General features: G+C 36.5%; 1 protein-coding gene across 10 annotated transcripts; it reads right to left on the bottom strand.

Moving 5' to 3' along the window:
• Positions 1–1,749: 1,749 nt before the first annotated feature.
• PTBP2 (polypyrimidine tract binding protein 2) lies at positions 1,750–54,158 on the bottom strand. Of its 10 annotated transcripts, none has more exons than XM_087730961.1 (15): positions 53,960–54,066; positions 52,286–52,316; positions 39,945–39,979; positions 39,329–39,404; positions 26,693–26,865; positions 26,125–26,268; positions 22,324–22,488; positions 22,137–22,247; positions 12,768–12,963; positions 5,364–5,518; positions 3,863–3,896; positions 3,321–3,413; positions 2,726–2,942; positions 2,546–2,623; positions 1,750–2,395 (listed from the first exon to the last, which is right to left on the bottom strand). In XM_087730961.1, exons 3-15 carry the CDS (start codon positions 39,972–39,974, stop codon positions 2,263–2,265), a joined length of 1,605 nt encoding a protein of 534 aa, XP_087587087.1. In that variant the 5' UTR covers positions 39,975–39,979; positions 52,286–52,316; positions 53,960–54,066; the 3' UTR covers positions 1,750–2,262. The 10 variants fall into 10 exon arrangements, with proteins under 10 accessions (XP_087587087.1, XP_087587088.1, XP_087587084.1 ...); XM_087730962.1 differs by having other exon boundaries at positions 39,930–39,979; positions 53,960–53,987; XM_087730958.1 differs by lacking the exon at positions 39,945–39,979 and having other exon boundaries at positions 53,960–54,002.
• Between the last annotated feature and the right edge of the window lie 6,790 nt (positions 54,159–60,948).

The raw sequence follows: 60,948 nt of genomic DNA, 5'->3' as shown, positions 1-60,948 counted from the left end.
TTTGAAAGCCAACCTAAGGAACAGACATGAGGTCACGAAGTAATCTGACATCAATAAATCTACAGTAGTTGTACTGCAGAACTGACAGAAAAACGCTTCAAATGGAACACTGACAGCTTTTACCAATGTAAGGCCTCAGGATCATACAGTTACTCTTAAAACAGGACTGTGTAAAAGTTTTAATCCTACTTCTAATCGAGGGGAAAAAACCCACAACAATCTGTTCAAAGTAATATGAAGAAACACTATTAAAGTGCCCAAACTGTTTTTACATGCATTTGAACCCATGTCTCTGAAAAGGTGAAATAGCCTGGTCTGCAATATGTATGGTCCACTAATCTAACGTTAAAATCTTTGTTACTTTAACCCATGAGTATACTGTATGATTAGTAGAAAATCTTTAGCAGACACAAAAAAAAATGAAAGATGAAACTGCAGCAAGAGAGCATGGCAAACCTGAGAGACCTATTAGTGCATAAATCTGCTTAAAAACCAAAAAGATAGAAAGAGAGAGCTAACGAACTACAATAAAAGTTATGTCTTTAAAGCAGTAAGTTATAACAGGGTGGGAAATGTTTAATATGCACATATGCCTGCAAAGGGGTCACTATCTTTCTGAAAATAAGAGCTGGTATTTTTCACAGCATCAGATTCATGGTAAAAAGCCATAAATTGTATTTTTTTAATATTATGCTTTTCCCACCCTGGCAGAGAATAAACATGAATTTAGAAGCACAGTAGAAGTGAAAAAACAAAGAAGAGGAGAGATAGAAAGCAGCAGAGAAAGACAGAAAAGGTGAATACAGAGCTACAGAAGTGTTTATTGAGCATGCTACAGAGGTAAGCAGAGTACACACAAAATGAAATTAAACAACCATCAAACCTCCCAACTTTGTTAGAAAATTAATTTTTAATTGTGCCACTTCCAAACTATACTGAATTTTACAATTCTAAAGATGTAAAAACTCAACTAATAGAAAATATACATGACCATTTTTTTTTCCTACGTAGGTAACAGAATCTATGAATCTTGAAACTAAGTACATCAATTTCAAAAAGTATTGGTCATTTAAACAGAATTAACAGTTCAGACTGACAGAGAACTGCTTTCAAATTAACTGGATCTGTAGATTCTGAGCCATGTTTATAGTAAAGTCAGATCAATTTCTAAATACAAAATATTTTGAAGAGATTTATTAAAACTGAATATTACAATGCAAGGTAAATTAAGACTAAAGGCACATAAACTTTGGTCCCACCTGGTTGTCAGTTTTAGAAAACTGCCACAAAATTTCCTGCAAGCATTTGCAGCAAACTTTCTTCATCATTGAAAAATACATGCACCATTTCCTGAACTAGCTTGACCAGTCTGTACATGCTCAGAAATCCACAACCATATTCCATACCTTAATTACAAACTAAAGATGGCAATATATATTGAAATGCACATAAGTCATGTCAACCTCAAAAACATCTACGAAAAATATTCAGCCACAAACAAGACATTACTTAGTGCTGACATTTATATGATACATCCCACAAGAGTGTGTACAAAAAGGTTAAGATTCCACAATGCTTTTCACATAGGGCTCAAAGTCACAGAAGTCACTTTTTGTCCTTTAAGAAATTAATATTCCGTACCTTGTTAATTTTAACTAATGCCTACATTCATAACTGAATCTAGACCAGAACCATGAAATACAAAAGGCCTTTTTAAAAAAAGAGTACAAAGCAAAAAAGTAGCAGAAATCAAATAAAGTCATTTTACTCTTTCAGCGTAATGCATCTTATCCAATTCAAAAGAAAAATAAGTGACAAGCCAGCAGATAAAGGAATCTACCAAGCAGGAGAAACAAAAGCTTAACCTTTTTACACACCCCTGCCTAAACATATTTAAATTATCATGTAACAATGTGCCCCAGACAACCAAATTTGCTTTTTACTAGTTATGCAATTCCAGCAGTACTAGTTTTCCTTTTTAAGGCACGTACGTCAACTAAGTTGAAAAACTGTGGTATTAACTTGAAATCTTTTGAACAAAACAATGGTTTACCTAAACAACAGTTGAACAACAGCAGTTAGTATCACTGCTTTTTAATTTTTTTTTTATTATTTTTTATTTTTTAAACAACCAAGGAATGGTAACAGCATGAAAAAAAATAAAAAAACAACAGAAGACAAACTCTGGTCCCCACTTTCCTGAACAGTCAATAGGTGACAACACCAAACAATGCAATGCACCCTCATTTTCAATCTGCCTTTTTAAATAGTTGACTTAGAGAAAGAAACTCTCAGATGGTGATTTTCTCCCAGATTGTAATTGTGAAGATCAATCAAAGCCTGAATAGCTTCTTCTACTGTTGACATCTGAAGAAGTGCCATCTTGTGATCTCTTCTGAAACAAAATAATGGCATTAGGAACTCGAACACTACAGCGGTTTCTCCTAATATTTGCTATCCTCTATGCACTTTTCCTTAAGACATGCTGCAAAAATGCACTTAAAGGCAGTCTTTTGTTAAAGCTATGTACAGAAAAGTTACTTACTGAAAAAATTTAAATGCTTTCACAGTGCCTCCAGTGTTAGCAAACAATGTGCGTAGATCCTCTTCTGCTACTGATGGTCTACAGACAGAAAGAAAACAAGCATAAGCAAGAAATTACTAGTTAATTCAGTGTGTTGTGATTCACATTAATACTACTGGATTACTGATAGCCAACACTTACGGAATATTGGACAGATGAAGTGTTGCAGAAGGAGGGAATATATTTTGAAAGTTTTTTGAACCAGGTTTCTTGAAGCGATGCAGAGGTGAATTACCAAAATCTTTAGTCAGCCCTTGGTCATCAAGTCCCTCTCGAGGTAGTTGTACTGTCTGATGTTTAGAAAGGGTAACTCGAATAATCTTTCCATACATTTTTTGTCCATTAAGATGGCTCATGGCTGAAAAAGACAAGAAGTTTACTCAGTTCAGTGTTACTTTTCAATAGCTTGTGGTACATCACAGAAGCAAACAGGAAAAACATCTAAGCAAATCAAAGGGTCAATGTGCTAAAAGACTGGAACCAAGAACTATGTCTGCAGAATCTGCGTATTTAATTTTATTTAAGGACCATCACATGTGATTCAGCTGTTGAATTCATTTAGGATATTGTGCAGACCTTCTGGAATACAAGTGCATGCAGTAAGATTTTGGATCTTGTGGGTAACCAGGATACAAGGCAAACTGACAAACGTAAACATGCTTAGTTCACCTGATTTTACACAGCATAATTCCAAGTACTTAGACTAATGGGAATATAAACAGAAAACTAATCTTACCCAGCTGTGACTGGTTTCCATCAGCCATCTGTATAAGAGCACTGTCTTTCTTATTGTATAAAATCTTCACACGCTGCACATCACCATAAACACCTTTTCAAAGTCAAAGGCAACCCAAAAGAAAAAGGTCATTTTAAAGCCAGTCACCTAAGTAACATATTTTGACATTATCAATGGAACATTCAGACAGCAACAAGATCACTCACTCAAACTCAACACTCTCACAAATGAATAAAGGAGATAAAGATTTTGAATAGTGAATTTTGAAAAGAATAATTTCTGATAAACCCTCAAAGCTACGTGAATGATATTAAATTAAAGATCATGCAAAATATATTAGCATGCATTAAAAGAAAATCTGTGTCTATGGAGAGTTTTAAACAGCAAAAGAAAAATAGCAAAAGATTTACTATTCAACTTTAAGCCAAAGTGCTAGCTACAAATAAGAATTAAGGTGAAACAAAAAAAAAAACCAAACCAAAACAAAAAAACCAAAACAAAATCAAATCAATAATAAAAGTATAGTGCTAACAATAACATACCGAAGAGGGTAAACAGACTTTGGGGCGTAACCATCTTTAGAAGGAGAGAAGAGCAAGCAGCGTAAGACAAGAAGAGAGAAGAGTCGAGGAAGAGCGGAGATGAACAGATCATCCATAACGAAGGGTGGTTCCCGCAGAATGGTGAGGTGGTCATGGATCATGGTTTCAAGGCGGTTAATTGGGGCAAGTTGGTCCGAGGAACATTTTGTTCAAGCACAGAAGCATGAACATAGGGAATGAAGACAGGGAACGTAGACAAAGACAAGGAGAAGGGTAAGACAGGGAAGGGCATGGGAATTTGGGTAAAGACAAGGAAAGGGAAGTTGAACACAAAGGGAAAAGGATGAAATGGGGAAGGGAATACAGCAATGCAGAAGAAAAAAAATAAGGAAGTGGGGAACAAAAAAAAAATAAAATATAGGTCAGTACATAGGAAATGCAGGAATTTGGTCAGAAAATGGTTGGTTTATGTACTGTACAAGAGAAACTGAGTAAAATGTAGTCACCCAAGACAAATATGGGTAAAGTACATTCATATCAAGAGTAAACTACAGCATTTCATCTCAACATGAAAATAAATAAAAAAAGCATGCAATAGAAATTTTAAACTTTGAACTTTAACTGCGTAAGCATGGCTGGTTATGAAATGCAGGCAAAAAATCTTTCAAAATGGCACTCTGATCTAAAACATTTTAACATGCAAGACTGTGATGACAAAATAGTACCAGATGATAAAAAAAGCTTAATGATTTACAATGACAGAGGCCAGTTAAAAATGGAACAGCTAGACTGATACAAACTTCCCACATTTCATACCAGCTTTCACAGGCATCAAAATAAATGTAAAGGACAGTAAAAATGCAAAACTAAATAAACCCCTTTAGATTTCAGAGTTAGCAAGAAAGATACAGTTAAGGTGAAAATGCTTTGCCACCTTTTTTTTATTATTATTTTTTAAAGACAAATGAGTACTGCAAAGAAAAAAAAATTACTAAGAGAGACTGGAAGAGTGCCTCGTCAAGATCTTTGGAAGAACCTTCAAAGAAAAATGTGTTAGAGTAGTTCACATAAATTAAGACCTTAAAATGTGAGATACAAGCATGAAATGAAACAGCAAACAATTAGAAGAAACAAAACAAAAGTTCTAGTTTACGTGATTATAATTGCAAAAGAAAGCATAGTTGCTATCTTGTAAAAAGAAAGCTTTCAATTCAAATATCAAACATGCAGTAGTTACCACATTTTTCTTAGAAAAAATAGGTAGCCGACTATCAAAGGACATTTTAAGTTGTTAGCTACCTGGGAAAACAAAAGTATTTAACAACAATAGCTTTAAAATTAACTTTGGGGGATTATTAAAAAAAAAAAACAAACAGCAAAAACACTTTGAGCTTAAAATCCAAATGTAAGAGGCCAAATGCAAAGAAATTATAAAATACTGACAAATGAAGTGTGACTAAAGAGGGGAAAAAAAAAAAAAAAGTAAAATTGTTTCACTAACCTCTTCATTTAAATTGCTAACCAGGAGGACTGTATTGCCACCAGCTGAAACTCCAGGCATTCCCACACGGCCAGCAGCAGCAGCTGCAGCTGCAGCAGCAGCATTTGGAATAGCCAAAGGACTCAGAGCTCCTGGAACAGCTGCAACAGGAAGCCCTAATTTTAAAATAAAGCATATTTTACGAAACACACACAAGTCGTTTAAAAAAAAAAGTACCTATATCAGTACAAGTGTTGCATACAACACTCTACAAAGCAGACCATTCCACTGTTAAAGTCATCCAAAGGGTTGTGAAATGGGTTGTTAAACTAACGTAAGGAAAAGAAATGTGGTGGTTTTTTTTTTGATTCAGATCAAGTCTTCAAAGAAGTGATGAGGTGTAAAAAGTACTTTTTTTTCAAATAAACATTCTCGTGCATCAAGACTGTTTCCACTGTACTCCAAAATGCTTAAAGTGTCTAGTTTATCAAAATGGTCTAAAGTAAACGTTGATCAAATCAGTAAGAATAAACACTAATTGTACTCTCTGCATCATTACATCCTTATTTTCCATCACCCTTTGAGAGGCATTCCTCACTTCAACTTGATGCTTCAGACTAAATACACAACGCCGGAGTTGGTCATGTGAAAAAGCCTACTTATCTCTCAGAGCCTTAGCATAAATGAGTTGAGGAAGCAACCTTCTAAATTCAAGGTAGCACCACTGATTATCCTCTGTGGCTTCTGCAATCCAGTTCCCTGAAGAAGCATGTTACCGTTAGCTAAACCTTCAGCTGTGCTTTTATTTTTTCTCTTCCAAGGAAACTCAGATGCTGTAGAGACCTGCTGGTTTTGCCTGGTCAAGTCACTAGGCAAGTGTGGTACTCCCAGGATCTGTGGAAGGTTCTTCTGATACATACGCACTATGCATAGTTTATGTACGAACAGCTTTATTGTATTTGATCAAAATTTTATTTGCACATTTTACAGAGTTCAGTAAAAGGACACTGACACAGCAAAATGTGTAAAAAAACAATAAACAAATGCAACTTCTGTATTTTATTTTCTTTTAATGCAACTGGGTTCTCAGATTTCAGTATTTTGGCAAAATTTCTAATGTTTATATGATCATCCTAAACTAACACAACTTTTGACCAATCTTCCAGTATGCCAGGTAGACAGTCTAAATACAGTCTTTACGCTATGTACCTAAGACTACTTTCCTTCCCATATTAAGTTTTATTTTAAAGGAAGTCTTAAGAGAAAACAAATTCTTCAGTTTCAGTCAATGCCCAAATACTAAGCAGATAACAGTAAATATATTCAGCCATTAATTGAAAGAAAAAAAAACAAACAAAAGAATAACCCCAGATTTAGTATCAAAAGGAAACACACAAGGGGACAGATGGGGGAGAGGAAGCAAGGCTACCTTTTTTTTTTTTTTTTTTTTTTTTTTTAATTTCCTAGAAAAGATTTCTGTCTTCATTCCAACTCTTCACTTATGTTTTGTTACACAAATTTGTGAAAACAAATAATTCTTAAAAAAGAGAGAGAGACAGATTTTCTTGGGCTGGACAAACAATCCCTCAAAGGGACCAGGACATCCATCACTACTTTGCAATAGTGCTTAACAGTATTACTGCATCAAGCATTGAAAAAAATATTTTCTGGTCATTTCCTGTCAAAACACATACAGAAGAAAAAACATGAAGTGTAAGTGTTCTAAAAAAGGCAATTAACGATATGGAATGCTTTCCAATAAAGTTTAAAAGATTAAAAATGTTAGTATTCAGGGGTCAAACCAGAGGAACAGAAAGTTCTGAGTAATGACAATTCTAGTCATCTGTCATGCCACAAGATAAAGGGAAAATATACTTGAATCAAAAGGCAACAACTATGATCTTGTATTGCATTATATGTGGTATTTGTGGGACTGACTGTAATACATAAGAAGGAAGAACCGTATCTTGTCTTTCTCTCTTCCATCCTGCAAAAACTCTTAATAGATTTGAGACTGTATTAGATGGTCTACAGAAACAACAGCCAGTTACATTAAATAGGCAATAAAGTGACATATAATATGCTTCATCAAGTAAGCCAAGCACTAGCTACCTGGGGGTTAGGAAAGCACTCCCCCCACGTATGCTACTGTATGATCATCCGTTATGAGGGCTGTGCTAGGTCTTCCATCAGAGAATGCAGAAGTAACAATAGCTGTCAGAGAAAGGATATGAAATTAGATGGACCACTGCTAGTCCAAGCATAGCAATTTTGTTTTTCAAAATCCGTTTTGTGTGAAAGGAAAATGTAATACTATATACTTATGTATATTAATAGCAAGACAAAAAAATCTAACATAAATATGATGCATGTTTTGCTCTTGGGTTAAAGCTGAAGAATATAGCTTTACTTTTAAGAAAAAACAATTAATAAAGGATGCAGTTAAAGAAAAGTACCACTGTGGAAGAAGTAGAGAAGTTTATTCACAAAATCAGACTGTAATACACAGAGAAACCTGTGAATATCAAATTAAACTCCTAAAACAACTTTAAAAAAATGCAGCTCTGTTCTAAAAAAATCATTTTGGAAATGTACTTTTGAGTGCTTTGTATTGCATACGCTGAGCGTCACGTTTATTTACACTCAGCTACTGTAGAGGTCATACAGACAGAAATGTGAAGAATGACAGTAAGGCGTGACAGACGTCCACCTGAAGGGAAACAATTTATTTTATACTAGGTCAATGGCAATCATTTAGGTATTAAAAAATGCCAAGATACTTCAAATCTTCCAGTGTCTCTAGGCATCTGTCCCTAACCTTAGAAGCTTTAAGCCAGTCCAGCATTTTAAGGAATAAAGGAATCTAAAGATGACTAGTGAAGTTTTTATGGCTCTGTCCACAGTTGGGCAGAGCATAGCTGAGTAATTCATACTTTAAAAGGCAAAATTCTTCATAGCGTCAGACTTTACAGGACATTCTTTGATCCCACTGAAGAAGTTAAAAACAAGATTAATTCAACACCATTTATACAAAAATATTTTCAATTATTATCCTTTGAAATAGATTAATTTAGAAGAATCTTAAGAAGAGGCATTGGTGGAAAGTGCTAATAAAGAAAGCCAGCGATGACAGCAAGGGATAAAGCTGTGGGAGCCCTAACCACAGCAACGTTATTTCCAGCTGTAATATTAAACAAATATCTAAATTGGAGTTAAAGTATTATCACACATTAGTATTTGCCGTTATAAGTAGTTCCTATTTAAAATCTTTTGTTTGTAGCGGTTCAGTATAATGCAGTTGCTCTTTATTCAAAGGGTTTTTTCTGTAAGATCTCCTGTAACTTTTTTGGGGCAGAGGCAAGAGAGCATGTGTATCTCTCTTCTTACGTGAGGTGAAAAAAAAAAGAAGAAAAAAAAATCAGCCATCTGCTTCTGATAATTCATTTGAAACCAGCCCATTCTGTCCATTAGTGATTTTCTCCTTCTTTCAAAAGATAACAAGATGTCCAATTTACAGTCTCAAAGATTTCTGACACCTTATTTCATCACAGCTGAGGATATAGTAGACAATGAGTAATGATGCATGCGGGCTAGGATCATCTATTTGATTGATACGTTTCTAACCGATTACATAGGACACATAGACCTCATTTCTTGGAAAGGTCAGACAAATTACAATCCCACAGAAAACACTATTCTTGATCTGTAGGTCTCCACTGCACTCTGATTTACCATTCTGATTTAAGCAAGTCAAAAATTTTTAATAAATAAAAATAATAACAACTTGTATTATGATTATTAGTTATCATGCAACACACTGTTTAAGATTTGAGGACTTATCTGAAGCTATTTAGAAATGTTAGCTACTTTGTCAGCATGATCAACTGGTATTAGAAAGCTTTGTCACTAGCTTTATTTTAGCTTCCAACAATTACAGATAACAGGTTTTTGCTTTTTCCGGATATTACTGAAAACACACAAATATTATACACATTTTTTCCTAGCCTTTTGAGGTCTTTTTCCTCAAAGAAGTTTAAACACAGCATGTCACATTATTTATTCCCCCTCAGTGTATCTTTTTGCATGACTTCTGAAATGCAAATTAGTAATGCCATTTTAATAAAAGGCAAATTAAAGCTATACTAACAATATGTGATGAACTTATGTGTGAAAACCATAGGCAGTAGAAGCAGTCATCGTAATGCAGGTATGCATAACCGCAACTGAGAAAGGGATTTAGTCCCTAGTCCTGTTATGAACCTTTTTGTGGCTTTATGTCAAGTAACCACTATCTTTTTGTACTTGTTACTGGCCTGCTTCTTATACTTAGCCTGAATGGGTTTGGAGGAGATAGCAGGTTCTTTTAAAATCTCTGCATAACAGCTTATGAAGCTGCAAGTCTTACTACACTACATCATAAAGTTAGAATTACTGAAGAGGAGCGTTAATTCCATCCAGAAGGACACCGAGATATGCAATGGTTTAGTATTAATGCAGATTTAAACACCAAGACTAATAAGACTCGCATCTTGTCACTAAAACCCAACTCACAAAATTATGTTAAACCTAAACCTCACTGCTGACATACGACTTAGAAAGAGCCAACAACAAGAAGGCACCCACGTTGTACAACTATCCAGCATATAATGGCATAACATAAGCAAAAGTCAGAACTGAGTCCTTACCACATTTTCGGTTAGTGATCTCATTATATACATATAAGAGAACAGCTACAGCAAGAATTTTAACAAGAATGCCACAGATTCAACTTGTGGTGTTCTTTTTGAGCACGCAAAAGAACCTGAAGAGCATCACAGTAAGCTCAAAATGGAGCTCCACTCTTTCAAGGAGAAACACGCCCTTTGGGAACCATCTGTGAATAGGGCATGGCAGACACTCTGAAGATATCTTTATCAACATTACAGAAATAAGAATTCTAAAGCAAATAAAAGGAAATAAAATATTAAGATAAAAGAAAGAAGCAGGAGGAAGGTCGCTGCTATCATTCTGCCGTATTTCAGGCATCATAGTTTGCCAATCTCCATCTTAAAACTCTCTGAACATTTAAAAACAAACCAAACAAAAAAAAGATCACCATATAATCACCCCCATTTGACAGATGATGCAGAGTTACAATATACCAAGATCACCCAATTGGCCATGAGCAGAGTTAGAAAATGTACCCAGCTCCCTTAAGTCTCCTTAAAAACAATGAATGTTTGTACAGAGGAAAAAAACCAACCACGATATATAATCTCCACTACTCATCAAAATAAACATGACTGACTTCACTGATGGTCTGAAAATGTTTCACAGCTGCAATCAAAGTTACTGCTTGGAAAACAGTGCATTTAAAGAAGTCCATCCAGAGAGTGAGAATTAAAATATTTAATTAGCTAATATGACTGTCATCTTCATAATTTTACTAGCAAAAACCTTTAATATACACAAAAGAATGAGTCTGATTAAAATCAAAGAGTTAGAAAACTTGGGCACTTTTGTAGACAAAAATTACAAAAGCATCTAAGACTTTCAAGCCTAAAACACTAGAACATAAAGTCCACTAAAGCTGAAGTCACTTGGATAACTATAACAAGTATAGTAACCCTAATTGTTAAACATATTCAAAGTGATGCAATGATCCAAGCATCCTCAGAGCGATTCCACTATGCCAAGCAAATTAAACCCGTTAATTTGATTAATACTATAAGCATTACATACAAAGAAATATGTTAGTAAGCCTGAGACTGGAAAGGAACTTCTCAGGATTCCAGAAAATGTCAGAATTAGATTTACGTAAAGTGACACTGCATTTGGCACGGTTTTATAAATCATGAATCTTTAACACTCTCCTCTCCTAAATCCCCTTACAACACCTAATATGATGGGTCTCATATTACTAAGCAGCTTCTTTACTTTGTTTTTGTCTCCTTACTAATACTGCAGCCTTATGTCTACGTTTTAGTGATTACATGCTGACAAAAGAATTACTAACTGCCTCAAGGGCGTTTCGACAGCACTCATCTCTATGGTGTCAAACTTCTTCACAAACATTCATCCATCTTCCCTATCAATCCATGAAATGAAGGATTTAAATTTTTAAACGATGGGAAGTTAAATAAAACTTTAGCTACCGGTTCTTCAGAGACTTTAGATTCTTATGGTGTTTTTTACTTTCCAAAACTACTGCTGTAGCTACGAGTGATACACCATTTTGCAAGTCTTACGGGAGGATGTGAAGTCAAGCACTCCAAAATTTGTGGGAGGTGGGTGCACGTGAAATTTACAACCAGATATGAAATGTATCCTTCAAGTAATCTGGTTTCGGAAAAGGCCAGATATAGCGCAGCAATATTCACCCTTTTCCTGCGCTTGCATCATTCACTAAGTGTCTTCTAGCTTCTGTAACACACAGAGAGCAGAGGCCCCTCTTTACTACATTAACTCTGACTTACCCCAAGTTGGCCCATCCTGTACAAAAAAACAGGGCATGAAATCTAGGTTTCTCTTAACTTTTCTTTAGAAGAAAAATGGGAAATGATGAAAGAGAAGTAAAATAATAAGAAAGAAGACTAAGTGGGAAGAACAATGATCACAACATAATAAATCAGGTTTTATAGAAGTCATGAGATTATGTCTGAGTACTATTAAATTTTGAAGAGTGAAAGGTATTCTCACCAAAGAACAGCAACTTGACAGAAGCGGGAGTGAAACTTATGCAATGAATTGTGATAATAAAAAAAAAAAAAAAAAAAAAAAATTACAAATTTCTCCCAAAGCATGCATTAATTATTTTGCCAGTAGTCAGAAGACACATTTATCTGTATATTTCTCAGAGCATTTCATCTACTTCTTCTGATGAACTCAAAAGCTGACAGGATGTTAGAACTCATGTACCATGGCACCAGAAGTGCAACTAAATTTTTTTCCCTTTTATTTACAGAAACCACAGACTAGCACTTTTTTTTTTTTTTTTTTTAAGCAAAGAGCATAATCTTTCCTCATTGAAGGAAGCCAACAAAATGTTATTTTCATAATCTGATATTACAAATAAGCATTAGCATGAATGAAACATGCAAGTCATTAAGTCTGTTACATAGTTGGGTGGGAGGGTGGGCAAGGTGGGCAGTAGCAGCTGACAGGAACATATGAAAGAGGGGAGGACAGATTTGAGAATAAAGGTAGAACTAACGACTTTTCCTTATGCTTTGTGCATTTCTCATTTTGTCGTGCATTCTCTCATTCATTTATGCAGGACTTCTAAAAACAATATAAATGTGTTACTACAATTCAGATCACAATAGACTGAACCCTGAATGGGCCTTTGGACACTACCGCAATTTAAGATCTTTCATCGTTAGAAGGATTAATAAACATTTTCATCAAGTCACTTTGCAATACAAAAGAACAATGTCAGAATCATACCTAGAAGAGAGGTCTCCTTTGCAAATGCTGCAGCAATAGCTGGGTCCAGCGCTGGCTGTCCATCACCAGATGGAAGATCAGGACGAGTGTAGTCCCTGCTTTTATCGTTGTTGTACTTGACATTCAAATTCACCAATTTGGAAAAATCAATCCGTAGGGTACAGCAAGCATTATAAATATTTTGACCATCTAAGGCCTGGAAAAGGGAGTCAGTTTATTTAAAAAATATACAATACAGGTTGGTTGCACAACTTTTTTTTTTTTTTTTTTTTTTTTTAAAACAAGGTCAGCGTATAGGTATTTATCCGTCTTACTGTCTAGCTTAAAACCAATTAAGATTAAAATGCATTAACCTCTCTTAACATGATTCGAGGAAGCTCAATGTTTACTTCTTTTACCTAGAAACTGTTTATGCACCAAAGTGGCAAGGGACCTTTTAATGCAGTCAAACTTAAAAGTTAGTCTGTTGAATATAGTTAATTAACCTGTATTCCATAGTACAGATCTAATTCAGACATAACACCAAATAAATTTCTCAAAGAAAAAAAAATAATCAAAAATCACACAGGTATTCTTTTACATGGAAAGTTGACCTGAGGGGAAAAAAATTAAAAATTTAGACTTAAATACCACGTTAGACAGCTATCTGTTAAAGCAGAATATTTACATTTTTCCTGCATGTCTTCCGTCTCCCCTTGAGGGTAATTAATGCCGAAATTGAAACAAAAGCAACTTTATCTGCTAACTTAATGCTACTAACACTTTTTTTTTTTTTAAAAATCCTCTTTTCACAATTGGTACTTCTGAAAGGATGCCTATTAGCAGTGAAATTCACATCAACTCTTAACATGACACCACTTAGAATTCTATGCAAACACTCTCTAAAAAAGGCTTAATTATATATGTTTTGTCCATCTTCATTATATACCAGGCAAATTGATATACCTGGATTTTACTCCATTTACATTTTGGGCATACCTTCCTTTTGCTAGAAGCACTAAGGGCTAAATATGAGAGATTAGAAAAATGGAAACTTTTGTAACTAAGTTGGTTTATATTCTTAAGAAATGCTAGGAAGTGAAGATATAGCTCATCTTAAAAATTAATCCATTCCATCGAGTCATTATATTAAATATAAAACTACCTTATGTATACACATGGTGAAGAAAAAACAAATAAATCACACTTTTAAATAAAAAAAATCAGATCTTTTGTTTCTCTTGATTAATGCTGGACTGAAATGTACCACTTCTGGACCTGAGCTAGCTCTTGCACAGCTAGCGTGGTTACACATGCAATGCACTTTCCAACACGTTCAAGTTCTGGTAGGACTTACTATTTTGAGCCAAGCACTGCACGAACCTAGTGTGCCTGCTGGGTATGGAAGCAACATAGCTATTTTCATACAGTGGTGCATCTGGAAACTGAACATCCTGCAGATACCCCTCTGCTAGGTCTGGGCCAGCCAGGCTGTCCCTTCCTACAAAATCAATTATCACAGCTGACATCTCCAGGGCTCATGAAATCACTTAGAAGATTTACCACCATTAGCAGTCAATGTACAAGAATAAGTCAGTCAGTATTATTAGAACTTCCAAGTAATGGGAAAATAAAATAATACAAAAAAAAGGTACAGAAACCTGACAACCTAGACATCATCTCAACAAATACTTAGCAATTAAAGAGGAACTCCTGTGCTTGAAACTCAGCTTAAACAATGCCTTAGACAACACTGGCAAAGCAAAATCTACTGTCCTGATTCACAGACTACAAGCTGAGGATTAATTCTGTATTGTTGGGGTGGTGGCGTGCATAGCCATTACAGAACACAGAATTTGCTAGCTCTTTTACACACAGTGGCAAAGCAGAATCCAAGACTCCTAATGTTGGTATTTGGGAGAAGAATCTCACTTGAACACTTACATCTAAAGAAGTATACACTGAGAATCAGGCATCACTTTTAGAAGACTTTTTACCTTCTACAATCCACTAAGATATGGATTAAAGGTAAGTCCAGTTTATGCAGCCAGAGCTTACTTATTGTCAAAGACAATGTCATTGCCATCAAGGAAATACCCATTCACATAATGAAGAAAACTAGGTATGAATGAGACTAAAAGGCAGTACCCTTTAGCTTTGTCCAAATCACAGGACCATGACACAAAGCTCTAAGTCTTTAAAACACAATTAAGTTTCATATTATACCTCTGTGTGGAGTCTGTAGACACACTGCTTTATGGCTGGCGGAAGGCTATGAAGTTGATGAAAATCTTTTAGTCTTAAGAAGTAGCAAACCAAAATATAACTGTGTTTGTAGTTTCCAGAGTAGTCAATGTTTAAAGGGAGCCGTGTAAGTAACTAAAACTTATACTGAAATAGGAAAAACTCCTCTTTCTGACAAATTCAAAGTGACCAAAAGTACATACAAAAGAATACTGCACAAGAGAAATCCCTTGTAGCTGGGACACAGACAGTCTGAAAGAACATCCTGAAGTGGAAGGGAAGGAGACTCACTCTTAATGTACACTGTAGTCACACTCTGGGAAAGGCTCCTTGCAACAGGTCAAAACAACACCAAAAAAAAAAACCCACGTCACCCCACCCACCTCTACCAGCAGCATCATACACCTCCAACAACAATGCAAGAAAGATTACCAGCGACTACAGTTTTTTGAAGATTAACTGTTCACATGTAAAGTCACAATTGTGAATGTGCATGTCCTGAGCTCCTTCTTATATGGCAATAAAAGAATGTGCAACAAACCCTCAAACCCTGTTCCTCTCAAACAGACATCCTGAAAAAAATGAGAAGACAGTAGCCATACTGTTAGTGAATGCACACACAGAAATCATCTCAAAGAACTCTAGCTACTGTTAAGAAACTTCACTTTCTTTGAGCATTTATCTATACATACACTCACATGTGACACAGTACCACACCACACACATGCCAAACCAAGGAGATCAAGTACCATGGAACCCTTTTACAAAATGTGAGTATCATTCTTTATCTTGCCTGTGCCAGCAAAACCATTACTTAAGCCTCAACAACAGAAGTATCAAAATTTATGTCGTCACGCAATACTAAGAGCGTAATGACAGTGAATCGTTTCCAAACCACTGCCTTCCCTCCCTCCCCCTTGCTACTAAAATGTACCCTTCTCTTGGACTTTCCCAAAGGGGAAAATGATTCTGATGAGTGGCTCGCCCCCTGCCAAGAGCTTGTCAGCAGATTCCTGAAACAACACATTGTGGTATTTAGGAGCACACAAACAAGATGGCTACTAAGAACATGCAGAAGATCAATAGAAAACAGTGGTAAAAGAATAAACAAAAATCCCTTTCTCAATTCAAACTGACGTATAACCCATGCCTGGGTTGACACGATGACCTCAACCCACAGTGTACTCCTGTGCATGACCTCAGCTCCACAGTGCAAGCACACTATCATCCATACAAGTTTCTCTACAGCCACTTAGATTATTTTGGGGAGGGGAAAAAAACCCACCACCACCACCAAAGAAAAACAAACAAAAAACCACCAAACAAACAAACAAGATGTCTCCTAATTAACTATGTTGCATGGTTCTACATCAGCTATGGCAGAAAGGGAGCAAGCTAGAAATAAAATCACAATCCCAATGCTAGTGAAAGTTCCAAAATAGTGGAGTCGGCTGGAAAGAAGCAAGTATTCCTAGACTACTACAGTAGAAACATTCAAAATATTTAGGAAGGGTCTTAACAACCAATCTTAAAATCTGCTTTTCTCTCAAGGCAGCACTTCTCACTGAACAAAAGAATAAGCAAGCAAGGCCTAGCAACACAGAAAATAGCAGAAACAGCCTGGGAAGTCCTAGGGATCCAGAACAGAGACCTATGACTGTCTGTCACAGACAGTAAAAATGACCATACAGGGAATATTGATGAAATGGAGGTCTGCACCGCAAAACATAATACTCTCCCATTTCTTAAAAATAATGTCAAACCAAATCACCCTCTCTTTTTGCTCATAGCAGCCAGGAGGATGAAGAGATGAAAAATCCTGACTGAGAAAAGATCCCACAGATTAAGAGGTGAGACAACAGACTGTTCCAATGGAAAAAAAAAAAAGGGGGGGGGGGGGGAAGAGTTCAATAAACAGTGTTTTCTCCTGCTGCTGATACAATCAACCACACACAAGCTCTTCTGCAAAAGGACAGTAAGAATTTCTATCTAGTCAACTGGGATTCAGGACACCAGGATCTCTCATTTCCCAATGTGATTGCGGACGCTGAGAGAAGTGGTAACACCAGCAAAGGCGATCTCAGATGGTAGAAGTACTCTAGAAAGTTACAAAATGTTGTAACATCCTGAATGACTGAGACAGCCCTCTAATGCAGCTTCATGCAGGTAAGAGTCAGATCTATCGGTAGGCTCCAAAGCGAAGGAAGAACATTCTTAGCACCATTTCTTCTCTCAGGCTTTCCTCACCTGAATGAAGGGCTTTCTGATGTAATGGATAGAATTCACTGCTCTTTTTACTTTCAGGGTTCAAGATGCCTGAAAATCCTTGTGAACGAATAGTCCCTTTGAAAGGTGCTATATTCATAGTAACTATGCTTTGATGAGCTTCTCTAAGGCCTGTATAGACCATGAATCTGTGGAATGAAACCCCCCTACAGGAGGTGGTCAAGGTAGCCCTCTAAAAATTAGGAAGAGATATGCCATTTACAGTAGTCTTTAGCTAATTCACATACGGTACCTAGAAGACAGACAAGTACACAGTTTGCGAGACAGAAAATGATTTCATGTTTCGATACTCTCATTTCCCAGTTCAGATTCCCAGAGATTTAGCTAGCAGGTATTTCTGGAGACACATGGCATCAAGCCACAACAAATAGTGTATCTGCCCTTCTCTTTGTCAAGCACTGTAGGCACCCAAGACAATCATCCAAGATGGGAAATAGATCTCTTGCAGGATGAGGATAGCTTAGAAGTATTTACCAAGGTCCGATAAAGAAAAATCATATTAGAGTGGAGAGAAAAAAGTGGCAAGAGGGGCAACACAACAAAACCACTGCATTCTCTCCAAACTCATAGGGAGAAAAGAAGATAGAGAAATTTAGTCCCTATTCTCTCTCTTCCCAAAGCACACAAAGCAGGAGAACCTAGAAACAAGATCTTTAGAAGGGCATAACAGTTTAAAGGCATTTAAAAAAAGGACGTAATCCTTACAAAACATACTCTAGCTCAAATAAGTACTTCAAAGTAACTGACGGTCATATGGTAAATATCTCTTGGGAGTGATGTGTCCCAAGTGCATCCTACAGATACGCATCTGAAAGAAATTAATTTCTTTTGAGACAAGTGTCTTGGATATGAGAAGTTTCTATGGCTAAAAAGTGTATGTAAAACACATTCCATTCTCCAAAAATAAGATTTTTTTTTTTTCCCCTATGTGCAGTTCCTTGACTGAAGGACCAGTTGCATATCTTATTCTTTTCTAGAAAACAGGAAAATCCAGGACACAAACACTGTTGCTGCACTTCCTGGGCTTCCTGATACAATGGATACAATCCAGCACTCTTCTGTTTACCTGAACACTACTTATCATTTCCGAGCACAAATTGAGCTCTTTAGGATTCAAGATGCCTGAAAATCCTTAATGCAATAATCATGGATAATTGCCCTGAAGCTAAATATCTTATCTGGAGACGTTCTTGCTTTCCATTCTGGCCACAACTAGCTGAAGTTCCTATTATAGATTTTAGGGCAATGTAGCCTAGCAGAGATCTTTTGCAGAATGTTACCAGTGCAGAGCCACCCTGAAGCTGTGACTCAGAACAAGGGGAACGATGACATCTTCTCCATCTTCTGTGGAGTCAAACCTCAACAGAATCTCTGTAAAGGTACTCTGAATCACCTACGGGACAAGTAAGGACCAGCTGGCCACCTGTAACAGAAACTCTCAATCAGACTTATGATTTTTTTAACCCATGATGGGTCAAGATGACTGTCACGCGCTATGCATGAGTTTCAGTTAATCATCCGTAGATGAGGCATCAATAACTGTCAACATCCAAGATGTGGCAAGAGTACTTTTGGTGCTTTTACACAAAGACAACACATTGGATTATCCAGCTGTTCAGACAGAAACACTGGCACTCTAATCTTTCTATGGTATACCAGATTACTGGTATTCAAATATTTAAGTTTGCTTCTTATGCTGAGGGTACTGATCATTTACTATGAAAATGAGCTGGTTTTGATGCTTAGAATATCTCCTTATGCATACAGACATCTCCAGGACATCACCTTCTGTTTCATTAGGAGAAGCAGAGTAGTTCAATGTGCTCTACTCTTACACATTCTCAATACTTTCTCCAACCAATGGCTAGACTGCTGCATTGCACAGAAGCTGAAGTTTGTCATCTTCACCTTTACTTGCTGGTATAACGGACTATAATGATCCAATCTGAGGGTGGTGATGAAACATGAATCAGTGTAGCCATAATCTACTTTTACAGGAAATGAGTTTCTCACAAAGCAAGTGGAGCAGGAATGCAATTTTTCACTACTTGCTCATTCAAATAGCAAAAGTAGTCCCACAGGGCTAGAGGCTTTGTATTGTACATTCTTGTCAGTGTCACTATTTTCTCAGAACCTTCAAATGAATAGCATCTCTCCTTGGTACTTACATCACTTGAGTTTTTCAAATTGCTCTTTAACTTCCTTAATAAGTCTTCAATTTCTATTAAGGCCACATTCTGATTTCCTGTGAAGAGTGCCAGTGGAAAATTAAATTTCCCCATTATCTTCTACAGTAACAACTGATGGAAAACAAATTGAAAACTTCTTTATTCTTTCACCATGCTTTTACTTTTGAACTCCATGCAACTTAACTGTAGCCACCACATCCTCTTGCTTCTACTGTATTTCCAGGTGTATTTAAACTGGGAGGGGGGTTTCCTATCATCTGACTGTTTCTCTCCTTCAGGTACTTTTGGTTTGGTGGCACTTCATGTTTTACCACAGTAGCTCAACCATGAGAACTGTACTTATTTTACTCTATTTAGCTTGGGAGGGTAGCAGGGAAATCAAACCTTCCTTCAAATTTAGCATTCTTCAATACTTGCAGTTGGTATTACTCTTAGCATTTTGCCTATTTATGTGCAGATTGGTTGAAATATAGAACTATAAACCTAAGACTGTTTCGTCACTAAGATAGGCTCCAAGATCACTCTGACAATGACTGTACATGCAGGAGTCACTGTTATTCAATGAAGTTTAGTTATTCACACATGAGCTACCACTAGTGAGCAGCTACCCTGATGAAGACATGCAAAACTGGAGAAACAAATACATGCTGCTTTTTTTTTTTTTTTTTTTTAAATTATGACCAATACAGTATCCCACGAGCTAGTATCAGTTTGTCAGAAAGTCAACAACAGCAAGAGATTCTTAGGTTCCTTTGATACTTTTACATACCTCATCCTTTTGTCATTTTGTCACTTCTTTACAATATATTCCTAGAATTACACTGATCATTTTCAAATCACTACAGTCCATTTCACAGACACCGTCTTTCCATTAAATCTTCTGATAATATATGTAAGACTCAAAAAACAAAGTCAAAAGATTTATCACTTGATGTCATATTTTGCTTCAAAAATGCACTTTAAAGGCACTATTACTGAAAAATAACTTTCCAAACATGAATCAAGACCGAATGACAACATTCTGCAACAAACGCACTGGCATCCAACTGTTCATGAAATATTTCAAATATGAATCTAAATTACTACAGTTGATTTCTGCAGCAATTGTAGGGTAAAGATCTAGTTTCTGCATACTATTTTAAACCTACTTAAAACCTGAAAGGTGTATTCCATCCAAGCAAATTTTTACATATTACAGTGACATATTTGCATCTTCCTCTACTCTGGGACATGATGCAATATTTGATGCTATTTATCTCTGAAAAGGATATCCCTAATTGAAATTTTAGTCCAAACCCACAAATATTTCCAGCCTGCTTTTCAGGAATAGATCATCTTAAAGTAGATCATCACAAATCAAGTTGCAAATCTTCTTGTCTCCAGCCAACTTTATTTTTCTCAATAGCATGAAAACTTATACTCTGCTTTCTGAAAACATGCCTTTTATTTTTTTTGATTCCCTGTCTTGACCACCTCACAGTTTTCTAATCAATACCCAGTATTTCATTTGGTGATGAGGATAAAAATGACCATCCTCCACCATTTAATGAAGGTCTGTATTTTAATATAGTCATCAATCTTTACAACAGAAAACTAACCCTATTTTTTCTGTCTCTACTAAGAGATATTCATCACCAACTTAGTCTGAGGCGCAAGCTTTTCACTTTTTCCTGAAGTTCTCAGCTATTCTGTCATCTATGGGCAATAAGCACTTTCTATGCTGCCAAGCAACACTTAACCAGCACATCAATTTTAATCAGCCTTCCACAAACCCAGACTGCATGTGAAGGTTTGAAAATATAAATTCATTCCATTTATCTCTTGGAAAAAAAAAAAAATCTAGCCTTCCCCTTTGGTTCAACTTTCTTATTGCCACAGCTGTGAACATATCCCATTCAATTAATTCGAAACATCTGGTCTAGATGACGTGCTGTTGATCTTTGTCATAATTTATCCATAGGCTCTCTCCTGCTATAATGAATAAAACCAGTTATCTGTTCTGTATCCTACCCAGGATAGGAGAGTTTCCAATAAAACAAAAGTAAGATTCTGCTCTCATTTGTCACTGCTGCAAAGCTTTTTCATAGCCTGGTCCCATAAGTAAGATCGCACCCTCTGTTCTGGGCATTTACGGTTATAATGAACTCTAGATTTGTTTGGGTTTTTTTGTTTTGGTTTTTTTTTTTTAAGGATACTATAATTAAATACTTCCACAAACCTATATCCAATCTACAAATCACATCTTTGTTTTGATGCTTAGAAAGTATCTACCAACAATAATCCAATTGGTTTACTAAATTTGCTGCTTACAGTGAATTAATTATGTATCAACATTACACCCTACATTTTTACTTCCGGTTGACATTTTCACTATTGCAGTCTTGCATATTATTTCATCTCTGTGCAGCCCTATTAAAATATTTGTTCATAATTATAGATGTATACAATTCTTTAGACATAGTGTCCTTAAACATAGTATCTTTAAACACTGATTTTACGCAATATAACAACATTACATAATAACTCCCAGTTATTTTTAAGTCTCAAAAAACTCACACAAGTGGTGGAGGAGTAAGACACATTATTACTGTCAGTACTCTGTTAGATTAACATTTTACAAATGTTTTGAGTCCAGGAAGGTCTCCAGCCTTTAAAAGAGAACTATACTTACTAGTTTTGCTTGCTGTGCATTTACTGGATCACCATACTGCAGTAAAGCTTGAAACTGGTTATTCTTTGTGAATGTGATTATCTTCAGTACAGCACCAAATTTAGAGAATATCTGCCAAAAACATTGTAAAGTTTTACACACAAGTTCCTCCCAATCACAGCTCAAGTTAAAGTGAAATTTGGCTTACCTGATGAAGAACATCCAGGGTTACCGGATAGTACATATTGTCAATAATTATTCTAAGTACTGGACTCTGTGCTGGAGTCACTGCACTCTCACTAACAGTGGTCCCGCTGATGGGAGCATTTGTTGCCTGCACAGCAGTCACTGCCTGAAGAACAGCTTGGGCCCGCTTTAAAAAAAAAAAAAAAAAAAAAAAAAGACAGATTTTTTTTAAATATTTCAAGATGATAGCTAGAAATTAATTAGCAATATTAATTGTTAACTTCAGAAACATAAAATAGTCCACTAATTTAAAACTCAGAGCTACAGACATAACACAACGTAAGTGCAATGCAGTCCAACTCTGTGAGAAGAGACGATAAAAATGAAAACATCAATTAATTCTTATGTCACAGTAAGGAGGGGCTTCATATGGCACCAATATCAATCCTTCTAGTAGCAAGCTTATTGTTCTACTAGTAAGGATAAAGAAAGTGAGAGTTTTGTAGGTTTCAAGACACTTTACAGACTTTTTTCCTTTCCTTTAAAGGAAAAAACCAAAACAAAAACAAACCAACCAACCAACTAACAAAAAACCCCAAGCCTACAGAAACAAGAAGTATTTATGCTATTTTTCAAGAGATTGTATTACAGTTAACATTTCACTGCCATTTTAATTCTGTAGAAGGATCTGATAGGAAGGGATAATGCTAAAATAACACTTACAAACTTCTCAGTTTTAACCCAGTGAAATAACACACAAGACTGGCAAGTGCCAGAAACTAGTATCCACAGAGAGGTAAACAAACTGGTGTCTGTTATCTACTCTCTTTCATAAAAAGAAAAACAATATCCTCTCCATGTGTGGGGATTTTTTGGTTTTTAAACAGAAGCAGGGTTTTAGAAATTCAAAGGTAACCACATGATGACATCACAAGAACACACATCTATGTAACTACTTCTACTGCCAAAACCGACAGTATGAGAAAGATTAGATGTCTTTTTCTGTGAAAGAAAAAGTGCAGAAAAAAGGGTTTCCATTTAATACTGTCATTATAGTAGCCTTATAAAGCAAAACGATACAAAACAGAGAAAAGTGAGCATGCCAAGTAAAAATAATAAGCACCATATTAACGCATACTGCATATTTTAAAGGTATTAGAGCTACTACACAATTTCATGTCTTACAACTTACATGATGCTCCTCATACTGAAACGAATCAATGCGTAAGGAAAGGGGGGGGGGGGAAGACCTGGTGTACACTAGTTGGGAAAACAAAATTTACCTCTACATTTAATATTATTTACTGTAACTCTGTAAAAACATCTTTTGATAACAACATGTTCTTTTTTTCCCCTAATGTATGAAATACACAACTTTGAAGTTGGCCACATATTTGGCCGAGTTGCATAATTACTTCCTACTCCTTCTGTAGGCACAGAAGCAGCACATATCAATTAAAACTCACTCCTTAAAATGACTGGAAAAGTTCAGACTGTTTAACCCAAAGAACCAAAACTTTTGAAGTCAATTTTAACATATGACCCTTGTTAGCACTATCTATCTATGCTTATACATTATAGTTCATTCCACTAGTGTGAATGTGAATACGTGAAAGAATACAGGACTTAACATTGGCAAATAAGGATAAAAATCTATAAAACTGTTATGACAGTGAGTATTTTGTCAAACAAGTTCAAAATAACATTTAGTATCATATATAATTAGCCACTTTTGAAGACATTGGAGTAATATGTAAAGCTTTTTTCTTATTTTTGCAAAATTGAAATGAATTTTAAAAGATCAGCTACACCATTCAGAAAGTATAACATTTATTTATTTCTCAGTGTTGCAATGTTTGTGCAGAAAGACTAAACCCATGTATTTACGACAGGCTGATGATTAAAGAGAATTACAGTCACAGAGGTCATTCTGTTCTCAATTCTTCTGAGTCTAGATACTGTATGAAACAAGGTAAGAGATGTTTGTTTTACATCTGAGTTTAAATACTCCACTCACAGTGTTTTGATGTCTCACAGGAAACAAATTTTCTTAGAACTATAAAGCTGAGATGAAAATTTAAATGGTCCCTTTTGAATCTGCTTATTCAGAGGCAACTCATTCTGAATACATAACTAAAAATAATCTTGGAAGCTAATGTTATTGAGAAATTCAGAATAGCATAGCCTAATGGAACTTTTCCTACTTTCATTATTTCTAAAGGCCTGGCTGTTTAAAGTACCCCTTTGTTAAATACATTTTTTTCCTCTCTTCTTTATAACTAAGATACTTGCACCTTTCTCCAATTTTTTATCCTATCCTTCCAGTTACATGTACTAACATCCTGACTTCTTCATATCTTCCTGCTTGAAGATCCAGAAAAAGACAATTTCAAAATAAATTTGTCTGGATGAGAAAGCTTTTAAATACAGATTAAAAATTTACGTTTTGAGTACCAAAAAAAAAAAAAAAAAGCAGACTACAAGCAATATCTGCACTACCTTTAGTTTTCCTCACAGAGAAAAGAATATCCAACCATCTTGTGTTTTATAGAATGCCTCATGAGATACTAGTTACAGAATACTTGCTGCCAAGTACCTATTTATATTATTTAGTTCTAAATTAAAGGAATAGAGACCTGAAAGACTGGGAATATGCTAAAATTGGATATTAATGTGTACAGCGGCATAAAAGCTGCTGAAAAGTCAGCACATCCTATACATTGAAAAGGTGGACACGTGAAGTGAAAGCTTCTTAAGGGAGTATGTCCATCCACTATATGTGCAGACAGAATTCATCCTCTATTCTCTTTTTTCAAAAGCAGATGAAGGTATTTATTTTTCTTTATAACTGACATGGGGGGGGGTAACCTCAATTTTTAGAAAATACCTTTAACAGACTAACTATCAAAAGATTCTAAGGAACTGGAATGTTTAGAAAGACCAACAGGAAAATCAACACTATACTTGATCTGAACCAAGATGTCTTTCAGCAGATTACCCTGAAACTGTTTTTAAAGGTAACAGCTATACTTTTACAATTTACATACCTTACCTAAGACAGGACATAAGTAACAGAAACTGTAACTTGATACTTACACTGTCTTTTGTAATATCAAAAAGAAAACGTAAGAAATTAACCTCAAAATAATCATCTGACTTGTGGTAAACTGACGTCTCTTTTCTCCCCCTATAATTTGTACGAAATGGTCACCACGTTACTTTTGCTAATTATTCTGTTCTACTAAAAACAGACATATGTATCTATATTTATTGTGAAATAGATTCTGCAGAGGCAAGAGCAAAACATTTTTTTGTTATTAAGTACATTTGTCTCTACAGTGATCACTAAGGTATTCTTCTCTAGGAACAGCAGATCACATAAGCTGAGGTTACCAGTGCTACCAGAGCGATCATTCAAAGCACTGAAACATAGGCATTGGCATTAGTCATTGTCACTAGGGAAATTCAAATTGGCATTAGAATCTCAGGTATCAGAATAAGAAAGTTAATTTTTTCATCCTACAGTCTCTAAACTAAGATGAAAACTTCTTTTATGGAAAAAATTAAAGTTAAAAGACACTTCAGAACCTTTTTCTTTTTACATTAAGGAAACATTAAGAAAAATCATCATAATGGAAAGATTACACAGAAAGGAAATCCCCTTCAATGTCACAAAATGGAATGATCATAGGTGAGACTACTGTAGTGTTGGAATGTGGACAAAACCGAACAATTTCAACATATACCACATGAGCCAAGAATACATGCCAATGCCTCATTGTCTACTGTCTGCATTTGTACTACTACATAACAGTAAATATACCTGGTTAAGTGTGTTGTCAGTCTTTAGTTCTTTATGATTGGAATACTGGATATAGATAGGTTGGTTACGAAGATGAGGCGTCACAGCAGAGTAGTAATTAACCATAGTGATAGCTGCTTCTTCCGTAGCAAGTTCCAAAAATGCCTGTAATTAAACAGTTAATTTTCAGTATTTACAAAGCAGATAATCTTCCTATTAGCAGCACATAAAAAGCACTTAAAAGGTTTGATAACACATTTTAACAAATATCAGTCTTCAGAATATGCCATTCTCTACATACCAACTTTATTTGCTAAGCTACTTCATCTCCAAAAATTCATCTGTGAAGATGCAGGACTAGATATTTCTCTTACAGCTAACTTTTTGCTTTATGTAGCTGCCAACCATCCCATTCCCCCAAAAAATTTACTAAAAGACAGTATAAGTTCATAAAAAAAAAAATTAAAGGAACAAAGGCTCTTTTTTTTTTTTAATACTTACTATTATATGACTTATTTCAACAGCATTTTAACAGCCTATTTTGAAATTAGACAGTAGGCATACTAAAAAATGGAAAATAACAAATTACCTGATTTTTCCCTTTCAGCATCAGGATGTTGGTTACCTTACCAAAAGGTAAACCTAAAGCAATAACTTCTGTTTCTGTCACTTCCCCAGGCAATTTCCTGATATGAAGAACACGAGAAGGAGCCCCATCCATTTTATCGTCACCTTTGAATTTCTTGTTGTCATTACCATTGGCTGAAAGACATATTCAGACTCTATTTGAAAAGTTTATTGATATTATTAGTGCTCTATTAAAAAATGCTTTTAATTATAAATATGAGATAATTTTTAAGTCAGCCATCTCTTAGTTTGATCTAAATAAAATTCGAGGGTTCAGAACAAATTCTGGAGACAAATGTTACATAGTTTCATGAAAGGTGTTTTCAATGTTCATGACTAACTCAATAGCCCTCTGTGATAACTCATTTTTTAAATAAGACAAAAAACATAGCAAATCCTTTTCATCTCAGTTTCAGTAAAGTATCTCATGTAATACCATGTAAAAATATTAATTATGACTCAGAAGGGCTTGCATAAGAACTCTAAAATACATTAAAAAAAACCCAAAAACAACCAGAGGTTACCCAGAATGTTTCTGAAAGGAGAAAAGTGGTGGTGAATAGTTACTAGAAGAGCTCCTAAAGGAAAGTTCTAAGGCTTGTTTGCACTAAGGAACCAGACACAAAAAGTAGAAAAGCATCAAAGCAAGACAGGAAGCATTATAAATGCTGAGAAGGATCACACTGGAGAAAGGGGATGACCCAGAGGACTGACATCACGAAAGTCTGATGAAATCCACAACCTCAGAACTTAAGGACCAAGTACAAAAATGTCCATTATGTACCATAAGCTCACACATAGAAAAGGAAAAAACAATAAACATGATGTATTCAACATAGATGGGGTGGGGGCGCGGGGGCGGGGGGAAGCCAGACAAAATTTTCCTAGCAGAAGCAGGGAAGCATTATGATCATTGTACAAAGCACCAGAAAGATACTATTTGGAATATTGTCCAGAATTCTTGTACAGAATTCCAGCAAAATTCCAGCTTGAGTTCCTTTTTCTGGAACATATGCAATAAAGAGCTAGCCAGTTGGATGGAAGAAGTCTTGCTTTGGAGAGAAGGCCAGGAAAAAATTATTTACTTTGGTTAAAAGGTAATATAACTGCTGCCTACAAATATGTCAGTGGAGTAAACATCAGAAAGAGTCAAGACCTAAAGAACAACACTGTCATAAGATATATGGATATTAATATCAATGCTGGAAATCAGAATGCATTTAGATATAGAGAAGCAAGTATTAAGGCTTCCTTTTTTCTACTTCTGGCTACAAAACATGCAAGTCAGCATGTGAGCTATTCAACCTCTGATTTCATATTAGAAGAGCAGTTTAATAGCTACCTGTAAAAAACCACATAACTGTGACTAGTAGGAAAATACTTGTAACTATTAGGATTCAAATTCATGGGTTGAGAGCTTATACCAAAGTGGATTTAAAAAAAAAAAAAAAAATTATGAACAAGACTACTTTTATTTACTCACTAAAAAAGTAGAAACAATAAATGAGGTGGGAGGGGAATCAATAGGAAGCATTTATGTAGGTTAAATCCTCCAAAAGCCTCATCTTCATAAGAAAGTTGATGGCTACAATTTCCAGAGGGAAGAGAATAAAGAAGTCCTCAATTACCACTCGGTTGTAACTACAGAATATAATTCTGAATTTGTGCCAGGAAAGTCGTTTACACCTAATCTGATTCCCTGCATAAAAATATTGCATTCATTTATGACCGACTTGAGCACAGAAAGTTTTGCTAAGGGTATGCCTAAATCATAATCAAGAATTCAAGTTCTTAACTCAGTTTGCCTAAACCAAGCCAACTTACTCAAGATTAAAAACAGAGTGAAATGGACTCCTATTTTCACAAGTGAAGAACATCCACACTCCAGATTTGGATTTGAAAAGCCAAACCAGTTACAACATTTAACTACCTTTTCAATGCTATTAGGAAAATTGGCAAACTCGGGGTCTCTGACCAAACCTATGAACATACTTTATACTTTTTCAAGAATAAGGTCATTCTCCATACTTCCATTAAATGAACTGATGGAAAAAGGATAAATCTATACATCAGGAACTGTTTCCATCACTCCCTTATATCTTGTTCCAGCAGCTAAACCTCTTCATTCTAATTTGAAAGTTTCTACCTTTCACTTCAGCTATCTATCTTTAGATTTAGCTAAATCTAAAATTCAATATAAAATTCAATATCAAAATTCAATAAATATAAAATTCAATATATTTTCTTAGTTAAAAATAGTATGCCTTAGAGGGTGGTCATCCCTTAATTTCTGCCCCCCCCCCCCCCAATTTGAGGACTGAGCTTTTTAAAAAGTTCTTGCACTGTGGAACACTTTCTAAGTCTTTTCCAACTTACTACAGCAGACAAAAACCTAACGACATCGGAACTGGTCAAAATTCAGCTAGCAGTATCTCCAACGGACAATGCTAGAAGGGGTTGAATCCATGCAACAGTATGTATTTTATTTCTGTCTGCTGCACAGAAGGACAAATTTTGATGGAACACAGAAGAGTAAAATTTCAAAAATACACACTGAATTAGGATCTGAAGTCAATCGTCTACACAAAGCTCTAACCTGTATCATTTTGGAAAACGTGGCGAGACTGGGCTTCCACGTAGCCAGATTTCACCTGTTCAAAATTACACAATATAGCACTTTATCCTCAAAGTGACAGACAGCCAAAGTTGTTTTTTTTTTTATTTTTGACCTGAAGCTCATTACACATTCTCAATTTAAACCTCTACAAAAAACTAGAAGGAAACATTGTAGTGTGACAGGCTTAACAATGTATTACAAACAACACATTACAAACAAACTTGCAAAAAAGAATTACAATGATACTGAAACTAGATTTCCAATGCCTTTCACACTTAAGCCTTCTAAATAATTTAAATTCATTACAAGTTTCAAAAATTAAATATGAAACAGGAACAACGAGAAATGAGAAAGTGAAAATAAAGTTTTTAAAATAAAAGATTTTCTGAAACTGATAAGAAACGTCTGTTTTTATTACATCACCAGAAAAGTATATACCATGAATGCTCAGATCAGTACTTACAGAGCTGTTTTGTCTTTTGTGTGACTTTCAACACATAACTTTGATATGTTAACTTTTCCATGGCATAACATCCAAGATTTTTTTTTTTTAAACTAAAGCTTGTATTTGGATTAGGCGGTAGGTAATCCCAATGTTACTAGTAAAAGTATCGCTGGCCAGTATATAATCACACACATATATGTATTTGCAAAGAATTGTTCCTTTACTAATTATTGTATTACCTGAATAAATTGTTTTTCCATCTACTAGCATTGCTGTCTAACATTTGCATTTTACAGTTTTTCAGCTTTTACTGCAGCAGGTTTAAAGAACAAATTTAGAAGAAATATTTTGTTGTACTACATATATATCTTTTCCAAAAGAGCGGTTAACAGTTTTAAGTTAACTCATGTATGCAAGTCTCTCACACAATTTTAGTTTTTAGACTATCTTAAACTAAACATCTACTAGTCTTTAAACTTTTTTTACTGAGAGCTATATAGACAACTGCCTGCGCTAAAATGTTTAAGTGAAAAAGTAGATATATAAATATAGTAAAATAATATACAGAAAAAGATAGAGAATTATGCACTAAATGTATGGCAATCAGAAAAGTGGAGGGGGGTGGGGTGGGGACACAGGATGGGTGGACTGGCAACAAGCATTCTCAATGCTATTAAATGCTCAAAGAAAGTTTTCAGCAGTAGGGGAAGCAACCATGACAAAAGCTGTTTATTACTTATTGGCAGAAGCATACCTTGCACAATGAAAGCTGAACTGGTAACATTCATAAAAAATGAATCCCACCTTCTTAATTTAGCCCAAAACATTTAACACTGGATTTTAAGAAGACAGAAGAAATTAACACAACATTGGCTATTACTGCTTTTCTTGAAAGCCAAGAGAACATGTACTGTTTCTACTTTTGATTACCCAGCCAACATAGCCTAACACTAATTTACTATTTCAGTAACGGCAGTAATAAAGTGTGTGTGTCATCTAATAAATATGCATGCACATACACAAGTGAATTTTTCAAAACATTTGTGGAACAAATGAAATTTAGCTTTTAGAAAAATTAAGAGGTTTTGGCACTGTATGAAACCTTTCTCCCTAACTTTAGTCTCTTATTTGCCATTTTAAATGGTACTTCTCAGCTGGAGACACATCATTAAACTACACTTTGGAACAGAAAACCACAATGTTTAAAACATGGGAACACAACTTGCTCAGAGCTACTGAAAGGTGAATTCAACTACTGTTAAAACAACTTCATTGTCTAACAAATTGTATCAGCATAATCAGTGTCCACAAAGGTTAAAAGGTAAGTAAGAAGAGCAAGGCACTAAAAGAATAACACTGTCTTGCAGCAGAAATGGAGTCTATGGAGATAAACAAGCAACCCGAAAGATCCTTCCCTATGCAGCAGGAGAAAGACAAAATTGCAGAAAACTGGGGGGGGGGGGGGGCGCGATGTTGGAGGTGGAAACCTCACAAGCCAACTAGTAAATACTGCTCAGGAACTGCTCTTAAACTGGAAGCTTATTGGCAAGTAGCTATTTCATCAGGAAGTTTAGCTTTCACCAGACTTGGAAAAAGTCTGATCCAATTCAAACCTCTTGCCGCTAACACAGGTGCACTGAAGAGCACAATGCTACAATATCTATATTGGGGAAAAAAATAATTTAAAAATCACTGTGAGAATAGCATGACTGAAACATAGTGTTAGTATTAGTTCATTTACTAATCAAGTTACAGCCTTAAATATATAGTTAAAAAAAATTAAAAAAAAAAAAAAAACAAACCAGAACTCTAACCCTGAATATTCATTATATTCAATTCAGACTATTGAAAAAAAAAAAAAAACCAACCCTGTTCTGTAACAGCCATTGCACTGATGTAAGCCCTCTTTGGCTCTCCACCAAGAAGAAAAATCCAGTTTCCATATGACATCAGTTGACTATTTCTAAACAAAATCTCATCTCTACAAATGGTGTTCAAAGCATTATTCCCCCATCTAAATAGGATACTACAGTCTAAACATAACTGATACATAAGTCACATCCCTGTTGCACAGAGTTCCTTCAATTTTGCATAAATCAAGTTGTTGAAATGAAATGCTTAAGAGTTGACAAAGCCTATAAATGGCCATTGTCTAAATAAACAAGTTGGGTCCCTGGCATTTTTAGTTAGAAACTCCTATTTTATTAAACATAGAAATAGAAACCCATATAAAGCAACAGAATGAAGTGCAATGTATACAAGGCATACTGTAAGTCTGTGGCATTCAATTGTTCAAGCTATGAAGATTCAATGCTCCCAAGTAGTTTTTGCAGAAAAACTGATCTTGAAGTTCAACATAACTCCTAGCAAACAGTGAATAACTTACTTCCTGCTGACAACTATTTTTGAAAACATATTTTAGTAAGTTTTCATCCTAGAGGAGTTTTTCTCTGCACACAATTTTTTTTTTTAAATTTTTTGAGAAATACATAAATATGACCTAAAGTGTTCTGAGGCCAAAAATACATAATTTACCTTGAAAATATATGAAGCCTTTATTTTAGATGTTTTAGATTTTTTCATATTCACACAATGTCCTAATACAGAAATGTAACTATGTGGCTATGGGCAAAGATTTTGCATACAATAAAAAGTTACTTTCACCTATTATTTCCTGGAAAAAAGGGGAAAAAAATGTTAAAAATGCTGACTATAAAACCCTGCATATCTGCAGTAGTGAAATAACTGATAAATAAATACCCTTTCTGCAGGAGTCAATCTCTGTTTCACAACTGTCAGTACATACCAACAACCAACTTAAAAAAAAAAAAAAGTAAATACTTAGGCTTTCCTGAAACACTTGTTTCATCCTCCAATACAATCGGCTTATACATTAAAGAAGCTTACTAACAGTATTATTCATTGTTACTGCTAACGTAGAAAGTACTTCTTGCTTCACATTAGCTAATTATATGAAATTTAATGTTATCAACAAGTAGAACATAGGACACATATCCACACAGGAAATACCTGACCAAGAGAAAGGCAAGGGAATTATGAAGATACCTAGTTTACAATTGTGGATTATGACCAGACAGAAAGATTAAACATTGCAGTGACTACTGAACATAATAATCTGCATAAAACAACCAGCTAAGGAAACCACAGACAACCACAAATTGGGAGGGTATAACAGAGACCATTGTGGTTTTGTTTCTGAGGTTCTTTCCTTAATATATACACCCAGCCTGATGTCACAGATAGAATGCAGGAAGGAGACCTTTGGTCTGATCCAGTGACAAACTTTTCCACAAGTGCCCACAGATTCCCAAAACAAGAAAAACAGAACCTTTGTTTTAGTACACATCTTCAAAAGTTCAAGTTAAAGATAAAATCTGGAATTTAAAATGTTTGAGAGAAAGAACAAAAGAGGAGATATTACACTCAAAAATATGATAAAAACATGAAGAATGTGAAGTTCTCCGGAGTCTGCATTTGTTAACCTTAAAATTAAAGGAGTTAACATGTTCAGTGTTCATTATGCTTGTTTGGTTGGTGGGGTTTTTTTGTTGTTGTTTTGGGGCTTGCGAAGGGGAAGCATGTTCTGCAAGACTTTGTACTTCAAAGTACTTTATACTCCATTATCCTTGCCTTCCTAGGCCTACTACATCGTGGAAGGATTACCACTTAACTAAAGCATTAACCAGCAGTCATAGGGGGATTTTTACCATGGACGTGGGCCATGTGCAAAGGAAAATCTTGACCAATCGATAATAAAACTATCTTATAGTACAAAGAATACTGCCTATCAGGAATTTGAGCTTAAACATGGTCAAGCAATTAAAAAATTAACTACACAGCTTTTATCTGGCACATCTGCATATAGGCTACACCTCTGTTTCAAAACTCACTAAGCAAGTTTGCTAAGCAACTATGATAACACACTTACAATATGGTATAGCGACTGTTCAATGTTGCACAGTCTAAAATTAATACACTTCCCTTTGGCCCTTAAAACATGAAAAAATACTACAGATAGTGTGAAATGCAACTGAAGTAGAACAAAAATGAATTATCATGGCATAGTGATGCAGACAGATATTAACTAAATTAATAAAAATAGCCACATTTTATTTCTCCCATCCTGAGTTTTTTTTGAGTTTGGGTTTTGTTTTGGTTTTTTTTTTCCCCCTCCCTAAGTTCCTTAACTCACAAAAAGATACACAGTTCAGGCATTCAGACTATTAAAATTTAGTTAATCCACACACACATGCCCATGTATATCTGTAGAATAATGTAAATTATAGTCTATTATTAAATTATTATACTTTCCAATCACTTGTGCTGTACTACTTCAAATCTTTCCAATTACTATTAATTGTAATCAATTTGCAAACTTCAGAAGTAAATTACCTATGTTTAGGCATCATTAATGTTAACTAATAACCAATTTTACTTAATACGCCATCAAAAACAGCACATCTATGTTTATTCCCCAAGTTAAACACAACACTTGAAATATTATTAGCTTGTATGCCTCAGTGCTAAGTATTCTGTTAATACAATGAATTACCTACCAAAGTCACTGCTAACATTCCCTGCTAATGAAGTAAAACCAAGATCAAGATTAATACTATCGTTTAAAGCTCCAGGAGTTTGGTGAGCTCAGCTGCAAAATGATTTTTGAGATATGTTTACTGATTGAACTTAAACACACAAATGTGAACAATAAAATTTGTGGCAGCTACAGTAAAAAAACCTGCCAATTCTTCTGCTTCGATCCCTTGTCTTTGACACGCCAATTTTCATAAAACTTTCATCAATATTGTTCACTTTTTACCTACATCCCTTCAAAGTTTTAATTTTTTGGGGCAGATTTCAGCAATACAGTTCATGGCATGAGCATCTTCATACACATAACTCTTCCTAAAACTTCCATTAAGCAGTCATCCACCTGAAAAGAAAAAAGCCTCACAAGAACTTCAGCATAAAAGTAACCCAGCACAGAGGAAACGCCTTTTCTAGTTCTTAATGGGACATTTTTTTTCTCAGATTTAAAAGCTGCAGAATAAGCAACTGCAGTTACATACTTCCTAAACATACATCACTGAAAGGTAAAAAAAAGTTATTTATGTACAGTCATTTACAATGTGCATAACTAATGTCTTTGAAAACATCCAGAGTCAAAAATATTTTTTAAGTAACCTGGCTTCAGTTCTGGTTTCTCAGAATCCTGTTACCAAACCATATTTTAGTTTACCTAAACTGCCTTTCTAGTCATTGTCTGCTGTGCATCAACACAAAAAAAATGAATTCACAGACTTTTATGAGAGGGTTATGTTCTCCAAAGAGACTGGAACCAAGCAAGATTATGACAGAAAATAAGAATAGACTTTGACAATATTTTCAGAAAAGCTGAAGGAAAACACTAGTAGTAGTTCAAGCGGTAGTAGAAGGCCTGTGGTTCTGGCAATACAACTTCAACATATCAATGTCAGCTGGTGCTAAAAAGCTCAGAAACTTAAACATCTAACCTCAAAAAGAGAACTTCTCAGAAAAGCTTAGATATTTGCTGACCTGGAACCTTACAAGCTGTCCTCCCTTGCAACAAATTCTGATCTAGTAGATGGGATTCTTCCCTTACTGCTACAGAATTATGTTCTGCCATACTGCCCATAAACTAAATCAGGGAAAAAAGATCTTGTATATTTAAATATAAAAGCTTAACTGAAATGAAATTCCACAACAATAACGACAGTAATCAAATGATGTCCAAAACAGGAGATGCAAGGGTTCAGAAATAAGTGGTAAAAGAACTCACACAGAAGTCATCCTCAGTTATCCAAGTCTAACTTTCTTTCAAGGCTGTTCTTTTACAAAAGACACACAGAGTACTTAAGACAGTAACTTGACTTGTAGTGAATGTTAATATACTGCCAATTTCCTTTCATCTATGCAGTCTTGGAGATGGATACTGATGACAAAGCTGTTTAGAAAATGCTCAAGGATTGGGCCTTGTATTTTGCACAACATCCTCTGGACAACAGTCCAACATGCTATAATCTTCCTTAATTCTATATTGTTTATCAAATTACCAGTGGTTCAAATGATCGATAAGAATGCAAACCAAATGTTTGTCCAACAATTTTGCAAGTTTCTTTCACAAAAAAATAGGGAGGGATTCATATGTAAGACTCCTTATAGGGCAGAGAAAGCATGCATCTTTCATGCCTTCCTCTGATTAAGAGAGAGAATTAGAGCAAGGGTATTCATAAAAGCATTAAAATAGTACAGTATTCTAACAGAATGGCAGCTGAATATCAAAAAAACCTAATGGAACTGTTACCACAATAAAGGGTAGGATGATCATTGTTAAACACCTCACCATCAGTCTCACCCCTAAAAACACAGCCCCCAGTTTACCAAAAACACCCACTTCCATGAAAAGGTCATTTTTTTGACAACTTCAGGAATTTGTTTTAGGTTAATATTTCTATAGCAGAGATGTAGAAAGAAATGAGGCTGTGATTCAAAGGTTTTTGCTCTAAGTTTAGGCCTGCTAGGGACAACTGGTTATTTGATTGTGTATACTTTTACCAGTAAGGCTCAGAGGATTACAAAGACAAACTGTCTCTTTCTGCTGTTCATCTAGGTATCTGTTTGGAAAAATATGGGATCAGACGTCGAAAATATCAAGGTCAAAACCAGAACAGGTTTCTATGTAGTCCAGAAAACAATGACCAGGTCTCAAAATCATGACACTTCCAAACTCTAAGAATGAAAGGGCAAGAACAAGTACTAGTTTTAAGAGCTGGACAGTAGGCTGATTTCTACAGCATGTCTCCTTTACAAAGAACTTAATCAATGATTACAGATTCTCTTAAGCCCTAGAAAATTTGAGGAAGATTCGTCACTACCATGCCTTGGCTACAGCAAAAAAACCTCTGTTCACAAAAGTTTTACACTCTTCTAAAGAGAAAAGTAACAACAGAACTGAAGCAAAAGGAGGACATTAATTCAGATATAAAGAATACTTGGAACTCATTTGGCTTCAGGAGATGGGTACAGAAAAATTAACATAGGGGTTTCCATTTCAGATCTAATTACTTCTGAGTCTACAATCTGAACTTGTAAACTGTGCCAGTCTGGAAAAAGTACTTCCAGGCTCATGATAAACAAGACAGCTGGACAGCTGTGGGATGATGTATTCAGAAATGACACTGAACTGTGGATTTAGCCTACTCTACAGGATTTTTTAATGCTATTTAACAAAGGCAGGCAGGCAGAAAAGAGATTTAAACACGATCCCAAGAAACTGCTTAAAAACAAACAAAAAACCCAAACCAAACTAGCCCCCTTTCCACTGACCTCTATAGAGAACAGCTAGAATTGTAATACTGCATTCAGATCGGGGTTTTTTGTTTGTTTGGGATTATTTTTCCACCAATCTCCTTTATCTATTACACAATTAATATGAAAACTTTTATAACAAGCAACTGATACTACAGGAACCAGGCCACTACTCTAGACCACTGTTGCTTGTTAATGAGATTGTTTCTGAGAAGTCATTTACGGTTCTGGATACCTAGAGACATATGAAGATGTCTTACTTGTATAAAATGTAAAGAATGAATTAATTTGAAAACTGTCTCACAAATGCTTAGTCTTTGGTAACAAAAAAAAAAAAAACCACACAACACAAAACCCAAACCCTATATCAGCTTACAAAGGGGGGAAACAAAAACAAGGTAGGGAGGAGAATCTGTATTTGTTAAATATATCAAACACCCAAGTCCACATAACGGAATCGAAGCACTCTTTTCCATTTTAAGAACTTTATGAAGAGAAAAGAATTTCTACTTGAAGTTGACAGCTCCTTAGACAAGCTTCTGTATTTTTGCTTCTGAAAATTCAAAATTGTAATAACTCTTATTTCAATTTTTCTCCCTTTAGCTTTTAATTTTGTTTCCTTTGATAAATTAACTTATTTAGTTTTCCTGAACTAAAAGTTTCTCTGAAAATATATGGAAAAATTGGTAACATTCAGGACTTTGTCCTGGTAAAGGTGCTCTCCCTCCCCCTCCCACTGCCCAAATCCAAACCCTCACACACACACAACCCAAACTCCTTTTCATTCTAGTTTCTCATTTAAGTAAAGCAAACTGCTGAAGCACTAATATCCAGGACTGCAGAGGACATCAAGAAAATGAAAACAAGAGGGACCTCTTTCAGAACCAGAAGGAAGAAAAGCAGGGGAGATAAACAAATGTTCTGGGGTTCTAAAATGGCTATGAATGCACTACACTGCATTTCTGATCTATTCCAAAGAAGTATCATCTCTTCACCATTGGTTATAGAACTGCCCATGGTGGTTCTCCTTTCTTCTCCTGCCACACTTCTCCACCCCACATTGCACTGAATCTAGCAATTGTGCAGCCATGTGACTGATGAGTAAGTTGCTCCAAGGGAAAACTACGCTGTTTGGCAGTACAGTTTAATGCTGGATTAGCTCATTCTGCAAGCGTTTGAGCACTCCAACATAGAGTGGAGCAGAAACATGGAGTTGGGGGGGAGTTTCTGCTTGCGCTAAGGATGCAGGATGAGAAAGCACAGAACTACCCATTCTGGCAACAGCGGCCACCACAGCACCCTAAATGTAACATGAAATTGCACCCTGAATCCCAATCTTTTCATACTAGATTAAAAGGAAAGAGTCCGCTACTAGTATCGGCAACTATACTGCTCAGCATATAAATACAGAAAAATTCATCAGGCACATTAAAGCAGCAAACCAGGCAACTATTTCAAAAGCCCAGCAACACTGATGCCATGAACCAATTCCTCCACATCTCTGAGGAAAGCCAAACAAATGTGGGGGAGGGGAGAAAAAAGGAGAAAAAACAAGACCTCTGAAGTGAGCCCTCCAAGGGAATTAACTGTAATAGAAGGCATTTTAGTATGTGCCAATTCATGAAAAGCCTTTCTATCTAGCATCACCAGAAATCTGACTGAAGAACCACCACGCTCACTTTGCACTGACACTGAGATCTCAGACAAGCAAAGTGAAGTTTCCTGCTTTAGCAGTCTAAACCAGAACACAGCAAAACTCTGTTTTCCTGAATCCATGCTATATTATGAAACCGGCACAGTGTTCTTCCCTGTAATGCCCAGACTCACAGATGTCTATGTGTGAAAAAGCTGATGTCATACAGGAGCTGTTAAGCTGTTTACCTTTGCTTGGTAGTTGTGATTCCTTACTTTGAAGGCAGCTGTACAAGAGAAGTGTAATTTTTCTTCCCATCACCAACCAACAATTTAGTGTACAGACATCTGAAAGTTGCCTCTTGTTTTATGGGATTATTCTTCTCAGACACCCAAGGTTTGTGAGTATATACATGGCCACTACAGTCTAATGCATGCCAACAGTTTATCTCTCCATAGCACAACGGATTCTTGTTTCAGTGTTCTCCCCTTGTAAACAGGAAATGAGTCCAAGTATAAGTTATATATTTCTCCTTTGAAAGGGCATCACTTACCAGTAACTACCATGCTGCTCATGTTAGAGTTCGGGCTATTGAGTACACTGCCTGAAAGAAGTTCGTCAGATCCTCTCTAAAAAGAAAGAGACAGTAAGAGATTTTTTTCCTCTATTTTGTGATTTTTAAAGATGATATTAAAAATGTCAGTTTGACAGGGAAAACCTTTAGAAGAACTTAAGCAAGCATAACCAAACCTATTCAGATTTGGTAGACTTCCTCTTTTCAGATAAGTGCAACAACTTGAAATCTAAGTAAAGCAGTATATTTACACGGCAATCTTTGAAATGAGAGCAGCTTAAGCAGAGTTGTTTCACCCACCACTGAAATGTAGCCACCTCCAGACACAATGAGAACTGCTGAACAATAATTTTGTTCAGCATTTCATATTAAAATATTATTATAATTAAATATATTTAGTCTATTTCAATAACATTTAAATTAACTTATTGTTTTAATATTTGAATATACTTATATATTAAATTATTATATCTAGCTGAAACTACAAGGGAAATCTATACAAATAGAAATATGGAGTTTAGCTCAATTCTAACACCCCTATTAAAAAAAAACAAAACAAAAAAAAAACAAAAAACAAAACTTGTCTTCATAGGACATGATCAATTTTCATTTTGGGGACGTCCATTTGTCCTGCAAAACACAATTTAGAGCAGGGAATTACATCCTCATTGTAATTCTTAAAACATGACAAATGTCATTTAAATGGTCTTTTTGAAAATGACTCGAAAGTGGGCTGCAAAAATCAGAAGAGGGTTTCTACTGAAAACGTACAAGATAATCTTTTCCTCTCAAATTATTTGCAAGATGGGCATTTGACATAGATGAAGAGGCTTTTGCTTCTTTTCATACTTTTTTTTTTCTTTTTTCTTTTACTCCCCAACCCCTCTATCCCTCAAGACTTCATCTCTCAAAAAGCCCCCAAAGTATTCAAGTGATCTTTCATTAAAAAAAATTTTAAAAGGGAATAAACCTGACATCCTTGGAAGACTATCTTTCATTTCTTATTGGTTCTTTCCCCACTTTAAAATTATTTCCCCAGCACCCTTAACACTAATCCAGGTCACTGCTAAAATGGAAATGAGGAAACAAAACAGTTACTACCCATCTTTATAAAAATAAATGTTTTTAATTCTGTTGTGGACACTACAATACAATCTCAAGAATAGTTAGTGGATATGTTTTACAGGGCACCTCAATACTGCATACTAAGTTAACCTGAGGATATCACCTTTCTAGTCAGCACAGTTGCAATATGCATAAAATTGAACCTTTACCATTTTATCATAGTGCACTGTATGTAAGTCCATACACAAAACAGCATGTTAAAGTTTGTTTAATCCAAACCTGAAATCCAGAAGCTCTCAAAAAGAGTATTTATGTGTATGCACATGTAGACCCATTAAAGTTTACTTAGTTTTCAACATCAGCTCTGAAGAATCTTCATACAGTTTATTGAATACTCCAAGCTCTTATGGGTACATAGCAACCAAGAAAGCTGTGCCTATCAAATCAACAGATTTCCTTTAAATAATGCCAAATACCAAGATTAGGTAGGATGATGAGAAGGACCACATCTTGTCCTTCTCAATGTAAGAACAGATCTCTAATCAGATATAACTAAGGAAAAATTTAGCTGGACAAAACTGAGAAACAAGTTAGAGAAGTTACAGAAACTCTCCATTATTCAAACTACATTGCCTTCTACTGCAAATATAATACACTAACCCAGGCACTCAGTATAAGTTGAAACACACACATTCCTTCTTTCTCTTTAATGTTCTATTTTTCTAACATAATATTTACATAAGTAGAACATTGCAAAGTTCAAGATTACTAGCAGTATTAGCTCACTTGTTGATAACTGCAGTTATTTCTGCTCAGCTATCCACCTAGCCTTGCTTGGAAGCCCTTGTCTGCAGCCTGGACAGCTCAACTGAATAGGCAGAAGTAACAGCAGAGACTGAAAAAGTTCATAATCAGGCATGTTAAGATAATTCAGCAGCAATTTTTTTCCTTAATATGCCAGGCATTCATTTGCAACAGTACAGCAGTTACTATGTAAACAGCTGAAGCATCCCCAGTACCAAATGAATGCTATTCCCAAAACCTGCACAAACTTTACAATTCTGAAATATCTCAAATTCGAGTTGTCTTCAGCTTCAAAAAAGTTACTTACATCAGCAACTGCTGACTAGCAGAACACAAGAGCAATTACATAAACTTCTGGTTCCTAGTAAATCAGGCTTTCAAAAAGCTGTTAATTTCTTAATCCACAGCAGAAAAATCCAAAAGGAGCACAAATTACTGAACAGAGTGGATATTCAGTTACTGTATTTGTGTTTCAGGAACAGTTAAAAGAGTTTTCATTTTGAAACATATAATTTTGCATTTCATGAATACATTCAGAGTCAATCACAAGATTTTGCCATTACACTTGAAAAAGTTTTAACAGTTTTGCTTCAGAAGAACAAGTAAATGTGAATTCCTTATATTGGCATGTATCATAAATTCTACATTTGTTTTATTTTCATAAATCAGTGTTCACAAGTCTGATTCACAGATGTACAGGTTCCGATGTGGAATGTTCTTCCAGTTCACCATGAAATCAAACGTATAGCGAACCTCTGCTAACTCACTCCCATACATACTTGCCAACCTTTGGTAAAAGACAAAGATATCTCTTACCACGTGAGTAATCATCTTACTAGATACACATGGTTATTTTTCCTTATCAGTTCTTAAGCAGCCTAGACACCTCTACGCTTCATTCAGTATGTAACTTTAAAACCAGCTATGCAGCAAAAGACACATGATGTATTTGGACACAGAGCGGTTAAATTACAAAATCAAAAAGCAGTAACTGCCTGGTAATTGTCATTTACTTCAAAAGGGTTATCTTAAGATGGCAGTTGTCTAGTAATGCAATTTAATATAAGCATTTCAAGTAAGCCAATGCGTACTCTTAGACTGGCACTACTATGTGACACAAGCACCTCCTGAATCACAGCATAGACCTAAGTACTTATTTTACTTACATTTATTCAGCAGAGATAAGACTTTATTCAATTTGTGGTTTGAGGTGCTTGGCTTTGTTTTTATGTGCATCTTCTTTTAGAGGGTGCTAAGTCAAAAAGGACTGGCATCTTTCTCCAAGGGCAATGTTCTTCATCACTCCACTCTCTCACACGCAAATTTCACAAATATAATCCATTTCCCAAGCACCTTGAACGTTCACTAGTCTTATTCTCAAGCACGTCAGTTCTGCTACTCAAATCTCGTGAAGCAAAGAAGCCTTTAAACTAATTTAGGTAAATTGTATCGCGTGTTTCAGAGGTAAGGAAACTAAACTCAAATCTTTGAAGAACACAGCAAATCAGACTCAATGCAGAATGGAAGATCCAAGAGCAACGTTCACTTAACTCTTTTCCCCATCTGTGCAAACTGCTGTGTTCTAAAGAATCAAAGCAAGTTTGAGATTGTATAACAAGACTGAAGATCACAAACACATAGATCACAGAAATGTCCAAATCTAAGTTAAAATAACAAACGAACAAAAAACACCATTATGATTTTATTTTGTCATACACTACAAAGGAAAGTTCCTATAATAGCAACATGGTAGAGACTAATTGAATATCCATTTTAGCATGACGGAAGGAGATTATAAAGGACAAAAGAAGAACAAACTCCTATTATACTATTAATAAGTCATCTTCTGACAGCTAGTCCTCAGCAGCACAAGTTTTCAATGCCATATTTCTATTCCTACCAATGTCAAGAACATTCATCTACATTAACCTTCCATAAAAGCTAAACCACTAACTATTCAGATCAGAGATATCTAGAACATTTCTTCATGAAGCCAGCATCTGCCAAAATACTACTACACAAAATAAACAAGGAAATTGCCAAACTAACTTCTTGCAGTGAGTGAACCTTAAGTTTGTTGCAGTCAATACTGTCCTTTCAATGAAGACCAGGTTAGCATACCCTTGCCCCCATGAGAGCACTTCCATCCATGGTGATAAAACAGCATGTTAATGTTGGCTTCAACCAATGGAATTACATAAAACTGACATGTAGGATCACTTTCAGAAAAAGATGAAAAATATACCAACTCAGACTTTGAATACATACTTCAGAGAAACTTAAAGCTTATACATACAAAAATTATTTTATATACTGTAAATTGAAGATACCACTTCGATACTTCAGTTAATTTCTCTAAGTGAATACAGTTGTATATACTATCTCTTCTACAATTTACAAAATCAATTATACAAAGAGAAAGAAAAAGCCTCTAGCTTAGCAAATTAATCTCCAAGCTCCTTGCTTTAACAGTCATAGCTATCTCAGAATCCCTCACTATACAAACTGGATTTACATAGCAGGATTCCAGATTTTTTTTCCCCCATAACAGACTACTACAAAGCTTCATGCTATCACAGGTTATATACAGTAGCTATGTAATTTCAGGAAGCCGTTACAGTCATACTGTCCCTCCAGGCTAATAAAAAATAAACTATTTATAAGTCTCTGCCAACTATTTTCCTCACATTCCAGATAGGGTTTTAAGTATTTCAAACATTCCCCAGATTTTATTACATCCAAGGTAAAAAAAACAAACACTCAAAGAGCAACAACTTTGGCTTGAGAGTTATCAAAGAGGTTTAGTCTTTTAAGCATCAAAGTATTTTTTGACAACTGTTTATGAAAGAGAAACATTATCAGCTGTTTTCCCAATAATCCAGGGCTATGGGGACCCTGATCAGAAGTTATGGCTGAACCCAACATAACAAACTGAGTATATTACAGAGGGCTTATGAGGCATGTGTAGATGCACTACAATACTACAAGAACACTAAACCAATACTACTAGAAACAGTAAACAAGTGACAAAACTGCACTTTGTTAAAAAGTCAACAGCATCATCTAAAATAATTTCTTAAATTCCCACTAGAAAAGATAAAGAATACACCCAAAGATACTGAAAAATACATCTTCTGATAAATGCTCTCGTTTGTGGTACTGAGATGTGCTGATATTACAAAACTCTCTCTCAAGAACAGGATGCTTTTGCCCCCCTCCACTTCCCCCTCTCCCCTCCACCTCACCCAGATGAAAGCAAAAAGAACTTGAGCTGCACTGCGCATTTACCACAGTCATTCTCAGCCTACAGGGATGAATTTCCCAAGGGGTATGACAAGCCAGGAGACAGATCTCATGATTTAAAGAAATCTAACAGCATTGTAAAACACTTCATTTCTAACAACATCTGGGAACAATTTAAAAGAAAGAGCCAGAAACCTGATGGTATGGGAGAGGAATAAAAGCGTATGAGAGTTTCAGCCCAGACAGTAAACATTCCCCTCTAACAGATACACACTTGTAAACACACTGCTTCAATATTCAATGTCTGAATCAACTTTGGGGACTGGATCCTGGAAACAAGAGGACAACACGCTTTAAACTGCCAAACACAGTCTTTATAAACTTCATTCAGTTTACATGCGATGGATCAGAATTTAATGAATGCTTCATTTTTAACAGGATATATTTTTAATGAAACACTGCATAAATACAGCCTCACATAATCTTTCATGAAGAAGAAATACTTGACCTGCCTTATGCTTTGACTATACACACTACTGTCAAAACACAGAATCCAAATTACGTAATGAATAGACTGTTACACCTCTCATAGGTATAGAATCACAGAAGACTCATTCAGGACAGGACAAGCCAAGTCCAAATATACAATCCAAAAGGAATTCCACACAGGTTCATAGGTATTTTACAAAGCATACAGTTTAAACTATAAGCTTGTTATCACTTCATCAGAACCTTACATACAAGGAATACGTCTACTTGATTTTTTTTTTTAAAGACTAAACTATTTAACTATATTAGCATGAAGTCTCATTTGATAAGGCCATGAACTCCACAGGTGCTTAATAACTCACTTATAACATCACTTGCTTTTAATTCAGGATGAAGTTAACTGGATACAATATGACCACCTTTCCATACTTATCCTCCGTATTCTCCTTTTTCACCACTTCAATTCTTTTTCATGCTATCCTCAGCCAACCATATATTGGTTATATATCCTAACAACCAACTTCACCATGTCTACACTCGCATTTTTTCAGTAAGGAAGGATCCAGGAGAAAATTAAGCTTTTATTCTTTTTTCTTGCAACTATACGCATGGTATGCCATGTTCCTAGTTTATGAAAACACACAAAGTTTGTAGAAACAGAGATGGTGATCAAGGGAATCTGAAAAGTCTTTAAGACTGAAAGGAGACAAGGCTCAATTCCTCTGAAAAGCCTCCAGGTTCTCAAAATACAATGATACAATGTGGAAAAGAGCCAAATTTCTCAAAGCATCTGAAGATCAAGATGGACTATTAAACCAGAAAGCTGAAGAGTAAAGAATCATATCTCCACTTAAATCATGCCACTCAGCCTCATTTGGAAACCTTCAAATTTTCAGCTGTAATTGGAAAACTGCAGGCAAGAGTCTAGTCCAATACCAGTCGACGCTTCAAATGTCCAGGAGGAAGTACACAAACAAGATAATTTATTCCAGCATTTCAGATTTTCTATTCCACTATTAGTAGGAAAGGAAGCATTACTCTGAAGCAGCTGTACATAACTGGTAATAAATTAGAATGGGTGAGAACAACTCAGTAGAGCTGCCACCTGGATGTGTTCTTAGCTTTCTGCTTAGAGAATCACGGCACCTAGATGCAGAGATTTGGTCCTTCAGTAGCAATTTCTACGTCTCAAAATAAGATCCACGAGGAAGGTATTTTCTACTTGATTCTCTGCTATTTCCCAATAATAAATTAAAAGCACTAGTGCTATTTTTTCCATAACTCAATAGTCATGTTACGCATTCATAGAAAAACTGATTTTATGAAAAGCTAAAACCAGCTGTATGTACTCACAGCTATAAAAAACACCCAAACCCCTAAATCAAACACCACAGTCCCATTAACAGCTTGTGAAACCACAACCTCATTTGAACCAACTACCACCAAAAGCAACAGACCTTCTCCCTGGCCCCAGCAACTTGTTCCTAATCTGTCCTCCCCAATTCTATATTGCTACAAGCATTTATGCAACCACTTTGGTACAAATCTGACTAAAAAGATGTAACTCACTGTTGCGTCAGCTTAGCTTTATCCTGGTTAAGTTCCCAAGAGACATTTGAAAAGTGGCTAGCCAAACATTTGTTGCGCAAGTATTACAGTGACACAGAAAACTGGAATGCAGCTTGATCTGCTTGTGAAAACATGGCCCAAAGCTCTAAGAAATGGGAAAGGTATTTTCATGCTGGTATTGGTTCATATTTTTCAGATGGTGCAGGTGATTACATTTCTCTTCCTACAGCCCCCTCAATTAAGATGCAAATATAGGTGTTCTGTTACAAATGAAAAATAGGTCATTTCGAATTAGTGACAGACATCAAATAGGTACACTAAGCCTTCCTTACATTGATGCATATGTGCTACAGTGCACAAACTAATTCTCAACATTTTTCCTTTCTCTCCATTTTCAGCTCTCCTTATTTTACCACATATATTACGGTGGCAGAATGAGCATTAGGAAAAAAACCCCAAAGTTACAAAGAAAAAAGAATTGGAGTAGGCCGTTCTGGGAATAAATATGAAAGTAATTTCAAACAGGGTCAATTTACAGAAGTTAGTGTTAAAAAGAGAGCAGATGTCTTTCATTCTAAGAAGTTATTCTTTGTCACCAAGGGCATGTTCCCCATACCACAGCTGAAAAGACAAATAGAGATGCCAGTTCTAAACTTCTGAACATGGTCACGCTTCATTCTTACGTCACTGCTAGGATGTTCTGCACATTTTTTGCTGTCTACTGTTGCTATGAATAAGTGTTATTGAATACAAAAGTTGTTTTAAAAACATTATTCTAGCTAACACAAAATTAAAACAGTTCCTCCAATTTACAAACAATCCATTTTTCTCATCACTGCCCTTAGCAGACTGTTTGCCTAATCTACTAGCAATCTATTAGTAATTATATTAGACATGCAAAGATAGCTCAAAACTATCATTCTAATATTTTAAATACAATAAAACAGACCATCACATGGCATTTGCCTGTACAAATAAGTCAAACAGTTTTTTTGTCCTACCACACTCTTCCTTTTATTTAAGTATCCAGAATGACGACAGTAAATGCAAAATAGATTTCAGAAAAAGAAGAAACTGAAAGGAAAAAGCTATTTAAATAAGTTTTCTCGTGTCTTAAGTTTAGTCTAAACTTATCTTCTGACAACTTGCTAGAATTTGTAACTGACTTTTTTCTACACATTTTCATTATACAGCGTACAATTCAAATTGAAAGTCACAATATATCCACAATATTTGTTTCCACAACAAAATTCTCAGTTACTAGTAGCAAAAAAAGGTCAGTGTTCTATAATTTTGTAAGAGAAGAGATTACCCCTCAGAACTTGAGTTAAAAAAAAAAGTGGACAATGCTTCAAGAGTACTTAGACACTGCTACTTTATGCTCTCTTCCTTTTCTCCATCAGATGATATCTTTTCTGGTTTTAGCTACTGCTCTTCCCCCATACTATTATATTCCCCCTTGTTAAGTTTCAGCAACTGGGAAAAAGGGGGACTTCATGATACATTACAGTTTGGAAATCTATTAGGAAGTACTAGGACAGTGCTTCTTAGCATCTTCTAACCAACCCTAACATAACCAACTAAATACACACCAAGAGTTCCCTCTTAAGCATACTGCAAAGGCTGACGCCCTGACTTTTGGGGAAAAAGGCCATTCCCAGATCTTTTAACATTACAAAACTATGTTTACAGGAATACATGAGTTTTCCCTCCTAGGTATAACTGGGGCTGTCCAAACTTGGCAGCCGAAGCTCAGTTTTTGGCCAGTGTAGCCCAAAGCAGTGTCAACAACGTCACAAATTCCCAAATGCCATGTATCAAATAATGCATCCATGAAGGAATGACTGCTTCTTTTCTCCCATCAGGCAGAAGTACACCTCAGCCATTCTGAAATGTGCAATGCACATACATAAAATGAGTCACACAATTGTTCAGGCCCCATTTACCACACAGCTATGCATGCCATCCAGGAGAAAGATGATACATCAGACTGAAGTGGCACACACGGAAATACAGTAAAAGAGAACTATCATCTTCAATATGCACCAAAAGTTCACCTAAGTTATTCCCTGCACCTGTGTGATGCATATTCTTTATATCACATTTTATACTCCTCCAAAGATTTTTTTAATTACTCCAGAGAAAAGATACATTATATACTTCACACACTCAACAGTTGAAAAAGGCTCTATCACTACAAGTGTCAAATCAGTTTACTTATCCAGATTAAAGCACCATGACTGTAAAGAGAATGCAAGACAGCTATTCAAACTACAGTTATTAGATTCTGATACTCAAACCTATATAGCTAGTAAGCAATGAGAAGTTTGAGACTAGAAGCTAACTAGCAGGCCATTTTATTTTTAGTGACTAAGGACGTCATGCAATAAAAACAGAGCAACTGAGATGTACCTTTTTAAAACAAAAAAGCAAACATTTTATATAATATGGCTATTTTTAAAATTATGCATGAAGAAAACTATACATTTACAATGTATAGAATTTCTTCAAGAAACTGAAAATTAAAAAAAAAAGCGATGAACTATGTAATACACTACCATTACTGAAACCCTTAGCTCTGTTGTATTCAAAAATACTTTACACAAACTGCTTATATATAACAGGAGCTCACAAAGTAACATCGACACAGAGCTAAAGCTCATTCTTCTTGTATTTTGTAAATGGTAACATAAGGGGTGAACTGTGTGCAGAGTGGCATTTCCTTGCCTCCATGAATTCTAGGAAAGCAAAACAAGACATTACAGACCAAATCAGATATGAATTACTTCATATGTACTTACAAGATGACTGGGTTTTGACATGTCCTAATGCTTTCACAAATTAAAGCACACTGCTCCTCTGACAGATTTTAGCTGGGAAGCATGCTCCCACTGCATATTTTGAATTGCGCAAATCCCCACATTCACTCTATATAAACCAAGTTGTCAAATAGTATTTGTCATTTTTTCCACCTCCATTTTGAGTTTTATGCTTTCCTCAGCTTTTTGGTGTTAACTTCTGGTGACTCAACATGTAAATAAAACCAAGATTGAACATCCAACAGTTTGATGAACAAAAATGTTTTAAATCAAATCAAAGCGTACAGCACAAATAAATGGTAATAGCTTCAAATTTAGCAGCTTCATTAGCAGGTAACTCTGAGACTATAAAACTGTTAACAAAACATTATAAGCAAGTATTCCTTTTACTTTATACTTGCCTTGCCGACATGCAGTCCCCAAAGCTCAAAAGCCCTTTTTAATTCAAAGACAATTCCCGGTAGTTAACTTCTACTATTACTCTTTTACAAATGGGTTTAAAAATATAACTAACATGTTCAGTTTTCTGTTTAAGAGAGAAACCAGCCAGACAATAGTTAATATAATTTTCAAATTTGCATTGACATGACTGATGATGATAAAGCAAATTTTCCAAACAGAGGGGCCATATGTCACAATCCCTTTCTCCAAGTATAATTGAATATATCACAAACATGCTGTATAGCTGATCAGCATACATATGGTGGGTGCAAAATCTCAAGAAAGCATCAGGTCAAACAAATATCCTGGATAAGTTGATTTCACACAGGTAAATCCCCACCCACTTCCAACGGCTGCCCAGTCACAATAAAAGCAGTGTCAAAAGCGCATTAAAACTGCTGATGCAACTTCTTGGACTCAAAGCTTGCTCCCTACACATTCCCAAAGCACCCCAAAGAAAAGGTAACAGCCAAGGAAAGGCCAGATGAATATTCCCAGTTGTTTATATACCAGCTATAAGTAAAGCATTCCTCAACTTTAAAACATCAGTTCATCAAGAGCAATGAACAGTCACCAGAGAACATAAAGGACAAATGTTTCACGTGGCCTCCCACAAAATATGACTGAAACCAGCATTAGACAGCTACCCAAACTGCATATATCAATTAGATAGAAATTCCATTTTTCATTATTATTAGTATCTTGAGATAATTACAGAAGCTCCAGAATACAATCCAGTTTACTCTTCCCAGATTTAACAGCTTTATTCAGAAAACCATCATCCTTTTTATTGATTCCCATTACTTCCGTGCACAAATGGATTGTTTCCTCTTAAAATCCAGAGAATAAGTCCATTTTAACAAGGCAAAGAACACTCCTTTTTGACACTTCTATGCCTTTCCTTGCATTTATTTTAATCCCTACCTCTGATACACCTGTCTTGCCTTCTTTCTTATATTATATTCATAATATAACTTATACAATCAACAGAAAGAAGCAGTTATTTAATCTGAAGTGTCTTTATTTCATTGCCTGGCTAGTATCTGAAAATATGGTTCCAAAATTGCACTACACGCTTACAACATATTTCATGAACACTCAAATTCCCATAAGATTCTAAGTCACTCATAGTTAAGAATGAAAGGGATAGTGAATCTATTTACTTCTCCTGAAGTGAGAATGCCAGAATTCAAGGTTCAAGCAACAGTCTACCTGAAATTGCTTCTTCTTTAGACATAATTGAGGGCAATTTATAAATTGAATAGCTTTGGGGCAAAACACATGGGGCAGTTTACTTCTGAAAGACTTGAACTTCCTTTGGTATTCCTCCAAACTACTGAATACATTCCTAAAGTTTTAATTAGTTAACACTTTGTCCTCCCAGGCAACAGAGAAACAATCATGCCAGTTCATATTTCTGATTGGGATTAGCTCCCACAGAAGTATGTTAATAACTACACTTTCCTCTTGACTCAGAGAGTGATTTTATGCTTGTCTCCAATACTGCACAAACATGTGGAGCCAGAGGGGTCCAGAATCTATATAACTGACTTCTTACAGCTCCTCCTAGAAGCAAGCTGGCTCAGAAACACAATACAGGTACACCTGACAGAATTGCTTCTGTATCTACAGGCTAGCTGTTATATAAGAACTAGTCCAAATCCAGCAGGACCAATACTGAATCTGAGCAAAAGAGCTTTACTAGACAAAACCTGGCTTACCAAGCAGTTAACATAGATCAGTTTCAGGTGAAAAGGCAGCTATGTAGTATAGCTACAAAGTCCCTGGACAAACGTGAAGATTTAACTGTACAGAAAACTTCTATGTTTCTACCACTGAAATAGAATTGCTTGCATGCATTCATTAACATAACCTAAAGTTCCCTTGTCCCATATATCTTTGCATTCTCATTATTTCTCAGTCTGCTTCTATGAAGTACTGATCTAATTCCTGCAACAGATTTAAATACAAAAGTGAAATAAATAGTAAATTAACAACCATTTTGAAGTTCTTTCCTAGTTGTAAGTCATAACTGAACTTGAGAAATAAAAAGTAAAGCAACGCAAACCCCCACTTCTCTGTCTAAATAACAAATTCTACCTCCCATGTTTTTGTGTCCTATTACAAACAGTTACTTCTTTTCTAACTTCAGTGGTAACTGTTTTGAAAAAAGGATGGGGGGTGAGAGAAGAAAACATGTCTTTTACAGTCACCATGCAACAATAAGAAAGTGTTGTTTTGAAAAAAATCTGCAAAAATTAAGATTTAAAATAAGAAGGTGACACCGCTACATTAATCTAGAACCACTGTTCACAGTTCAGTGCCTAGAAAAGTGTAAAGCCTCCAATTTACCTCTAGGGATTTTTGGTTAATAAAGCATATACTGCTGACTAAATATCAGCTGACAATGACTAGTTAAAATCTTACAACTTGCAATTACTTATGCTCAAAGTAGATCATTTTGTATCAACAATTTGCCCCCTTATTTGCTAAGTGTACATCCTACCTTCACACCAACTGCAACATCAGTGACAATGCTGTAAAAAAAGAAAAAAACAAGAACACAAGTCAACCAATTTATCCTCATAAAACCAACTTTTCAATGTATTGCAATGCCAAAATAATGAGGAATCAAAATAGCCAACAACTTCCCCAATCAAGAAAATATGTTCAAAGAACACAGCAGGGCTGAGGGAAAGTACAAAAGAAACCTACAAAAGCTACTGAGCTCCCCCAGCTTATTGGCTTCTCCAAAAGAGTCCAAACTTTCAAGTAAACATTACTCCAAAGCAGCACTGCCAGGAAATTTATTTAGGAAACTCGGGCTTCTGGTCCACATGAGATCATAGGGTGAAAGTAAAAGAATTTAAAAGTAAGCACAGAACTTTTCTCACACCCCTGTTAACTAGACAGCTAGTTCAGCAACATAGCCTTCCCTACAGATCTTACAGTAGAAAGCAATGAACACATTTTTTGAAATTAGCTTTAAAAAAAAAGAATCCATTGGCAGGTACACCTATATGAAACTGAATGAAATTTAATCAGGTGTACCTATACGAAACTCTGCAACAGGTATGTCAAGGCACATCTTTTTCTTAGAGGTTGTGACATCATAACTCACAGTGTATAAAGGAATCCCAAAAGAAACCTAAGTCTACGCCAAAAAAAATGAAAGCAAAACATGAATATGTGAAAGCATTCCACAATGTAACACTCATTAATGACAAGACTTCACAGACAGGATTTGTAACTCCCAACATTATAATCACAACTAACCATAAAAAGCCTCTAGAACTCTCACAGTTGAAAGGTTATATGCTTAAAGCATACCAAAGAGACTGCTTCTCTGTTTGAAGCAGAGTAAACAACTTAATAGGCAATTTGGAAGCTGGAAGATGTTGTATTTACACTGACGAAGGCTACAACCAGCAGCCTCATTTTTCAGGTCCAAGAGAAAGAAGGAGGCCTTGCGTATAGTGACTGCCCACCCCAGCTCCCGGCCAGGGCCGAGGGCCTCGCTGTCCCGCATGGCTGACTCCTTCAAAACCTTCCCTTCTTTGGCTTTCACAGCCACTCTCCAGCAGACACAAAGGCATCTTTCTACCTGGGGATGGGGGGAAGCCAGAGGGCTTATTAGGCGGTTTCTGAAAACAAAAGAGCTCGACATCTGGCTCCCGCTGGTACCGCTCCTCCCCTCCAGCCAGCTCCAAAACAAACCCGAGCCCCACAGAGCCTCCCTCCGCACCCCACGGCTGGGGGGGAGAGAAGGCAAAGGCGGGGAGAAGGAGAGACCAAGAGGCTCTGGAGGGGACGGGAGGGGGTAGATGGCGCTCCCTCTTTACAGCGAGACCCGGCGTCTCGGGTACTACACTAAGTAGGGGCGGCCCATATTTAAACGGAAGACCCTACCGAGGGGCCCGCGTTACGGAGGGGCTGAGCCCCCTCTCCCTCTGCCCCACCCCGTACTGGGCCTCAGGCTTCAGCTGTCCCGCGGCGGGAAACCCGCCTGTCCCCACCGCCGCCGGGGCAGCGGCCGCTCCCCGCACCCTCGGAGACGCCCGCCCGCCGACAGCCAGCCGCGGCGGGGAGCGAGCCCCCGGCACCGGGACAGGTCCCAGCACGGACCAGGCGGTACAACTGCGGCAGCGCCTTCGCCCCCACCGCCCCGGTCACTACTCACCCGTCCATCGCCGAGCAGGACAAAGCGCGGACAAGCGGGACAGACAGCCGCGCAGGCAACGCGTATGGGGAGACTGAGAAAATGGCGGCCTGGCCTGCACGAAAACCGCCGAACGTTGCCGAGTGCCGGACTCCGCTCCTCGTCCCTCGCCGCTACAGAGCATGCGCCAGCCGCCCGGGCATGCGCCCTCGCCGCCGCTGAAGGTTTTGCCATCAGCTGCCCGGCCCGAGCCTGCCCCGCCTGAGGCGGGAAGCGGAGCGCGGCGGGGCGCGGCCGCGGGTTCCTCGCCCCCCGCCCCGGGACCCGCCGTGTGGCGAGGCGGGGACTCCCGCTTCTCCTGCCGCAGCGCACCGCTTGAGGAGCGCTTGTGTGTGTGGGAGGCAGAGAGGTCGCCTCAAAGGACCTCGGCTCACGGTCCCGCCCGGGGAGAGCGCCCGAGGCCGCAGAGGGCGGGGGCCGCTCCGGGGGCTCCTCAGTCCTTCGGCGGTCTCTGCCGGCCCGCCCGGGGCTGCCAGGGACCCGCCGGGCCGCACTTGTTGCGCGGAGAGACTTGCCGCGCTTCTTGCCAGCGCTTCCCAGCGCCGGGAGCCTGTCCCTGCTCCTCAGGGAAAGCCTTCGGAGAGGCCGCGCCAGGCCCAGGCGGCGGGGGCCACCCCCTCCCCTCAGAGGGCCCAGCCCTGACGGGGAGCCTTTTCCTCATCACTCTGTGGCTTTGGCTACACAGTCATTTACAAGGAAACAACCTGTTGACTACATAGCTGACCACTACTACTATTTCCAAAAATAATTACGATGAACGTACAAATTACCTGTTGCAGTGAGTTAGGCTGTTTCTTCACAGAAATTGGTGTAGCCATGATTCTCTGTAAACTGCCATATCAGGGTATAAATTATTTGCTCTACATGGCCATTAGGAAATACGCTTCCCCCACACACACGCTATTTTTTGCCAGGTCTCAATATTTCATCACAAATCTCACAATGTTCGATACAGGTAGAAATCTGTTCGTGGGACAATCCTGGATTGCATTCAAACAAAAAGTCAAACTGAAGATCTTATACCTATGGAAGGAAAATTTGAAAATGTGATCCAAATGTTCCTAAAAGTTCTCAAACCCAGAAGGATATTAAAAAAGTATTCAAAACATCTGTATTTTCTACATTTTGATCTGGCAATACTGGTTTAAAAACATGTTTTGTTAAAGAAGTACTGTGCTTGAAAGTAACATCGAGGACTTCAGAGATACAGAATTGCTTATAACCATCTCTAGAAATCCAATGCATTTTTATATATTTACTCCATATATATATCATTCCTGTAGATCTGGCGTGTTTAGCAGGCTTTTCACCATTGGAGGTTGTGGTTATAGTTGGTTTCTCTTATTTGCCATTGCCTTCACTCCTATTTGTTGCCACATTGTGTTGGGTTTTTTTTTTGTCCTTTTTCCCCCCTTATAAATCTAAATACATCTTGACTGGTTTTGTATTGGTAGAAGTACTGATCCTTCTACTTCTTAGCGATTAGTAGAAAATCTGTCTTTCCATCTGACTTATCTGTCTTGCTGCCTGTCTTGCTTTCCTCCTTTGCCTTTATAGTAATGCTATCTTCTAACCTGTGTTTCTCATCTCTTTTGTAATATGCCTATTTTCTCCCTCTTTCGTGACACCTACCAGAATCCATCTGATTAAGTGAGCTAATACATATTCGGTTTATCCTCTGAGTTAGATGCTCTTCCATATAAGGGAGACTGAGGAGCACGTGTGGAGTGTTTGTAGCAGAAAAGACACTGGAACTGAGTTCACAGATCTTGGTGAAATAATGGATGTGACTTTATAGAGCAAAACTCTGGTCCCCCTGAAACCGTCAATAAAAGTGGTAATTAACCAATCAGGATTTTACCTAGAGCATTTAATTTTAGAAGGGAAAAAAGATGCAAACAATCAGCGTGTTATTAATAAAATGCCATAGCATCCTCTTGCTCATTTGTTTGTTCAGCGTTGTATTCCACTTTCCTCTTCATGTAGCTTTGCCTTTTCATACTATTAGATTATTTTTAGTATGCTTTTGGATGCCTTGTAAAATGTCTACCATATTTTGGACATTATGATAGTATAAACAATGACTTGGTCATCTGTTTTCTCTGTTGCTAGAGTATGTCTTTGCTTTGTCTTATGTTCTAGAAGGTCAGAAAAAAATTGTTGCCAAAAACACCCCCTTGTCCTTAAGACCTGTCAACTTTTTGCTGAAGTCCTGCATCAGATATTTCAGAAGGTGGCTAAAATGTCCAGTAACAGGCAACCATTCAGTAAAACACCTCCAGCAAAACCCTCCACATTCCGTTGTTATATTAAGAAACATGAGGGCTTATATCCTCTATCCATTTTATTCTAACCAAAATTTAAGTGTAGATGTTATTACTAGCTGTACAAAATTTCCATACTTTTTAAATCCTAGCAATCTTATTCCTGCAATAACATTGTGTTTTCCAAAATAATTTCCTTTGACCATTGATATATTTAGATGTTCCACTTTCATTGGCTGTTTCCTTTTTATTTCAAGAACAGCTAATAAATGATAGTCTGTGTACTTCAGCAGCAGTATGTGTAGTTAGTGGTGTATGCTTAGTGAAAGACTGTAGGAATTAGGAAGCACACAGAGATATTTTCTGCAGTACATTGTCCCAAATTGAGTCCCTGGAGTTGCTGGGGAAAAAAATAGCATCCACACTCTCAGAGAATATCTTGTCCAAGACTTTGCCTGAGCACTTTTTGACATCGGCAGCATTCTAGGGCAAAAAGTTATGCAATTTAAGAAATCATTGTGTGAAAAATATTTTCTTTTGTTTGTTTCAAGCCCGCTGCCTGATAATTTTCTTCAATGTCCAACAGCTCTTTTCTTAAAAAAAATTGATGGATCATTTTCCCTGTTCACCTAACCTTGCCATTCATGAATGCATATACCTTCATCATATCATTTTCAGTTGTATTTCAAGAGTCCTAGTAAATTTAATGTCTCCTCTATTAGAAGTCATTCCGTATTTTCAATAATTTGTGTTGCCTTTTTCTACACCTTTCCTAATCCTATTGTAGAAGACGATAATGGTCCTCATTATTCAAGTTACAAATCCAATGGCTTTATATGGGTGCATCATAAATGCTTTCTGGTTTATTTCTAGTTTTATATTATTTTTTTGTTCTGATAATACCAATCTCATTTGCATGTTTGAATGCTGCTAAGTCATGAGCTGATTTTTCACAGAACCCCCCCACAACTCAAGCACTCTTCGCTGTGTGGAAGTCATTCATTTAGATTCCAAGATTTTTGCATGTATAGTTTGGCTTGTTTTCTCCCTTGCATATTACTTCCATTTTTCAGCACAGAATTTAACTTGCCATTTTATCATTCAGTCACACAGTATCATGAGAGCTTTCCACAATTCTTCATGGTCAGCTTTTGTTTTTATTACCATGAATAATTCAGCATCATCAGCAAACTTGGTCGCCTCGATAATCACTCTTTTTTCCAGATCATTTAAGAATATGCTGAACAGCGCAGGTCCCTGTGGCACACTACCAGTAACCTCCCTCTACTGTAAAATATAGACCATTTTTTCTTGCCCTTCATTTGATATCTTTGAATAATCTCATATTAATAACTAATAATTAATAAGGTATTAATATATCAAAGAATGTACCTGTTAATCCTGTGTCAGCTTAGTTTCTGTCAAGAGCTTTGGGCAGAGAATTTCAACAGATTCTTTTTTCGAATTTATGTCATGTTTTTTAGATCAGACTATGCTGAAACTCAAACTTAGTGACTCCTTCAAACAATATGATACTTTTTGCTATTAGAGGCACTTACACAGTAGCAACTCTTCATTTGTCCCTATCACCAAACTAAATAGCCCTGTCTCTTTAGTTTCCTCATATTATTAACAGTAGTGTCATCGAATGGTGTTGCTTAGTACAACAGATCCTCTGGATATTACGGGAAAGGTTGATCATTCGGTTTACCAGTCTTTGTGATATTAAACCCCATTATTCTATCTTAAGCCAGTTCTTGTCAACTTCATAAATTCCCCAGACGCCTTTGAGCAAAGTCCCAACGTTTATTAGTAGCTATTCATCTTTTTGTGCCCCTGTAAACAATATCCTTAATCAACATTTCTTCCCAGCAGCCTGTGTTGATTTACTTTGTTTTATTGAACTAAGTTTTGAAGCTATCGAGTAGCTCTTACAAGCACAGTGCCCTAAATAAATGTCTCTTTTTCAAGTTCAGGTCAGAAGTTGTCTTGCTGGTCTGAATCCCACAGGCTGCTCTCCAGCATTTTATTTCTAGCATCCTTGCTAGAAAGACAGCTTATCTTGGGCGGGCTGGGAGCATTACTTCTCTTTACCATCTCAGGCTCCAAAACATGTGACATAGCTCATACTGTACTTCAGTAAACGTTCCTATGGGTCCAAAGGTCCATTCTTGACAACTAGATTATTATTTGCCTGCCCACTTTTCCTCTCTTCCTTGTACTGTATCCACCTGGAAATTTATTTTCCAGAGCAAATTCATCTTTTTCTACCACTGTGATTAAACACACGTACATTTACTTTCTTCAGGGCTGGAGATCACTTTTACTTTTTATTACAAACGTATGCCAGTGGTGATTGCAAACATCTTTCATACTATAGGGTTTTCTTGGGTTTTGCCTCAGCTAATTGGTAGTGGAGTAAAGACCATGTTGTGGGTTGTGTACAGCCAGGACTGCAGCTCTGGGAAGAGAGTGCTGTATTCTGTCATAGAAAAGAAGTGAAATGAATCGGGTTTTTTTCTGAATGCAAAGATGCTTGTTGAGGTTATAAGACAAAGGGTAGGAAGTTCTCTGCTTCTTGACCTAAAAACACTGTATAGATCCTTCTTTTGTCACAAACAGATGTCTAAGCGCTGGCCTGGCACCCTGCAAGACACGGGTGAAATATTCCAACACTAAAGCTGTGACTGCTCTCCAAGTATGATAGTAAAGTAATTTAATGGGTTGTGAAAACCTAGTTTTCACCTGACTGTAATATGGCTGACCAGGACTGATGAGGACTGTTCCCTTAACAATGTGTGCTTTTACCAGCCTAGACCTTTACGTTGCAGACAGCATAGCTGTCCCACCTGCCAGACAGTCATACAACCCATTAAAAAATCTCTAAGCACAATACTTTTCAAATCATTATTTAGTGTTTATTTTTATGTGTAGGTTACATAGAAGACCCACAATCAGAAAAGACTGGGTTTAATTCTTAGAGACTCCCTTATTAATAAATGCTTTTGCCAATCAGTATTGCAGGTAACAAAGGTTCTCCATCTGAGGATCTGACAAAGTATAAATTTAGGGACTTCAAGATGGTTTTTATTTTTGAGCTGAAGTGAAGATGTCTGAATTTTGGCTTATGGTTGTCTTATATAAGGGTATGGCTAACTTAGCTCAAGCATTTAGCCCAGTGACTCCCTGGCAAGCTGTTGCTTTGTGCAAATTAGTACCCAGTCTGGCATAATGTCTCAGCGGGTAGGTGGTGACTGGTAGCTGAGAGGTGGCAGTGATTAACCTCCTCATCCGATATCCTTGTGTTGGCGAGGGGGACTTTTCTTCTGTTCCAGAGCAAAATCTGGCAAATCCACTGCTGCAGGTGATCTAAACTCACCTGGTTTGACTTTGCACTGAAGCTATCTAGATGGACTCACAGCCATTTTTATCAGAAGAGAGCCCCAAGACCCCAACCCTCCTGCCTCCAGCTGCTCACTTGCAGTCTGAGAGCCCTTCCTGCTCTGCACTCTGCAGAGTAAATATCCCAAACCTAGGTTTAAGGGGCTGCTTAGATGTATTTTGACTCACCCTCTAACTCACAGGCCGACATCGGACAGAAAACTTTATGTAACATACACAGTGAGCCCAGTCTTGTACAAGGTCTGAGGTTGCCTAGTTTTACAGACATAATAATTATGATTACTAAAAAGGTGATAAAAAAAGAAAGGGAGAAAACATACATTTTTTTAAAAGCTCAACACCAGCAAGGAAAATACTCCAAATCCCCAATAACATAGTAAATTAAAGCAATACTTTCTCAAACAAAGAAAGAAAGCTCACAGCAATTTCAAAGAACGGTCTTGGCACAGCTGGACTGAAATGGGACTTCTGCTATTGATTTCAGGAATACCAGAACTTGAACTCTGAACTCAAATAATTTAAAAGGAGTAAAAAGTGTCTCACAGTAATTTTTAAAAGGTCATGTAAGTGACAGATGAACTCACCTTTCCACTTTGCTCTTTGATGTTAGAAAATGGAATTATTTTTGTACAGTTTTTCCAAAACTGTGCTCTCATAACATCCCATCCTACAGAAGTTCTTCCAAACCCATGTGCACCTTATGTAGGAACAACATTGTGGTCCTGGGCTTTTTTAATAGGGATTATTTTATGGACTCCTACAAGACTGTCTAAATTATCAAAAAGAATATCATAGAGGAAAAATATTTTCAAATGGATGCTGTCCATGGTGGCGAAAGATATTCAAAGTGGAAACCTTTTAAGTGTTACAGAAAAACGTCTTCAAAGAGGACACCCCAGAAATGTGACTGTTTTTTAAAAAAATGAAAATCTTCAAAGCAGGCACCTCTCTCTGTGAGGAAATCCTCAAAGGGGCATTCCTCCAGAGTGAGAATCTTTGAAAATGAAATCTCTTAACTGATATGAAAACTTTGAAAGCAATAAACCATTCTTAAAATTGAAGGCACTATTTCCTTGGCAGACTATAAGGTGTTCTTAAAGGGAGAAATGACTGCACCGTTGTTAACTACAGAGGTGATCAACCCCTACTTTTCTTACAAGCAGGAATAAAGATTTTTTAAAACCTTTTATCATAATCACAAAGTTACTAAACTACATTATTACAATATTTTTAACAATAAAAAGTATTGGTGGCAGTATACGCTTTCATCACTGGACAGGCAGT

Source organism: Nipponia nippon, unplaced genomic scaffold, assembly GCF_047370975.1.
Source record: "Nipponia nippon isolate SJK-2023a ecotype South Korea unplaced genomic scaffold, ASM4737097v1 scaffold_5, whole genome shotgun sequence".
Classification (NCBI taxonomy): Eukaryota; Metazoa; Chordata; class Aves; order Pelecaniformes; family Threskiornithidae; genus Nipponia; species Nipponia nippon.
This window is presented reverse-complemented; position numbering and strand designations above follow the sequence as displayed.

Coding starts and splice junctions, on each gene's coding strand:
- PTBP2 (XM_087730960.1), bottom strand. CDS start 54,122: ATGCTCTGTAGCGGCGAGGGACGAGGAGCGGAGTCCGGCACTCGGCAA. Junction 22,489..26,124: donor CTGACAACACACTTAACCAG/GTATATTTACTG, acceptor TTTTTTTTAAAG/CGGGCCCAAGCTGTTCTTCA. Junction 2,396..2,545: donor AAAGCATTTAAATTTTTTCA/GTAAGTAACTTT, acceptor ATTTTGTTTCAG/AAGAGATCACAAGATGGCAC.